Source organism: Bufo gargarizans, chromosome 10, assembly GCF_014858855.1.
Source record: "Bufo gargarizans isolate SCDJY-AF-19 chromosome 10, ASM1485885v1, whole genome shotgun sequence".
Taxonomy (NCBI): domain Eukaryota; kingdom Metazoa; phylum Chordata; class Amphibia; order Anura; family Bufonidae; genus Bufo; species Bufo gargarizans.
The window spans coordinates 121,533,513-121,605,601 of record NC_058089.1 but is presented as its reverse complement, the minus strand read 5'-3'; the positions used below and the strand labels follow the sequence as shown (position 1 = coordinate 121,605,601).

General features: G+C 45.6%; 1 protein-coding gene across 1 annotated transcript; it reads left to right on the top strand.

The window, feature by feature from the left end:
- Window positions 1-14,859: 14,859 nt before the first annotated feature.
- ZFHX3 (zinc finger homeobox 3) lies at window positions 14,860-70,347 on the top strand. The gene is given in 11 exon segments (XM_044269469.1): window positions 14,860-14,984; window positions 19,512-22,279; window positions 23,495-23,991; window positions 41,182-41,416; window positions 54,811-54,918; window positions 55,090-55,214; window positions 55,296-55,496; window positions 58,097-58,202; window positions 59,299-60,431; window positions 60,433-64,759; window positions 67,366-70,347. Coding segments are annotated over 10 exon segments (10,947 nt in total). The 5' UTR covers window positions 14,860-14,984; window positions 19,512-19,557; the 3' UTR covers window positions 68,859-70,347.
- Window positions 70,348-72,089: the final 1,742 nt, after the last annotated feature.

The window sequence follows — 72,089 nt, the reverse complement described above, 5'->3', positions numbered from 1 at the left end:
GGGGGCATGCATGCAGCTAGTTTAATAACTATCCCCTCTAGTGAGTGAGGAGATGCTTATGAGTTAATTCCAGGAGTGATCACAAGGCAGCTGAGTTTCTTCCCTATGTTCTATAATGATAGTCAGCCAAGAAAATGAAGATTAAGGCTAGGTCTACACTGACGACATGTGTCGCGCAACAGATGTGGTACAACTACACTGCAACATTTGTCGCACCAATGCCGCGCAACAATTTTCATAGTGCTAGTCTATGGTGTCGCAGTGCGACATACTGCGACAGTCGCAGAAAAATCCATCTCAAATGGGTTATTTGCGACTGTCGCGTCGCAGCGCAACACCGTAGACTATCATTATAAAAAATTTCGCGTGACATTGGGGCGACATATGTCGGCGTGTAGACCTAGCCTAAGGGGTGTAAATTCCTCATCACATGTGCAGTTAGTCGGCTTTGTCTGAATGCAGGTTGTATGTTCTTTAAATTTACTCCTTGAAAAAAAGTAATGCATGAAACCAGGACTTAAATGTAAAGGACCCCACGCTGTCGTTGGGGACCAGCCAACAATCTAATGTATATGGAGAGCTCCCGACTCAAGAATGTCCGATCCTTTTTGTTCTCCAGAGAGAATTTCCAGAGGTGTCTGCCAGTCTTTCTCCTCTTTCCATTGAAAACACCTACATGCTCGGCCAAAATGAACATGTATGGCTATGAGGGAGTCGGGCGAGAGACCTATCAGCACCAAGTCCTGTGGATACTGGTTCTCATTGAAGAGACTTATTTTAAGGCACATCTCCATGGGAAAAAAGTATGCAAAGTAGCTAAAGTTGGCCAATCTAGAGGATCGAAAACCCTGAAATGGCTGTCTATAGAGGGGTCGCCCATCCTTTTTGGAGTAGTTTCCTCTTTGGCTGACACAAGCTAATTTGCACACCCTTTTCCCATGTTGCATTGCCTCAGAGCAAGTCTTCATAAACTCACTGGACTGCATCTAAGGCTTCTCGTCCGGCCAAACAGTACCCCGCTCTGATAAGCTCCAAGAATCTCCAAGTCTACAGATGGGTTGCTCTTCCTTTTGAGGGGTTTCTGGTTTGGTTGACTATGGCCAACGTTGCGTATCGGAGAAGAGTATATCCAAATGCTGTCATTATGTGGTCTCAGGCCTAAGTACTGATCCCTTCTGACATGTTGATTCTTCAGGTTTTTGCAGCATGACCTCATGCGGATAGGATGACGGACAGCGGCGGAGAGTCGTCCCATCTCCATAGTGACAGAAAAGCATCCTCCAGAGGTGCACATGTTGTGTTTGCGAGGGGGGAACTTTGTTTGTCTTCTGGCTGCATCCCACCCCCAGGGTAAAGACTTGTCCTGAGCTTCTGGAAACTTTCCTTTCTCTCTATACATGCCAGGATCTTCTCTATTTTAAGATGTGCACAGACCATGAAATCCATCTGGCCTGGTATGGAAAACTTCATTATTATTTTTATATTTTTTTTTATGCAAAGTTTAAACTTAGAATCTTGCCACATTACCTGCACTTGGCTTATTCACCTCAAGGCGTATCAGTTTGCACCCTGGAGTTGTTGTTGGCCATAGGCTAACTATCTTCCTTCTGTGACGCCCCTCCCTGGGGCACTTGGTGCTAATCAGGGTATTTGCTTTGATTTGTTTACGAGAGTGTTAAATGGTTGTATACAGCCCCTGTTTCCCTCCCTGTGCCATCAAACTCCATCAATTAATCTGTTTGAATGTGAAAGGGGATTGCAGATTCCCTGTGGGGTTAATGTTTATCCACGCTTCCTCTACACAACATTAACAAGGAGGTCTCTAAGCTGCCAGGGGGAGGATTAGTGACCTCACACCGGTGGAATGGTGCTCCCCCAGAGAGTACCCTCTGGGTTTCAGGGGGATTTGCCTTTATCAGCTTCCAGGTAGAACACTGGATGTCACCTCTGGAGACTGAGCAGAAGTAATCTGTATGGCTCCTAGTGGAGGAATTCAATTTGGAAGAGGGGAGGGGATCAGAAGGGGAAGTGCACTGTACACACAGGAACGACCCGATGCGTACTGATATCTGAGCGTGCTACAGTCACATGACCCCGAGGACTCCTCTCCCACTCTGTATACAGTTCTGTGCGCAGGGTGTGGACAAAATGTAGGCACATGCATACTACAGACAGTACAGGGAGCACCGTATACAGGCCCTTTTGCCAAGAGAGCAGGAAAATGATCAAATCCAAAGGTTCCCCAATTATTGTCCCGATTCTCAGCCCATTTAAAAGGGGCTTCAGTCCTACAATGTCAAGCTGGCCATAGGAAAAAAAAGGGGCACTGCCACAGGCGGATGGGGTTTCTGATATAGGATTTTGTTTGTTTTTCTTGGTTTTTATTTATTTTTTAACCATATACGCACAAAGAATCATCATTCTTATCAAACATTAATCAAAAGTTTAAATTGCAGCAACCAGGTAAATTAAAGGGGGTCCTCTCACTTCAGCAAATGCCATTTATCATGTAGATGCAGGTAATACAAGGCACCTACTAATGTATTGTGATTGTCCATATTGCCTCCTTTGCTGGCTGGATTCACCTTTCCGTTGCATTATACACTGCTCGTTTCCATGGTTATGACCACTCGACACTCCAGCAACGGTGGTGATGCTTGCACACTATAAGTAAAAGCTCCGGCCTATTCACACTGCCTTTTTTTTTATTTATTTTTTTTATACTGTGCAAGCACTGCCACCGCCGTGCTTGCAGGGTGGTGGTAACCCCTGGATATAAGCCGTGTATAATGTGATGGAAAAATGAATCCAGCCAGCAAAGGAGGCAATATGGAGATTCACAATACATTAGTAAGTGCCTTGTAGTAACTTTGTCTACACAAGTGCCATTTGCTGAAACGAGACCCACAGGTGGGTGTCGGTATGAGAGAACTTTTTCTGTCTAAACACCCCACAGATGAGCAAGTGGATCTTTTATGCAGCTGCAAGATTATTGTTTGTCAACAGGAGATGTGCTTCCGACAATATGTAGACTGTACGGAGGAAGAACGATTGTACTAATGATTGTTCATTCGCCATGCAGTTTGTTTCAACCCATGTAAAGGCCCTTTAAACGATAAGCGATATACTTGTTATATCATTGATCGGCAGTCATTATAGCCCCACATTGTGCTACTAAAAGTATCCTTGGGATCTGCGTTGGAGGTCCCTTCGTGTTTAACTGGAAGAATAGCGCAGGATTCAGCGTTGTTATTCCAGTCGAATTGATGAACACCGGACGGAATTGAGTGCGGACGGAATCCATTATAAGTCAATGGAGTCCATTGGGAGATTTATCGACTGTAGCATGATGTAGATGTGAACATTGCCTAAGTCTCCGTGTAACTTCCTTTCCGTCAGGCAACAGTTACTTTTTGACAGAATGGTGTAGCATTGTATCCAGCATTAAAAAACTAAAACTTAACACAAAATGGTGCAATTCACCACAGAAGCTAATGGCATGTACTACTTTGTGTGTCCTTTAGTGCACTGTTCACAATTGTCTCCTGTGGTAGCCATATCCAAGTCCTACATGGTCATTTGCACCTCACCGCTTATAAAAATCATCTATGTGTTGTGTATTGTACATGAATGGGTTTTAATGTGGCCATCTGCAATGGGAACCTATTAGCGCCGTATCCCACTGTATACATTGTAGGAAGGCACAAGGGATCGTCGTGGATGGAAGGTATGTGTCACCGAGGTTCCTGGCCTCGGTGAAATAACAGCCGGTATTTTAGGTGTCAGCAGCAGCTATTGCTAATTGACACCTTGAGAGTTAGCATGACTGTCATAGGTGATCCAGGACAGCTCTTACTGGGAGTAGTCAAAGTGCTGGGTGGGTGACTACTCCCCATGTTCCAGGCCGGGTTTGCCAGGCATAAAAAAAAAACCAGCCAGCACTGCCAGGTGTGGTGGATTTACCCCCCTCTGACAGTGGAGCTCAGGAGTCTGTGTGCTGTGAACTGAGGGTTGTGCTGGGATTTGAGGTTTGAGCCGGGCTGGAGGACTCGGGCCCCTCTAAAGGCGAACAGGCCTCCTATGGACTTGATGAGGCTGAACTGCTAACAGGGTGTGAATTAACACCCAGGAGAAAAGGTGACTTTCTTGTTTATGGACTTTCCTTGTGTGTGAACAGACACCAAGCCACCTGCGTTTTGTGATACAGCTTATCTGCATTTTGTGATACATCCATGTGTGAATAAACACCGCTGTTTGATTCAAGAACTGTGTACTTTGCCTCTATACTGCATCCGCTAGTCCTAACTACCAGAGCGAATCCCCACAACATATACAGTGGTTTACGGCATAGCCTTCCATCAGAGGTTTACTTCAGGAGATCCTCCCAACATAAGTCCTGAACAGATCCTTAGATGGCCTATCACTGTGACCCATGTTATCTTGGGTAAACCACCATGTTTTAACATTAAAGGGGTTCTCCGCGGTTTTAATTCTAGTGACCTATCCTCAGGATAGGCGATCAGTATCTGATTGGTGAGGGTCAGACACCCGGGAGCCCCGCCGATCAGCTGTTTTGAGAAGGTGGCCTTCTCTCGGCTCACCAAGCACAGCTCCGTATATTGTATAGCGGCTGTGCTTAGTATCTCGCTCAGCCCCATTCACTTCAATAGGGCTGAGCAGTTCCTAGGCCATATGAGAGCACCGGTGACTTTTCAAACAACTGATCGGTGGGGGTCCACCACTGATCAGATACTGATGACCGATCCTCAGGATATGAACATCCTGGAAAACCCTTTTATTTATTTTATTGGCCCCGTACCAGCTTAATTGCACCTCTAGAGATCCCCCCCCCCCCAAACACAGCCTTTCTTATGTAGTCTCCAAATTAAAGCTGGTCCATGAGCTCCAATTGTGGCTTTCGTCAAGCTGTGTAAGTAGAGAGCCCACTAGCATGAAATAATGTGGTGAAAGAGATGTGGGGGCTAATTAGCACGCACCTCCTCATTAGAGCATTATTGTTTTTGTCTAGCAGTGTGTAAGGACTGGATACTTGTCTCAATGAAATGCAAAACAGCAATTAAGCCCAGACCTGTAGATATGATGTAGGGATTCAGATGCCAGGGTGGCAGAGAGAGCTGCTTGAGTGGGACATTGCTATTCCATGCCATGATGCCGCTCTTCTATATTCACTAGCCTGTCCTCGTATTTAGTTGTGAGTTTATTTTTTATTTTTCTGTGCTTCTTAATTTCCAGTTGCCATCAAACCTTCCTAATGCACCATATGGTCCCAAAAGCTTCATTTGGCGGCTCTTATTTTCGAGCCTAAAATGGAACTCGGTGCAAATGTGGAAAGTGTATCTCGTAATCCGCCTCTCTCCTTCCAAGTGGCCGTCTCCACGCTGCTCGTTCTCCAATTGTTTTATTAAATTGAAGCCATATCTGATGATTTCTGATAAATTGATAAGCGGAATTATGCGAGTCAATAGAGATGTAGACAGTTTGCCAATAGACCCCCTCGAGTTATTGATTGAGCAGTAAATTAAAGTCTTGCTTAGAAACTGCCGATATTTCTAATGTCTTCCCTCGCCGATTACAGGCTCGCGGCTACCTCTAGCCCGGGGCTACGGCAGGACTTGGATGAGCAACCAGGGATGCATTTTAGGCTTTTCCACACTTCAAGCCCCCATTTTTTGGGTGCGTCTGGAACGGTACGCTCCAAGTGGAACTATAGGATAATTTCTCTGACTTGGGATGAAGTGATGGGCTCTCAAGTGATCGCTCGGCTGATAAGCCTCTTTTAAGTCTCTCTTAGGATTGAAGTCAGGAGTCGGCTTTCAGGGGAGTAAAAAGAAAAAAATCTCTTGGTAAATGCTGTGTTCTTTCTAATACCCCAGAGCGAAAATCAATGGGAGGTATAATTCCTACACTTGTCCTGCAGCGTCTTTCATGTGTTCTGCCTGATCCCTCCCTGATTACCGGCTGCATCCTATGGGGGTCTTCACAAGGACAATTGGAATCCCCTATGGATACTTATTTTTATTAATTATGGACTTAAAATTTCAACTATAACATTGTGGAGGGGATATAGAACGGCCATTGCTGAAATACTTCCATGACCTGGCCACGCGGGCTGGAAAATACAGTGTCTTCGCCGGTAGGGTACAAGGATGGCTATCCGAGGAATGTGTGTGTGGCTGGGCAGTGTATTAAACAAGACTTGAGTGCAGGAGGCTAGTATATCAGAAGGAGAGATAAGCTGAGCTCCCTGATTGTGGATCAATAAAGGTTAGTGACATCATATCTCAAAGTGAGAGAGCCTTCTTAATGCAGCTCTATTTATCAGATGGGGCTAGAAGCCAGTAACCCTTTTCTCACCTGTCATGCCGCTGCATATATATATTTTTTCCTCCCCCTGATCTTCTAAAACACAGAGAGGGATGACACATACAAAAAAAGAGACTGCAGTACATTTCAGAGCAGTTAGCAAGCAACGCTGCAGAGTACAGTCATCCTGGCGGCTTCCTCTGGCTCGGGTGCAGTGTGTGTATGTATATTGTTGTGTGGGTTGGTGCAGAATGTTTGTTCATACAGGCTCGCTGAAGTATCTGTCTAGGAAATGACTTGGGAGCTCTCCAGAAAAGCCTCACTTCCTGACACAGTGATGACTCGACAGCCAAGTTCGTGTCCTTTAGGAGAGGGAGTGACTACAGGGGCAGATGTGAATCAGTAAGTGTAAAGCGTGGCTTATAGAACAGGTTTGGGCAGGTTGCAGAGGGGCGTGAGTGATGTGCACACTCTGAAACACAAAAAACCAACAGGGTCAGCCACAAACCGCTGTGTGCCCTTAGCCTTCCACTGCCCTACCGGCCTTAGGTCACCTTCCATGGCATTTACTAAAAAAAAAAACTATTGGGTGTCCGGCATCAATCTGGCTTGGTGCCCGCTATAGACGAAGCCCGGATACAGACTGTCTTGGCAAGCAGCAGAAAGCCTGGGGCTAGCACAAAGAAGGCACCATGCCATTAGTGTTCGGCGTTTTTTTTGGAAGCTTTCTGTTACCTGCAGCTGCTTTCTTCCGACATCCGTTACTTGTGCAAAAAGTAGCTTTACAAGGTGTACCTGTTTGATCAGTGTAAGAAGTTGTAATCGCCTCTGGTTCAAGGAAAAAAATTTCACATGAACGGGGGAATAGAACGCTTACGCGGTGAGCTTCTTTCCATCTTTTCAGTTACATTCACCGAATCCCAGACTCCTCTTTTGTCATCCAAGGTGGCTACACTGCTTCCCAGGCTAGCCAATGGCAGATTACCGAAAGGGCGTTTTGGGCGACTGCCCGAGGCCTCTGGTGAGCCCATGGCCACCCTTGGCTTCTTCAGGCCAAACTAACTGGGGCTTGGGCCCAGGATGTTTTGCTCAGTGCCCCACATTTGAATACTGCGGCAGCTGATGGCTCTAACGAGGGTACTATAAGTACTGGGGCACCAGAAGGGGTGAAGGGGGATACTATAGTACTGAGGGCACTACAGGCAGCGTAACTACTGGGGGCACTATAACTGGGGTTGCCATAGGTGGCATAAGTGCTGGGCGGCACTTTTGGGGCATTATAACTGTTCGGAGTAGTATAGTAATGACTCATAGAGGGGCTTTATTACTGTTTAGCTATAGCAGTATTCCAGAAGGAGGCTGTCATCGCAGCCGGAAACGTACGTTCACTTTTTAATAGGAATTAGAAATCTGCAGGTTGGGTGTTTGTGCAGGGCATCCTCCTTCTGCCCTTTTGTGAGATGCTCTTGGCCTCTGCGTGGTGACTGACCCGAGCCATGTGGATGAGGCAGACATTGGGGAGGGGGTGCTGTAACCTGATCTTGTTTATAAGGGACTGGTGGGGGGGAAGACTGAGACTTGGCAAGGCCCTATTGCTGGGTCAGGGGGAGGGTCTCCCAGCTGTGCGCTGGCCTGAGGTTTAGGGCATCTTACCTACGGATTATAATATTAATTACTGGCCAGACAAAGAAGGATTTAGTGAAACTGCTCTGGTCTTTTCCTAGGGAGAAGTGGCCTTCATGCATTTTTCAGCCTGAGTGCTGCAGATCCTGGGTTATTCCTCCTGGGAGATGAGAACAAAGAAATAGTACTTAATGTTAACCCTTTCGGCTACTGGCTGGTCTGCAGAGGATAAGCACCAATCAACCATAGCATTAAAACTACCTTCCTAATATGCTGTAGTTTCTCTATTGAGACATGGACTTCAGAAGACCTCTGAAGGTGTCCTGTGGTATCTGCAGCAGATCCTTTATATTGTAAGATGTGATCTCCATGATCTGGTTTGTTTTTTCACTGCATCCCATGTATTCTCGGTTTGATTGAAATCTGGAGAATTTGAAGGCCAAATGATCACATCACCTTGAACTCTCATTCTCATTTATTTTTTCTTATCGGGCAGAAAGAGGGCACTGCTATATGGGGAATACTGTTGAGGTGAAGGTTGGTAGTTGTCTGTGCAGTGGTTACGTAGATGGTGTGTGTCGTGTCGCATCCTCATAATGCCAGCACCTTCCTCAGCAGAACATCACACAAATAGCTTCCACCCTTGACATGGGCCATTATAAAGAGATACTATTATAGCGAGATCATGTTATTCAGTTCACTTGTCACTGGTTTGAGGCTGGGATTCCACGTAGGAGAGGCCAAGAATCTCCATGAAAATTTGGTTCTAGTTGGTCAGGTGGATATACCATGTTGCACCCTATTTTTTAGGCTGGAGCTACACAGAGACATGAAAATTGCAGAATATTGCATCTAGTGATTGTCAATGGTGTCGCAGTATGGCACACGACTTGTCATCATAGACCACAAAGGAAATTGCATGCAAAATGCAACTGGGACGCAACTTTTCCGCGATTTGGTTTCTGTGAAGCCATATCAGCAGCTATAAAGTAGTCACATAACAACAGCAAGTTGCAGGCAAGTGCAGCATCGCACTGGCCCACCAGAGTACCAGAGGATCCTCAGGTGGGCCTAGGCTCTGAAACTTTCGTGGGCCCCAAAAGTCAAGGAGAAAAGAAATACATTTGGAGCTGCATTTGGAGACAATAAAATGTCACTAGAGTCTATTTCTTTGAATCAAAATCTATTACACTTTATTGATGATATTAGAGCTGAAATGATTACTCGATGGAATCGAGTAATTCGACACAAAAAAAAAATCCTCGATTGCATCGAAGATTCGTTTGTGTCATGTGACCACGGAGCGGGAGTGAAGCGCTCGCTATTACTCCCGCTCCGTGGTCTCCAGCTGGCCCGCAATACTCCCCTTTCCAACTGCACTGACCTCCTGACGTACGCACACCGTGACCTGACGCACTGTGTGACGTCAGACGCAGAGCAGCGCGGAACGATGGAGTGTCGGCGGCGCCCCTGCTGGAAAGGTGAGTTGGTGCCCGGAGTGCACAGAGTCATAGCAACCAATGACGCTGTGCACTCCGGGTGTCAGGAGTAGCAGGGGGAGGAGATTATTTCACAGGGGTGGGGGAGAGCTGAAGGCTCTGGGGATAGTGGAGCCGATGGCACTGGGGGAACTGAAGCACTTGGGCTGATCACACAGGGGGAAACTAAGGGTGTTGGGGACTGATGGCAGCGGGTCAGAGTTTTTATAAAGGAAAACAGTCTATTAATATTTTTTTTCTTATTAGAATAGTCGATTAAGCGTAAAAATCTATCGATAGAATACTCTATTTCTAAAATAATCATTTACTGCAGCCCTAGATGATATGGGGGTTGGAATAGCTTCTGGTGGACCTAAGGAACTCCAGTCTGACCCTGGGCAAGTTGCACAAATATTTCTGGTCATGTGGCTTTTCTGAGACTTGCCGTCGGGTGACATATGTTGCCGTTTATCCTCAGCCAGTAGGAAGATGTTCACGGCCCATCTACAGTCATCCTCCAGCCTTCTTAGTTTGCATCATAGTTACATGGGCTTAAAAAAATAATAATAATTACCGCAGCACTTATTCACCAACCGTGCACCATATATGACTGAGGACAGAGCGTTGCAGTAATTATTTTCTTTTATGGATTACTGGGGGCTCGTCGGGCTTGGACCTAACGCCGCTGGCACCGCCACCATTGGGACAGAATGTTGAATACATCCAGTGAGTAGTGCTGTGTGTGTGTGTGTGTGTGTGTTTTTATTTTTTTTATTTTTTATTTTTCCCTCTCCAAACATAGGCTAAAATAAGACACAGGTCCATCAAGTTTGACCTTTCGTGGATTATAAAAATCTATTTTTCTTGTGTAAAATAATGTAAAAAATTGCACAGGGTAGTACTCTAATTCTGCCTCCGTGCTAGACCGATCAGTAGATGGACAGCCGGGCAGATGAGGACCAACCGTGCTGACCCTAGAGACGTAGCACGTGGCAGGAGATCCGTGTTTGCGGTTTTGCTGAATGCTGCATTCTTCTGTCGGCTATAATTTTCAGCAGAAATGAAGCTTAAGATAATTTCCTCCTAGCACATGACAGCTTAATAAACCAGATCTGTGTGTTATAAAGCAGGTGCAGGTTGTTTAGGTTTGGAAGCGTCTTTAAAAAGTCTTTTCTTTTTGCATTGTTTCTCCCTATGAGCAGTGAAACAGAACTGGCTGATTCTTAAAGTGTTGGCTTCTAACTTCAAAGGCCTTGGGTTTGACCACACTGCTCAGGGATTGTCTGCTCCCGAGGTGGAGCCTTTCCTGTTGGGGTAGCGTGAAGCAGCAATCCTGTAGCCGGGTGCTGGTTGTATTTTGCCTCGGGTGTCCTTCTCCCTCCCTCTCCTTTTTCTCTTTCTCAGGAATCCGCATTTAACTTGATGATTTACTTTGAAGTTGTCGAGAGCGAGCGGTAAGAGAGGTAGAGCCGAAGCCGCTGGCGTTTCCTTCATTGTGGGCAGGCGGTGATGTGCCCCAGCTGAGCGAGCAGAGCCCGCGCCAAGTCCTAATTAAACCTAATCACAGGGACAATGATACAAACAGGTGTTACCAGGGAAAATAAACCGTGTCAGAACGCCAGGGCCCCTCCCCTCGGACCGCAGGTGCCTTCCCGGCTTACAGTGCGGCCCCAGGCGGCATCACCCTGTGCCCATGGTACGTTCCTGCTGCCAGGCCAAGGGACTAATTTCTATTTTACTTATTTTTTAATTTTTTTTAAGGGTCTCAGCAATTATCCTAATAAACAGTTTTATCATCTTCCCAGCAATCAATATTGTGGCTAAGGCTGGAGTATTATCTCAGTGGTATTGATTACCTTTAACAGCTCCACTGTGGGCCATGTTTAGCTAACCCCTTCAGCACACATCTTCATGTCGCACCTTGCGAGCTCCTACAACCTGACAGTGAACCAGGACACACGGATGCCCATCGTGAGAAGCATTGCAGGCTTTGTATGTCTGCCAAAGCTAGGCTATGCTGTGCAAAAGCTGCATTTCAGTTGACCCAAGGATCATGATCTGCAGCAGAACTACAAATCCCTCGTTCACCAGTCTGATGAGAAGCTGCTTGCAGATGAGAATGCTCGTCCCCATGTCGGTTGCAATCTTAAGTGTGTGTGTATGTGTGTATATATATATATATATATATATATATATATATATATATATATATATATATAGTGTGTGTTTCTGCCCGGTGCAGTCTTAGACGGTCTTCTTGTCCTCCTCAGCACTGCCATCTACATCACCTCCAGGAACGTCAATGAGATCTAATGGACTTAAAAATACTGTGCAGAACTGCCAGCTTGCAGACCTCTCCGATAACTTAGGAGTACTTCTGGTAAAAGACTGGAGTGAGCACACAGGATCCACTCATACTCACCCGCATCTCCTCACCCTCCCTGTAGGAGCGAGAGGATGGGAAACCAGGTGCTTGAGTCTAATGGAATTTCCCATCACTTACTGCCCTGCTGATTTCTGATCAATGAAAATGAATTTGTTAGCTCATTGCAGCCTGGTCAGAATTCTGCTGCCTGCAAGCGTGTCAGTTCCGGTAAAACCTGCTTATCAGCAGCACGGGAGGATAAAATGAAATAAAGGAACAAGCTTGAAATTATCAGTGGCCGTCAATGCGGTTAACCCTTCCAACCCTGGTCGGAGGAGCTTCCTTATTGCAGACATTGAGCTTCATCCAGGTTGATATCCATTTTTGATCAGTTTTGCAGTAGACAAAACATTGCAGATCTTGTTTTTGGGAAGGGACGTGGATTAAATTCTCAAATCTTTATGAAATACAGATACTGTAGACAAAAGGAGCTGTATTGTTTTCTTGCTTCAGTGTGTGCACCTGCTCAAGGAGAGGTGGATTTGTGGCTCATCTATTAAAGCTATGTTCACAGTAGCGTTCTGAAATCCGGGCAGGAGGAAGCACCAGATCTGGCAAGGCTGGATAATGTCACGCACCACTGGATCCACATTGACTATTTGGGATCATTCCGGCGAAGTGCGTTATTTTTCGTCTGTCCGAAATCCGACATTTATGTCTGAAAAGTCGACCAATCCATTAGAGTCAAAGAGGTCCCATGGCGTGCAGCTTTATTGGGCATGACTTACCCGGTGGATGGGATTCAGAACGCTACTGAGAACATAGCCTACCAAGAAGCCTTTATTTTGCCTATTGATCACATGCAGCATAGCCCATAGTAACATAGTCTGTAAGGCTGAATAAAGTAATATGTTCAGCCTACTATACCGCATGTAGTAGAAGCTAATTTTTCCTTATTTTAGGGGGGAAAAATATTTCCCAACTTCCTGAATCAACAACCCTTCTCCAGAAATCTAGTAACTAATACTCTGTTTACTGCAAACTACAATTCCTTTTCTATGTCACCTCTTATAGTGGACTAATCCGTCAGTGTGTTTCACTTATTAGCTTTATTATTTCCTTTTTTTGGGGGGGGGGGGCAATTCAAGGCTCGGCACTAACTGGGTGTCTGATTCTAGAGCTGCACATTGTTCTGCGCAATTAAGAAGCTTTACATGTTCTTAAAGGAACACAAGGCCGGACTCTGGTGTTGAGTGGCATAACTAATCTGTCAAGTACATCGTCCTTTAAACATCCCTTATAAGAAAAACGATGTACGCTTCCATATATCCATGCACAAAAAAGGAAAAGTGGTTGGAAAAGAACAAGCTTGCCATGTGTTATCTCCCATATAGTACTTAGGCTCATGGGCCGAAGCAGGATGTGTCCTTGTCGTGTCCACAAATGATATTACATATTTTTTATATTTGCAGCATTATGTTTAGATTTATGACGGAATATGTCATACTCTTCAGACTTTGTAAGGTATTCTGTAGTTTGAGATAAATACACTTAAGTCTGATGTACATGGGAATCTGTACCCCTATCCCCCTTACCGATATCTTTAGGCCTCAGACGGCAGTAAAGTGGCCGAGATTTTAGTGTCTGTATAATCCTGTCCCAAGTGCGGTTCCCATAACCTGATCTAAAGCTGGCCGTAAACGCAAAAAGTTGTCAGTTTTGGCAGTAGCGGCCAGCCGTCTAATGTGTGTGGCAGCCTCCTAACTCTACCCCAACGTTAGACCTTGTGGGGAAAAAGGATTGTTCAGTTTGATTTCAGCATGTCCAATCCTTTTGTTCTTGGGGAAGATAAGCCATCGCCAGAGGATGACTGCTTTTTCCTCTCTTCCGATTCCAGGCACATGCATGCTTATCTGAGCCCTCCATACATGTCCATGCAGCGTTCGGAGAGTCAACTGATGATGATGATCTAAAGTGTATGGCCAGTTTCAAGGGTTGGCCCATCTAGGACATTGATTGTATATCGCTAGGATACAATCAGTGTTAGATCGTTGCAGGTCCTTTTCCGGGCCCACTCCTGTCTCCAGAATGGGACCACGTCCACCCTCCATTCACAGCTATGAGATTTCTGAAAATGGCGAGTGAGTGCACTTGACTATTTTCGGAAGTTTCATAGCCGGTGAATGGAGGGGTGGTCGCGCCTGCATGGTGCACACTCAATGCATTCTTATGGAAGTTCCAAAAGTAGCCAAGTGCACTTGCTCAGCTATTTTTCAGGACTCCCATAAGATAAATGGAGAGTGCACCCCGCATGCGTTGCGTGCTCTGCTTCACTTCAGGGGCCCCGTTCTCTAGATAGATGCAGGTCCCACCTCTAAGACCTGCTCCTATCCGACATTGATGGCATATCCTAGCAATATGCCGCCAAAGTCCCATATGGGCCAACCGCTTTACATTTCCAGGTATTATCTTCTAACTGGTGGTTTTCTTCCTCCTCCGTTCTTGGATGGTTCGCTTTCCTAAAATTCCAGGATTTTCCTGTGGTGTCTTTCAGAAGGTGTCCTTTCCCTTTTGCTTGTGCATGCACCAATAATAAATCTGTGTGTGCAAGGGACACCGCGCAGGCTTGTTGAGTTAGATGATGGAAACTTTTTTTTTTTTTTTCAGTTTATGGTCTTCATATTAATGGAATATTGTAATATTATTATATATTTTTTTTTTTAAATGTCCCAAGGGTTATCAGGTCTATCAGCTTCTCCATGCAAATCAATGACTAATAAGCTGAGGAGCTCTTTTCAAATCCTTTAGTGCAGGAAGGGTTGGAGGTCCATAAGGTTTGTCGTCTTGTATTTGCATGAGAGACCTCCTAGGTTCTAGATAAACTCTACAAATGAAGAATCAATAGGATTGTGAAAAGGCTGCGATCTGGCCAGGGACTAAATCAATAGCAGGATTTATCTGTCACATCAGAACGGCGGTGCACCTGGCAGAGAGGCTGCGCATGCACCTCCTGTGCCCCAGACTTTTTTCTCTCTCTAGTCTTGTGAAGCTTCCAGGGATAATGGTTGAGTAAAAGCAGCTTGCCAATGCAGACAGGGCTCTGCCCCATTCAGCTGCGTCTGTATGAAGAAGGCTGGCACGGGCTTCTGCTGGTGATCCCCAGGCTGTAACCGAGCCGCCAGCAGTCTTGTTTGGTATGGTAGTTCCTTTAGCTTCCTGCTGTTAGAAAAGCTGTTTATGCTAATGAGCCTATTAAGATTTGAAGGCCTTTGCCATTCTCGGTGTCTGTGTGTGTGTGTGTGTGCGCTGTGCCCCATTAATGAGCATGCACAGGGCAACTCTTGTTTGTATTGTCATGGTGCCAATTCCAGCACCCTTTGCCAGAGCAACAGGAAAAGAGACATCTGTTGATGGCAGCCTCTAACCTCGCGTCTTTTCCTGCTGGGAGAAAAACACACAGTGAAGAAACTGTATAGGAAGCACTTGTAACTTTTACCAAGATGCTGCCACTGTGTGCACTTGCTGGAAGAAGTCTGGAACTTTTACTGCGTCCAGGGAAAGGTGCTATGTATAATATAAATATATTATAGATCTCTGCCTCCCTCTTTTTGACCCAAGTCCCTTGTCCCTCCGTCCTCCTTTGCTCCTTTTAAAGGGAATGTGTCATCAGAAAATGACCTATTTGTTTAAACCACGTTTTTATGTTTAATATATTATTAAAGAATATTTTATTTTTGAAAATTTTTCATGTCAATATCTCTATATTTAAACAAAAAACATAAAATCCTGCAGCTTTTGCACTGGCTACTAGACACTTCTTGGTCTGCACAGATCACCTTACTGCAGTTACCTGCTTATCTGTCATTCTAATCCTGCTTGTAAAGAGATCACCTCTGTGTACAGATAAGACCTTATCCACCATTCACAATAGGTGATTGTCAGAGATTCTCTATTCTTTCCTTGAGCAATGACCTCTGCACAGGTCACAGAGCATGCCCAGACACTCTCCTGTAGAAGTCGATGAGATCCCCTCCTGCCCATTGTGTCTATGGACCACGGGGCTGCCATAAAGTTTATTTTTTTTTATTATATTTTTTTTTTTAATGCTTTGTAGAACAGCTGAGAGAAGATAGCTGCTCCCTTAATCATGTTAAAGGGCTTCTGTCACCCCACTAAAGTCATTTTGGGGCTAGTTGAATTCCTTATACTGCAATATATGAAAATATAATGGTATTACTTACTTTCCTTCAGCAGTTTCTTCTAAAAACAAACTTTTATAATATGTGAATTAGGTCTCTACCAGCAAGTAGGGCGTCTACTTGCTGGTAGCCGCCACAAAAAAACGCCCCCTCGTCGTGTTGATCGACAGGGCCAGCCACGATCTCCTCCGGCCGGCCCTGTCAGCATTTCAAAAATCGCGCGCCTGTGTTCATTCGGCGCAGGCGCTCTGAGATGAGGAGGCTCGCCTCCTCAGCACTCCCTCAGTGCGCCTGCGCCGATGACGTGTTCTCTTTCGGTGATGTCATCTCAGAGCGCCTGCGCCGAATGAACACAGGCGTGCGATTTTTGAAATGCCGACAGGGCCGGCCGGAGGAGGAGATCGTGGCTGGCCCTGTCAATCAACAGGACGAGGGGGCGTTTTTTTGCGGCGGCTACCGGCAAGTAGACGCCCTACTTGCTGGCAGAGACCTAATTTACATATTATAAAAGTTTTGTTTTTAGAAGAAACTGCTGAAGGAAAGTAAGTAAGGCAATTATATTTTAATATATCGCAGTATAAGGAATTTAACTAGCCCCCCCCAAAAAAAAATATGACTTTAGTGGGGTGACAGAGGCCCTTTAAGAAAATTAGAATAAATCTGTGATCAGATAATAAAAAATAAAAAAATCTGAGAAAAGGTCTTTCACTATCTGGCAGATAAACTTTCATTTAAATGTCCCTCTTTTTGACTTCTTTGTGCCTGAATAAATGTAGTAAATTGCTCCAGAACCTGTCTGGTCCCTACCTGACTTATATATTTTCCTATGCAAGAAAGAGCTGTCCCAGGGGCACCTTTCTGATTCCCCGCCACTTTACTTCTGATGCACTCCTCAGACTGGCTGCAGCCATGAGCCGCCTCACAACCCGCGATTGGATCTTACACACAAAGCTGTAAGTGTCCCTCGTTGTCCATCCAAAAAGTTGGGTGGTATGAGATTATACACCCACATACTGGCAGACCCACAATGGACATTAAAGTGCACCTATATTGCAGCCATCTGACACTAGGTTAGATTCAGACTCTGTTTGTCAGGAGCCTTTAATGCAGTTTTGTAAAAAAATAACGCTGTGTCGAGCAGTTTCATTTCTGGCAAATGGACCCACCGCGTTATAATGCACTGGGGATTCATTCGGTATCAGGTGTTGTCCATTGTGTGACTGATTTGGCTCCATGTCGTAGTTTCCACTATATAAAATCAATTAGACCTATATGAATAATGTCTTACGCAATATTTTTTAAAATATGGCACATTCCTTGTACAATTCCGTCACTTTTTATTATTAAATTTTTTTTTTTTTAAGGAATGCCATCTATATATCCAGCGGAAATATAAAATATGTAATGGGGGTTATTCAAGCCAATTAAAAAAAATTATTGAATACTAATAATAAAAAGTATACTCCCCACTGAAGCCCTTCTGTTCCAGTACCACCACTCCGTGCTTGCTGCTCCCGTTTTTGTGACCGCAGTGGCGGTGTGTCTGTATACTGCACATGACGGCTACAGCCAATCACTGGACTCGGTGCTCTGGAGTCATATACCATTGAGGCCAATAATTGGCTACAGTAGTCACTCGCGGTATATGGGTATATCATTGCGGCAGCCAGTTGTCATGGCTTTAATGATGGGAGGACAGGAGCAATGACGCTGGAACAGAGGGGGTTCTGGTATTTAAAAAAAAATTTTTTAGAACTGTGACAACCCCCTTAAGATTTATAGCAAAGTATAAAGCTGATTGTGACCTAAACATCATTCTTTCTACTCCAGTAATGTGCGTAGTAGCCCTGCAATAATGATATACATATTTTTTTATTTTTTTTCTACAAAAATCTTTTTTTTTCATTATCCTTATTGGCCTTTTATTCTTTATTTGGTGTGATGCCAACCTGCCTCTTGTGAGCAAACCGCCTAATTAACACTGTTCTAATTAACAATTTCAGATTACACAGTGCCGCTGTTCAGATTTAATCCTGACTATGTCAGGGTGGCACGTTCCCACCCCCTCCTTGTGCATTTGTTTAGTGCTATTGTTTTTTTTTTTTCCTTCAGTAAAATTGTTTCCTGCCCAGCATTGGCACGCTGCCATGAGTGGTACACATGTGTTCAGACGGGGATATTTATATAAATGAGGACGGATCAGAAGTCATCTCGTGCCTTTATTACCATGTAATGATCATTTGACTTTCGGCACTTTGATTACAGCACTGGTTTCCAACTTGTTGAGCGCACGGTTTTGGCTGTTGATTCGTGGTCAGGTCCGTGTAGAACGTTCACTTTTTTTGCAAATAAAGACAAGCTGTTTGTAGAATCACAATGTGGAACTACACGTCTATTAGCTTTTATTTGCTAGTTGTTCGGTTACTTAAGAAAGATGGGTAGTCTTTATCCACTGTCAGATTTGCAGCCTCTAGAAGAGGGCTATCTTGCTGGCTTTAAGCAGAACACACAGCGGAGGAACACGCTGCCTTCAGTGTCCGCACTCTGATTGGAGGTCATTGATTTTACGGGAAAACATGTTTTATAGACAGAGTGCTGATCGACCAGTGGAGTTTGACTTCTGCTTCCTTAAGTGAGAGCTGCCTTTCTCCTATTGACGGACAATCAGAGTAAGAGATGAAAGCTAAGAGAGGTGGAAAAGGGAGCTGTGAAAAGAACTGTCAGATGGCTCAACGGGCATTTCCACAGCATTGCTGGACGTGGATGATAAAGAACTGCAAGTCCTTACCATTAAGGAACACTCTTCCTGGACAGGAGATAATAATGTGTGTTCCGAGTTGCCCTTGCCCCCAGTCACCCAAATCTTTTCCTTCTCTCATTCTAAATAAGTAGAGTTGAAGTGGAACATCTAGTTCTAGAGAGCGATTGGTCTACTGTTGGGTTCACATATTGATGAGGCTGGACTTAATTTTAGACCTTCCTTCTCTCCTTGACCAAGGGAACACAACGGGTTTTGCATCGATAAACAAGTCCCTAGTGCCCAGTCAAAGTGTTTCTCTCCTCTCGCTGCCTCCCCTTCCCACAGTTTCCTGGAACTTACCAAGCTTTTATGGCATTGATTTTGCAATTAGCCTGTTAACCCTCTCGCCCTTCTAGCCTTGCCAGTGCTACTGGACTGGGCTGTCAATCACTCAAGACCCAATGGCTGACATTGCGGGGCAATGACGTATGAATTTGGCACTTGAGGCTATTTCAACCCATAGCCATGATTAAAGTATGAAACATTTTGTGCCAAACTTTGAGGGGTTTTAATTTTGCTTCCATTGGATAAGCAATGTCGGTGTTGTTTCTTACTCTCCCCCTGGGGTAATTTAGGAATGTATTCTGAGTCTTCCTATGCATTTTATATTACCAATACTTCTTGAGTTGGTTTTAGAATTAAAAAATAATAATAAATTAAATAAATCCATTCAAGTTGCCTCATCAAGTCTAATGTATATTTTTTTTCTTTCCTTCTTGCAGATCCGAGCCGTATTGGGTGCAATGAACTCTACGTGCAGAGCTCGCCATGGAAGGCTGTGACACGTCTGTCATTGCTGGGAAGGACAATGGATGCAGCGCTTCTCGAAACCAAAAATGGACTGAACTCAACCGCGCCCTCCACCTTGACCGATCTGGCAGCATGGAGCAGCCCAACATGGAAAGCCTTGGTTCTCTGGAAAGTCTGACTGGCTCATTCAATGAATGCGTCCCTGAAAGCGCTAACCCATCTGGTGCCATCTCGCAGTCTCCCAGCAGAGCAGTCTGTTGCAACGAATGTTTGTCCTCCTTTCCTAGTTTACAGGACTATATGGAGCACCGCTGCCCTGGTACTCGTCCATCTCTTGCGCTGAAGGATGAGAGTGAAAGCGATGTTAGCGAGGAAGGGGAGGAGGAAAGTGACGTTGAGAATTTAGCAGGTGAAATAGTGTATCAACCTGACGGTTCTGCTTATATAGTGGAAAGTGTCAGCCAGCTGATCCAAAGCGGTGAAGCCTGTGACAGTACCCCAAGCGAGGCTCTTCTTTCCCTTTACAAAAATTCCTTGCCTAATGCTACAGGGAAGTCTGAAGAGACATCCTCTGTGGGCCCTTCTTATCCCCAAATTATTAACACTTTCCACATAGCCTCGTCTTTCAGGAAGTGGTTTGAGAATTCTGACAAATCTTTCCTGGATACCTCAACCCTTGCGGGTGTAAGCCCTGTCCTGCACAGCTTCCGCGTTTTTGATGTGCGCCACAAAAGCAACAAGGATTACTTAAACAGTGATGGTTCTGCCAAAAGCTCATGTGTATCCAAAGATGTACCCAACAATGTAGATCTGTCCAAATATGATGGCTTTGTACTGTATGGTAAGAGGAAACCCATTTTAATGTGTTTTTTGTGCAAACTTTCCTTTGGCTATGTGCGGTCATTTGTGACCCATGCTGTGCATGACCATAGAATGACTCTAAGTGAGGATGAGCGTAAGATTCTTAGTAACAAGAACATTTCTGCCATCATTCAAGGGATTGGGAAAGATAAGGAACCTCTTATTAGTTTTCTGGAACCAAAAAACAAAAGTTTTCAGCATCCCTTAGTTTCTTCTGCCAACACTACTGGACCTGGTAATAGTTTTTATGGGAAATTTAGTGGCATTCGCGTGGAGGGCGATGAAGCCTTGCAAGCTAGCCTAGCACTTCTAAAAGACAGTGACACTACTTCCAGTGGGGCAGATCAGGCACAGGTCAATGTTGTGTCCCAAAATACCCTGCTTAATTTTGGAGGGTTGACAAACTCCTCTTTTAACACCACCATAAACTCTGTCTCTTTAAGCTCCTCAGGCTCTTGTGCTACCAAACCTTCCTCTAGCAAGGAACCTGAAATGACAGAGCTTGAGAAGCATCCGATGGTAGTACAAGAGGACATATCTGAAAGGATGGAGGCAGATGATGATGATGATGAGGATGAGGAGGAGGAGTTGGATGAAGAAGAGATGGAGGAAGAGGGTGATGAGGAGGGGGAGGATTGTAAAGCACTGTTTCCACGTGGGCTTGAGCATGACTTTGTGGACAGACCTCAGGATGAGTCTGGGGTGTTTGCCGAGAGCAGCGGCAAAAAGGACCTGGCTCTCACAAACCAAAGTATTTCTAACTCTAATTTAATGCCTAATGTGTCCCAGCCTATGGAAAGGGGCACACCTTCTACGTGTTCTTCTTCCTTCGTCGTCTTTGATGGTGCAAACAGGAGGAACCATTTAAGCTTTAACAGTGATGGCGTTGATGCCACTATGGCGGAGGGAGGGAGGAAATTGGACTTTGTTGATGAAAGTGCCAATAGGGACAATGCCACAGCACCTGAACCAAATGAAAGTGCAGAGGGAGAGGATGGAAACTTTGCCACCCACCACCAGCATGTCGATAACCCCTGCGAGCTTGGCATAGGGGAATGCCCTTCTGGGAGTGGGGTGGAGTGTCCAAAATGTGACACTGTTCTGGGCTCATCACGCTCACTTGGTGGACACATGACTATGATGCACTCTCGGAACTCGTGTAAGACTCTTAAGTGTCCAAAGTGTAACTGGCATTACAAATACCAGCAGACGCTGGAAGCACACATGAAAGAAAAGCATCCTGAGTCGGGTGGTTCTTGTGTCTACTGCAAATCTGGACAGCCTCATCCCCGCCTTGCCCGGGGAGAGAGCTATACCTGTGGTTACAAGCCGTTCCGTTGTGAGGTCTGTAACTACTCCACTACTACCAAAGGCAATCTCAGTATTCATATGCAGTCGGACAAGCATCTGAACAACATGCAGAATCTACAGAACGGAGGGAGTGACCAAGTTTTCAGCCACACTGCCGGGGTTGCGGTTGCCGCTGCCACTGCAGCTGCTGCTGCTGCTGCTGCTGCTTCCAACATCAGTAACTCTTGCGGGGCACCTTCACCTACTAAACCAAAAACCAAACCCACCTGGCGTTGTGAAGTGTGTGATTACGAAACCAATGTCGCTAGGAACCTACGCATTCATATGACCAGTGAGAAGCACATGCACAACATGATGCTGCTTCAGCAAAACATGACCCAAATTCAACATAGCAGGCACTTGGGCATCAGCAGCCTACCCTCTCCTGCCGAAGCGGACCTCTATCATTTCTATCTAGCACAAAACATGAATCTCAAGATGGAGAGCCCAGCTAATGAGTCGCAGTATATCATGGGAGGTTTCCAACTAGATCCTACCAGCCCTATGCCAGGGATGGCACCCTCAGTAGGTAAGAAGTGATATCCTGATCTTCACATATTTGCCATTAACTTGCATGCTTTATGTTTATCCAGTCATACAAAATTTGGTTCAATTTCTTTCCCTGTTTTTGTTTGTTTTGCCTTCATAATGTACTTGGCAGATTTCTTGACCACACACATTTTTCGTATGAAAGGGATTTAGTATAAGTTTCCTCAAGTGGCAAGTGTAGACCAAGCCTCAAAAAATTTGGAGAGTTAAGTAAACCAAGGGAGGAAACCAGAATGTGCCTGATATGGCCTTATAAACACAGGTCCAACCTAGATACGTATGTACATGGCCGGGAGAGTGGTCCTGAACTCCGTTTAACATGCTGCTCACTTTTATGATGAAAATCTGATTTTTATCTACAGCGCACTGTTTATTTTACACGTCAGACATATTTTTGAGATTCCATTGCGCTTTAACCAAGATTGCACATTAAAAGTCACTGAATAATAAAATAATAATGTACAGTAGTCACGGTGGAGAGTTCAGCCCTAGGGTTTGTATATACCATTGTCCCCTTGAGCCTGATGGTTATCAGCAGGAGATGGTGATATCCCTCTTATGATCTTCAGAAGACATCACTGTGGTTTCGTATCGATTGCCGCTATTAAAAACATTGGGGGCAGTGTTGGTGGCCCATTTAGGTGGAGATGACGAGCGTGGAAGTGCAAGATATTACAAATACATACTTGATTATATCATTAAAATGGCACCCGTCAGAGGGCGAGATATATTAGGCAGCAAAAATGGGCAAGCGTAAGGACCTTTAGACTACTGGATCAGGGCATCTCCAATATGGCAGGTGTTATGGGGGGCGTTCCTGATATGCAATGGTCAGTACCTACCAAAAATGGTCCAAAAGAGGACTACTGGTGAACCAGCAAAGGGTCTTGAGTGTCCAATATCTAATAGAGATTTGTAGGGGGGTGGGGTTCGCAGGATCCAATGTGCTCTTCTGTGCGTCTGTAGTATAACATTTTGAACACGTTAATGGTGGACACCTTCAGAAATCTTGTGGCGTTCATGACTTGATAGGTCTAAGGTATTATGGCTGCTCAAGGGGGACCTATACAATATTAGGCAGGTAGTATTAATGTCAGGACTGTTTGTATGCTAGAAGAGATACCAACATATAGAAACTTGAAATATTGCTGTAGAGTTTTTCAGCTATTAACTCTTTACTTTTGTTCACTTGAAGTAGGTGGTGAAATCCCACTTGACATGCGGCTGGGAGGAGGACAGCTGGTGTCGGAGGAACTCATGAACCTGGGTGAGAGTTTCACGCAAACCAACGACCCTTCCCTGAAACTTTTCCAGTGTGCAGTGTGTAACCGCTTCACCACGGATAACCTGGACATGCTCGGCCTCCATATGGGAGCGGAACGCAGTCTGCCTGAGGAAGAATGGAAGTCGGTGGTGGGAGATTGTTACCAGTGTAATTTATGTCGCTATAACACTCAGCTGAAGGCCAACTTCCAGCTGCATTGTAAAACTGACAAACATATTCAGAAGTACCAGCTTGTGGCTCATATCAAAGAAGGAGGCAAAGCCAACGAGTGGAGGTTGAAATGTGTTGCCATTGGGAACCCAGTGCATCTCAAGTGCAATGCCTGTGACTATTACACCAACAGCCTGGACAAGCTCCGTCTGCACACTGTGAACGCCAGACACGAGGCTAGCCTCAAGCTGTACAAGGTAAAATACCACACAATTGTTAGTCCTGTAGTAGCAATGACCTTTGTGAACATCAGTCAGTCTAGGGGGAGAGGTATAGTGACAATACACTGTAAAGGAATACTCCCAATGTTAGTGGGACTGTCTGACCATCAAATGTGTATGAGGGTGTCCCAAAAAAGCATTGGGCATGTTGGCTTTCAACATCCCTGACTTTTGTTCTCAATGGAGATATACCACCACCAGAGGTGTCTGATAGCAGCTTATTCCTCTCGCCCCACTGAGAACACACATACATTTGGCTGAGCCGAGCGTGTGTGTGTATTAGGGGGTCTGAAGTAATCGTTATTGGCTCAGTCTAAGGGATATTGCTTTTTAAAGGGGGTTTCCAAGATTTTTTTTTTTACCGATTTACCTATCTAGGATAGTTCATCGGTGGGGGTCCGACATGCGAGACCCCAGCCGATCAGTTGTTTGGGAAGGCATCAGCTAGGTTATGTAACATCACGGGGCCAAGCACGGACACTGTACGGTGTACGGCGCTGTGCTACTGCGAGTGACGGTGCCTTCTCAACCAGATGATCAGTGGGGGTCCCGGGTGTCATACCCCCACTGATCAGACTATCCAGTGGATAGGTCATCAGTATGGAAATTCTCAGAAACCCCTTTAAATTGTAATAAGTGTAAAGATCTTTTATGTGCTGTGTATTTTATGTTATAACAGTATTGAGGAGAATTCGGGTTGGTCACGGATTCCTTTGTGGAAGTAGCATCCAGCTAGACCCCGCACTATAAACCTAACCTAGCCGGTCTCAATTCATTGTGACGAGACCATGGGACACTAATTAGGTGTCCGTTTTTCCATTTTCTTCATTAGCATAATGCAATGTAGTCAGTGGTGCAGGGTAGTAGGGTAATGGATATACATTTCAACTTCTTTTTTTTCCATTGCATTTATCCCATTATATCCCAGTCCACGCCCCCACCCCTTTCCTGGCTATCCGATTCTCTAACAACTGTGTGCTGTAAAAATAGAGGCAGTGAAAATCCCGTAAATAGCCTTTTGCTCGCCCCATAGAATTCCTCCAGACATTTCTATTGATTTTCACTGGACTTAAAGCCTCGCCCTCCTCTCTAATCATTCCATAATGGCTTTAGTATGAACGGTCAGGTACAGTTCCCCATAAATCTCATCGGGCTTCTTCCACCTACCTTCCCATCCACGCTCATTGCATCCACTCCGCAGACTGAACCTATCCCACATTTCCCCTACCCTCTCTATTAATGGGAATGTCATAGTGCAGCATCTCCCCCGACTCTGACCACACTCCTGCGGGGTCGGAAAAGAGACCGTGGACGAGAGTGGTCCTCAGACCAAGAGTTCACATCTGAGGTGGATTGAGATTGATTGCATGTTTATGTTTCCTCTTGCAAATGTAATCCATTAGGCTGGCACATCCATAATCAGGTTAGAGCAGAGTTAACTGCATGTAATCAACTTCTACACTGTCAGATACAGAAAACCCTCCAGATGCCAGAACAGTGTGCAAAACTCTGTGCACCCAAGAGCACCAAGAAGCGGCCTTTCTCTTTGCGGGGGCACAAGTCCTAAGGGGCCGTGTCTAGAAAGACAGTTCAGAGGTAGAAAAGATGCAAAAATCTGGTTTTGGTTGAAGGTGAACATTGAACATTGAACTTTTTGGCTTTTTTTCCCAGCCTTTTAATGACTTAGACAATTTGCCTTTTTTGGAACTGACCAGGACAATACAATTCATTTTTGTGTTTCTCCGGGTTCAGATTAGTTGTCTTCCTTTTCGCCCTTTCGAACATTCAGATTCAGGTTAGTGCAGTTTTGGGAAGGATCCACGTTGACTTGCAAAAAAGAGGACCTATGTAGACCAAATGTGAGTGGTCTTTGGCCTTGGCCGGCTTTATTTCTGTAGAAACGGAGAAGATGTATTGTTAGGATTGTGCAACTCTGCAGATCACGTTGGCACTGAAAATGTTATGGAAATTGGATGGATGCCATATATATCTTTACTTAAAGGGGTCCTCTCACTTCAGTAAGTGGCATTTATCATGTAGAGAAAGGTAATACAAGGCACTTACTAATGTATTGTGATTCTCCATTTTGCCTCCTTTGCTGGCTGGATTCATTTTTCAATCACATGATACACTGCTTGTTACCATGGTTACAGACCATCCTGCAATCCATCAGTGGTGGTCGTGCTTGCACACTGTAGGAGAAAGAGTCAGCCTCTCTGGTGGCCGGGACCATGGGAGTGCACATAGGCTCGTGCTTTTTCCTATATTGTGCAAGCACGACCACCACTGATGGATTGCAGGGTGGTCTGTAACCATGGTAACTAGCAGTGTATAATGTGATGGAATCCAGCCAGCAAAGGAGGCAAAATGGACAATAACAATACGTTAGTAAGTGCCTTGTATTAACCTTCTTTACATGATAAATGCCACTTACTGAAGTGAGAGGGGTTGTCTCACCTGGAATATTGGTAATCTATTGCTAGGATATGCCATCAATGCCACCTTTGGGACCCGAACCTATGTCTAGAACAAAGCTTCCATAGAGCATGCACTGTGCATGGGCGACCGCACTCCATTCATTTTTATGGGAGCGCCAAAAATAGCCGAGTATTGAATGAAGTGTTGGTCGGGCTTGTGCGGCCCACTCTGCATTCATTTCAACGGGAAATAGTCGAGCGCATCGCTCCAGTTATTTTTGGAGTTTCCATAGAAATGAATGAAGGGTGGCTGCGCATGGGATGTGCGCTTTCCTGAACTTTGGGCACTCTGTTCTAGAGATGGGTGTCGGTCCCACCTTTTGGACCCTGCACCTATCTGACACTGGTGGCATATCCTAGCCATGTGCTACCAATGTTCCAGGTGAGACAACCCCTTTAATTTAAATAGACCTGGGTAGACCTTCTTGCATGAGTATATATCGCTATAGTACATCCAGTTTGCTTAGCGGTAGAGTTTTTTTGGGGGTTCTCCTTATATGTTAGAAGGGTCCCTAGGCAATAATCAATAACACTAATTGGCCTACTTATGTCGATCAGCTGTAATCTGCAAAGAAACCTGACAGTAAGGCCTCATGCACACGACCGTTGTCCCGTGTCCGTTGTTCCGTTTTCCGTGATTTTCTGCGGACCCACTGACTTCCAATGGGTCTGTGGAAAACTCTGCTAATGCACCGTTTGTCATCCGCGTCCGTGATCAGTGTTTCCAGTCCGTGAAAAAAATAGGACCTGTCCTATTTTTTTCACGGACAACGGTTTGCGGACCCATTCAAGTCAATGTGTCCGTGAAAAAACACGGAGGCACACAAGATTGTCATCCACGTCCCCGTATCCGTTTTTTTTCCTATCATTTGCATGGCAAACTTGACTTCGATTTTATTTATTTTTTTTTACTTTCCTTCATGTCTGGTGATCCTCCAAAAATCAAGGAAGACACACGGAAACAAAAACGGAACAACGGAACTCCGTTTTGCGGACCTGCAAAAAAATACTGTCGTGTGCATGAGGCCTAAGTGTCCAATTTCTCTGCAAGCGCCACCTACAGGAAAGATGAAGCATCACAGTGTCTGTTCACAGCATAGGTTGTCCTTGTAATGCAGAACAGGTCTGGTCCTCCAGACCAAAAGACACTCTTTGTGACACTCTCTCTCTACCCTGGCCACGAGATGAGGATCCTGAAGACCCCTAATATTAACTCAGAAGTTCCACAATAGGGTGTATGAAAATTCCTTTATAGAATTGCTTTAGTTCAGAGTATGTCACCAAGGTAAGCACGTGTTGGCACGCAGTCCATGTTCAGTGACTTAGGCCAATTGCACAATGTGTAGACCTGGAAATATAAGGTCTGGTGAGCTATTGTGGGCACATTTCTGTGCGCTGGAGACCCCCTAAGTGTCCTTGTGCTGTTCTGTATAAAGGACTCTAATTATTTGCCTTTGGATTTGCATTGTGCTTACCGCCTGTGCCAGTCTGCTTGTTTTCTGTATGAATGCCTGCCTCTTGTGTTTAGACGTTTTTACGTTGGTCTAGGAGATCTCACATGGCAGTCTATCACTGATTCTATGAGGTTCAGGTCGTATAGTCTGCCAATATTGACGCTATGGCCAATCTGCGGCTCTCCAGCTGTTGTAAAACTACAACTCCCATCATGCCCTGATGTAGGCTGATAGGCTGTAGACTGTCCGGGACATGATGGGAGTTGTAGTTTTGCAGCAGCTGGATAGCCTGAGGGTGGCCATCCCTGGTCTAGACAGTTGGATATATTTACTATAGGTAATTTCTTGCCATCGCAGACACTGAGTACTATATACTATAGAAAGAATTTGTTGTTCACCACCGGCTGACATATGTAGATTTGTGTGTATTATGGACGCGACCAACAGCTGAGTCTACAATAAACTGTAGACTGAATACCACACGGATGATTGCTGAGACACTGGCCTGCCTTTCGACACCCGGCAGTCGCACTTTTGCCTTATCTGTAATTTCCAAGTTTTCTCCCTACAATTAGCTACGTACGGTCGGGTTTGGGTGACTTATTGGCTAATAGTAGATGCATCTAAATATACTGATAATACATGCCAGGGATGCTCTGACCTAGGAGCTGACAACCTCAATGGTCCTGACCTGTGCCCCAATATAAAAAAAACTGACTGCCCGCAGTCCAATCCCTGCAGGACCAGGAAGGGCTTGCTCCCATGGCCAATAACAGACCTCGGTGGTCACATCTGCTTGAACGGCATGTCACTGTTATTGTGTTTTTATGGCACAGATTCGGCCTCGTTTGGTTGCTTGCGCATAGGCCGGACAACCCTTTGAATTTACCTCCTTTATGAGGGTTGCCCAGGCATACCCTCCTGCCCAGTATGAAGAGCGTGCATGTGCGGCACCCCAGTGTCAGATCCTTTTAAGTTGGGCAAACGCTAGAGACCTTGGATGGCTTCAGAAGGCCAATTTAGACCATTTGCTCTCTTCTTGGGACACAGAGGAGTGTGACAGAAGCCTTCTGAGGCGGATATGAAATGACCTATAGTGGATTCATTCATGTCAGACCATCAGTGGAAGCCCAGACCAGGCCGTGGATCCATTGTTTTGTTCAGGCTGTGGTTTTGATTATGGCCTAGTCACACCAAGCCATAACCAACAAGCCATTCCTAAAAACAGGCCGTCTGAAATCCCTTCCTTATGGCCAGCTTCAGAGCCGTGCTTCGGGATGGCAGGATTTTGGGGTTGAATCCAGAAAGCAATGAGGGACTCCCATCAGCCCGTTTCCCGTTGCGGAAGTGGTGGAGGAATAACTGTTGATATGTTGATTCAGCATAATTGATGCAGCCTCGTTTCCCACAGTTGATGAGGATTAGAGGAGCCTAGTTTAACAGTCTCATTTTCTGGTCCCAAAGCACACTTGTTTTAATGTGTTCCAGTTAATGAGGTAAAAGGGAGGGAGGAGGTGTCGCTGAACGTACCCAGACCTCGCGAGTCTCAACGTGCCACATTCCACAGATTGAAACGGCTACCACAACTACTGATTTCGGTGGTCCGAGTCTTTAAAAAGTTTAACCATTGTCTATCCTGTTTAGCTTAGGAACCTTAACCTGTTCAGAGCTGCGCCAGGGGGATGTTGCGTCTGCTCAGGATCTCCTCTCCTGGCGATGTTCCTCCGTGTTTGTCATATCCAGTAGGCTGGGGAATGACAAGGCTCAGGTCTTTGGGGACTGCTCTGACAGATAGGCCACATTAAAACTAACAAAATGCAGGCGCTCTGAACTGGCAGCTTGCAACCATATGGGGAGCTTCTGTTTGTCTAGTGGGGAAGGTGGAGTGTCGGCTCTCACCATATAATGGGTCCGGCTCAGCTACAAGTGAAAGCTGTTATCTCTGTACTGGCACAACTCCAGTCCCCCTGGCACATGCTGGCTGACAGCTCACAGCAGCACGTGACGCTTTTCCCCAAGGCGAAGCCACCGTTGGTTTAAGTAGGCATTAAACAATTACCCAGGCTTTACTGCTCCTCACCTTCCGCAGATTGGCTCTATAAATTGTCAGTCTGCTGACATTTTAATGTGAATTATGTCATGTGGTATCCCCTTTGATTTGAACATGCCTCAGTTTGTAAATACATGAGGCACTCAAAGGCTTGTGGTTAGTACACACACAAGAGGCCTCGGGGTTTTTGGTGGGGGAGAGCGCAGGCAATGGTTCTCTTATTCTTTCTTTTCTCTCTCTCTCCCCGTCTGTGTTTTTTTTTTTTTTTTTTTTTTTCCTGCACCGACTTCTCTCTTAAAGAGACAATGCAGATTTTTGGCCCCTGTGTAATCATCTTTCGGCAGCGCAGCAGAATGGAGCTTCTAATCCTGCACAAAGCTGCTTTGCTCGTGTCTGTTTATGATAAATTAGACGGGGAAACTTGGGTGTGATTTTATTAGTTCCCACTCGTACATGCCTCCTGCTCTCATTTGCAGGGAGAGAAAAAAAAAAAAAAGAGCAAGAGCAGATTTTTGCAGATTTGCAAGCCTTACGTGTCGAGCTGGATATTAACAACTGTGCTTTTTTTTTTTTTTTTTTTTTTTTTCCTTACATACCAAATGGCTAGAGTGCTCTGAGCCAGGAAAAAAAAAAAAATCTAGCCTTGGGGCGTGCAAATTTAATACTAGGGCCTACGGTTTTGGAGACTTCGTCTCAGTAATTTCATTACCATTGGTCTGATGATTTATTTTCTCCACGTTTACTGGGGTGTATTTTCCTTCCATAACCACAATACCATATACCCACCCCATAGGCCGCTTACAATGTCCGCTCTCTTTGCAGCTCCCCCCAATTCATCAGAAGCTATAACAGCCTATGATGTTCTAACTCTGGTTCTGATGAACCAAAGGAGGTCCAGCTGTTGTCTAAAATATGGGTGCAAAAAAAGAATGCATAGTGTGCATTTGTGTGCCAGGCCTATGCATGTAACTTTGTGAACACGCAGAGCGTTTTTTCTTGCAATCATGAATAAATATATAGGAATTATCTATGCCTTTTACATGGGCCTGCTAGTTGGCTTACTTCCTTTTGCTTTACTACACCATGAGCCCACAAATGACAAATTCCCCTCTGCTGTATCTGTACACTCCTGTGGTTTTTGTGTAGGTGGCGTCGCTTATGTATGGTTGAGATTCCGTACACGTGCGCCATTCACAAACAGATGCCTATGTACTAAGGGAAGCTGGGAGCCCGTAACCTGCAACACCCAAGCTCTGCCCACATCCCTACTGTTTAGAAGGGACCACATAGTGTCTTGCTGCTGTGAACCCCAGCGATCAGCGCCAATCTATGGCAGGAAGTGAGCAGTTTCCCTGCAGCGCCACCACAGGCCACATAGAACATTACACATTGAATTGAATGGACAATGGGCTGTCTGTATACTCCAGAACAGGACAGCTCCTGCAGATCGTGAGACTCTTTGCAGCCGCTCTCCACAAAAAAGTGAAGATTATAAACGGGGGAGACCCCTCTATTTGCTCTGGATTTCCTAACGAGTTTTCTATCCTAGGAACCCCCTGTAATGACGTATTATTTGCAAGGTAGACCGCGCCAGGGTAGAGTGTACGCAGTAATGGGTTAACGCTTGGTAGGTGAAGGGAGCCTCTCCCTATTTCTGATGTATTTGAGCCACTTCTGTAGTTACGGACCCGTTCGGGCTTGCACGCTGTCAGTCATGGGTGTAATCCAGGCAGCCCAACCAGCGCAGGGTCATTTTAGATGTGAGGATGGGACATACCGTATGGTGTATAGTCTTCTCCTGGGTGTGGAGGTCTGAAGCTTCCCTCCCTTTGTGCTTTTCCTCCAGTGACTCGCCCTCCTGTTTATTTATCTGTCCAGAAGCATCACCTATTTCTTAGTCGCCCCAGCTGGGATATTGCCAGCTGGCTGTCAGGAGGTTGCTAGGAAACATGCAGGCCTCTTTGCCGTTTCCTAAGGACAAGGCCCTGGCTCAGCATTATGAGGCCTGAAAACAGCATGCATCAAAGCTAACACAATAGAGACAAGGAGAAGGCTGTGACCCCAGCCTCATCCTCTCGTACCCTCCTCCCCTCACACTACAGGCTTTCTGTGCATCCAAGCTTCTTGGAAATTAATCTCCTAGAATCGGTGGCAGAGGTAGCAGATGTCTGTATAAGGTTGCACTTTCATTTCTCGCTTGCTCTCACTTAGGGGTTTCTTTTTTTTTTTTTTGTGTGTGTGTGCATCCTGATGATGTTTGGATTAAGGGCAGGGGGGGTCCGTTCACCTCTTGCTAAGACAACACAGGCCTATTGTTTTTGTTTTTCAAGGCCGCCCCTTTTTATCCCTGTTGCAATCTGTGCGAACTCCATCCCTACTCGAGGTCTCCAACTCCGACTAGGCCTTAGCCCTCACCACGGAAAAATTTGGCCTCTGCCCAGGAAAACGGTGGCGATTTCCCTGCTCCGTCTCATGACACAATAGTCGCTTTAGGCAACGTCTATTTTATCCGAGGCGATGAATCTCTCCAGGGCAGTGGTGTGCTTAATTTTCAAAGCGCTCAAGACCCACCAGTGAGAAAAAAGAGAGAGAGAGACACTTACTCCAGGGATGAAACCTGGCACGGCATTGATAAATGTTATCCTCACTTCCAAGCACAATTAACGCAAGAAGAAGGCAATCCAAGATGGAGCTAATTTGGGACCGTATTGTTTTGTGTTAATCTATTTTGTTTTCCCGTCCCGGGAGGGGAGCGGCTTAATGCTTAGTGAAGCATGCATAAACTGCAAGCTCATTAAGAGATGGTCTGTTTATCAGCCTGTACGAAGAGTCCAAAGACATGCTCAGGCAGCTACTGGCGCAAGTTCCCTGTGGGTTTCGGCCCCTCCTCATTAAGCCCGTTTGGGCTATTGATTGGGAAGCTGTGTTTGAAGGAGTCTTACTTAATCCATGCATTATCTTGACAGATTGATCAGACCTGATTGAGAACCTCTTAAAGGAACGAGCAGCCGTAATGGGAAAGTTGGACTCCGTCATCCGTTAGGGTGATTCTGGGAGCGCGAAGAACAAGCTGACATCTTGGAGCAATTGTATTTACAATTAACATGGCTGAAAACGATTGGCCGTATTGATTCCCCTTCCTGCAATTACATATCCATTGTTTACATTCCAGCACTCCGGTTATAATAAAAATAAAAAAAAAGGAAATCCAATAATTATTGCATTATTTAAAGTTAAAGTGCCACAGACTTTGCTGCCTCTGATTTACCGCGCGGCAAGCTTGGAAGCTCTTAATCTGAAAGTCAAAATATATTGGCTTTTAATGAGGCTAAAAAAATTAAGACTCCGATGCGTCTGATTGACCATTTGTCCTTTTGGTTTAAATTTGAATAATTATCTAATTGACCATTGTCACCGCAGGTTCTCGGGGCTGTGACTGGGCGACCTGGTTCTGATATATGTGCTAAGTGCTCATCTCAATGAAGAATAAATGTCCCAAGCATAGAGACAGAGAGGCATGAAGAGTGTCTTAGGTTATTGCTTGGCTTCTTAGCGACACAGGGCTTGAATATTGAGTTCAGAGTTACCCACGTTTCTGCTTTTCAGGACATGGCTTGGTTCTCCGGTTTTGCAGAACCCTACATCCGTAATGTAAGGGGAACCTTATCAGCGTTGAGGTTTCAAAAACGTTGCAAGGTCTATTGTGGAAGCAAATCTATACTTCAACAGTGGCAATTCTGTGCTTACTGATCAATGGGTTCCAGGGGTGTATGGCCCTCTTTGCCTAGACAGTGTTGGAATCCAAATCGCGGATACCCCGGGAAAGATGTATGATGCTGGTCCAGAAAATTTTATCCTTGCACTAATTGGCGACCACAACATGATCTAGCAGTTTAAGGTGAAACCAGATATTTTTCACAAGCCAGGACAATCGGAAGGTTTGAGGTAGCATCGTAGTGGTCACAAGCCAGGACAATCGGAAGGTTTGAGGTAGCATCGTAGTGGTCACAAGCCAGGACAATCGGAAGGTTTGAGGTAGCATCGTAGTGGTCACAAGCCAGGACAATCGGAAGGTTTGAGGTAGCATCGTAGTGGTCACAAGCCAGGACAATCGGAAGGTTTGAGGTAGCATCGTAGTGGTCACAAGCCAGGACAATCGGAAGGTTTGAGGTAGCATCGTAGTGGTCACAAGCCAGGACAATCGGAAGGTTTGAGGTAGCATCGTAGTGGTCACAAGCCAGGACAATCGGAAGGTTTGAGGTAGCATCGTAGTGGTCACAAGCCAGGACAATCGGAAGGTTTGAGGTTTGATGGTTTGCCCCCCCCCCCCCAACATTCCTCTGTGTATCATAGTTTTAAGAACTGCTTTGGGCCAGAAATACCCAGTGAAACTTTTTGCATTCTGAATACTCCTAATGCCTTTATTACAGCCCACATTATGCTCCTTCCAAGTGCTGTAGTAACGACGGATAATTTATTACGTCCTATGCATAACTACTGATAAATTCCACAAAAATAAGGGCAAGATCTGGTGGGTGGGTTGTTCTGTGTACCTCATTGGGCCCAGAGGAATAGAACGTTCCTAGACATTGTCTTTATTACACGGCGGTGGCCTGGCTGACCTGTGGTTACTTGTTAGAGATCCTCCGCTGTGGGATTACAGCAGAAACCTTCTTAATCTCCTAGAAGCCCTTCTTCTCAATAATGACTGCTTGGCTCGCTCTGTTTCGGCGGAGGGGTTACTTTTTTGGCTGTATTTTGAAGTCCCTTTTGGCTTTTGCTCAGTTTTAAAGCTTGAGGGACCCGTTGGATGTTTTAGATGTCATGGACCTTTTCAAGTAAGTCATCCTAAAAACAAGTTATCTTTGAGTCCTCTTTGAAATCAAGGGGCAAAAAATTTTTTTTCATAGTGTTTTGTTTTGTTGCATTTTATACTTTTGTAACTATGGGGTAAAAGGCTATCTACTGAGCATGCTTTATTTTAGGGGGAAAAATTGCCAAAAACCTGTGTGTGTGTGTGTGTGTGTGTAAACTTTTTAGTATTGTTCTATGGGCTTTAAGGTAACATCTAACTCAGCATTTTTGGAAGAAAAAAAAAAAAAAACTTGCAGAACACTGCCAAATGCTCTCTGTAAATTCAGCCTTAAAGATATTCTCACATAAAATACATCCAGCTGCCATATAATGGAAGTGACCAATTACATGATGTTTCATTGTCAAGTGCCTTCATCTATACAGAACATGGCTGCCCAAATCTGTCCATGCAGCTCAGTACAAGGTATCAGCCTGGCGTCTGGATGACTGCCAAGCCTGCATACATTGTAGCAAACTCTCAGCTGTGAGAAGTTTAAGGTCAGAACTTCTTGATGTATACAAAAATTATTTCAGCCAGTGACAGCATGCATACATCTTATAATAATGAGGAAGTGAAACAAAGTGTATTAGATAGTTGCAGAACTTTTTATTATGATGCAATTCAAGGGGTTGTCTGGGAGTTTATTAGCAGGAAATGGTATAAAATTATAAAAAATAAATAAAAGACCATTACTCGCCCGTGAATCTACACCATGTCGGCGCCACTGCTCCAATGGTGTCTGGCAACTATGACATCACGTACATGATTCATGTGACCACCTGCAGCCTATCCCTGACCTCGGCGATTATGTGCCATGTATGGCACAAGCGTCACTATTAAAAGGAATGATTGGCTGCAGCTTTCACGTGAATGATGTACATGGTGTCGGGCAGGGACTACTGGAGTGGCATCCCTTGATTAGGTGGAGTACTTTACAGGTGAGTAATGGATAGGGGTTTCTTTTTATTTTATTTCATAACATTTCATAATATCCGGGAGCTTTATTAAGTTGAAAAGGATTAAGATTTACTGGCAGAAAACTAGAAAAACCCTTTAAATCTGATTCATTGACTCTTAGGCCATGCCACCGTAAACCACACTGAAGTGCGGACCTCAAGTCCAAGGCCCTGAGTAATTCCTGCACCCTGCTATTTCACCGCTAGTAATCCAGCAGAGTCCTAGTACTTACATGTGCAGGATGCCTTTGTGCCCCGCTGTTATAAAGACCTCCTGGTGATGCCCAGGCCTGTGCCCCACTGTGAATATTAGCTGCCTCGTTGCTTTTGTTTCTAACATGGCACTAATCAACAACTGCACGTAATGCCAGCGCCTTCACAGATGCCACCAATGGGGGGCTCTGGGGACGTAGCTGTGGCTAGCATTGAGTGGAGTAGTTTAGGCATGCCACCTTCATTCGCGAGCCTAGCCTACTTGGGGGGGGGGGGGGGAATGATGCCTGTGAGCACGGGGGAAGCCCGTGTAATCTTCTCCTCTTGTTTTCCTAATCCTGTCCCGAGGTTTTGTCACCTTGGCACTCGTCTATGTGCCGCTCTTTTTGTGTGCCACATGATGCAAATAATTTTTGTGCATCTTCGTTTCCTCCAGCGTTCATGCCACTTCTCTTAACCCCTGTTATACAGTCACAGCCGCTGTGTGGGAAACGTTACAGTAAAAGCCAAGAGATCAGAATAAAAGCACAAATAATGGTAAACAACCGCATCTCGCTGCATCGCAGACCTTGGCACGGACTTAAAACACTAAATGCGCAATAAGAGGCTAATAATTCAGCGTCTGAATACCTAGACATCTGGCCGGCTTATGTGACTTGGGTTAAAGATTATTTATATTTTTTTAGATAATGTAAACCGTATTTTTCCGGTGGTTCTTGCCTTACCGGCAGCCATATATTGTTTTAATTTAAACTACCTGTAAACTATAATGCCTTTATCTATGACCGCTCTCGCGCTGTGCTTGCAGGGCGTGTTTGGCGCAAGTACTGGGAAAGCTTCCAGCGCTTACATCATATCTATAGGCCCTCATTAACCCGACAGAGGCCAGGCGAGTGTCCTTTGGGCCATGGTCTGCCTGGTATACGTTGGCGTAGCTGTTTTTAGCTAACATTGTGGACTACGCTACAAAACGTCCAAAACACTGTATACTTTTTTACCTATGGGAGCCCGTGGGCATATGTCGGAGGCAATGTATACACAGTGTGGATGCACCCTAAGGGTAGGGCGACACAGGGTGCAGGCAGGATGGCAGTGTAATGGTGATCCAACAGAAATGAATGGGGTTGCAACATGAGTCACCAACAATCCAGCAGTGTTGGATTTTTTGGTGACTGACTCAGCAATCCCATTCATTTCTATGGAATCGCCGCTATTCTGCTATTCTTGGACCTAGCTGCTGCCCTGCCTTGCTGGCAAAAAATATATGTTCCTTCAGATTCTAGTGGACATCCATATAATAAATGAAAGGAGAAGGTCCGCCTTAGTGAGAGCCACCCAGTGTGACTATACCCTTTGGATTACCATAGCCGCAGAATATCCATAGCGTTTTCCCCGCCATGCTGTAAAGCCAATATAGGTGTAGCCACCAGGGCGGCGCTCCTTACATCACAGGCTGTAATATAATTTTCCTTCCACATTGATAAAGTTCTGCTAATTCTTACTTTTCTTTTTCCTTCTTCCCACCGGATTGTCATGAGTCATGTCCGCATATTGTTGCAGAATATTAATAGAGCAGATAAAGAAAAGTAACTTTTGCATCTTGTTATACTGCGATTGTGCAATATCAACCTAGTATATATTACATTTCTCTGCTGGACGGCTCGTCTACATCTGCTGCATGGGTAAAGACGTCAAGAGCCGAGCCGCAAGTTATGGCTGGGATTCAGCTGCTGCCAGGCCATAAATTAGCTTTGTCTGTTCTGCTTGATCACCCCCGACTGCCACGCTGGGGGTTGTAGTTTCACAGGTCGGAGACTATAATAGTATATGGCACTGACCTAAAGGATCAAAATGAAATACGAAAGATTATTTACAGACTATGCACATTGCTTGCGCACAAAGCTCACAATCTAAAGATGTTTGTTTTGTAAGCCAACCCAGACGGCCATTTTACTGTGTGCTGTTTGTATGGACAGGGGGGATGTCACGTGGAAATATGAGCTCTTGCTTGAGAGGAAAATGAATGATGTGCAGGGCCGTAGCCCTCCCCGATTCGCCAGGAAATTCCAGGCCTGTCTGCAGGTGGTGGACAGTGAGGATGTAACCAGCCATAGACTTTTATGGACTATTTGGAACAGGACTGGGAGAACAGCTGCTTTCACATAACTTTTTCATTAAAGAGATGGATTTTCCAGCTGAAGACAATATGATTTATGACCTGAGCTTGTGAAGATCTGAAAGAAACTGAGAAAGAGGCCTCTGCGCCTTTGGGAGGGGATAGGGGGTAGTGATGGTGGTGTGTGTGTGTATTCACGTGTCTGTGTATAGAATGTGTAAAGCTGGCCATACACCTTCTGGAGCTGCCGTCCGAACATTCGTGTGGCCGGAGCTGCTCGTCTCGGTGGAACGAAGAAGAGTGGATGAGTATAAGTTCTTTATTGCCAGGACGTTTCTGGTTTGGAACTGAAGAAGGGGCCATTTTGGCCCAGAAACATGTTATTCCTGGCAATAAAGAATTTATACGCGTCCACTCTTCTTCGTTTCTCCGATCTACCAAGACGAGCAGCTCCACTTCTTTCACGGTGTTCCTGGATTCTGTGTCTGGTCCGATCTCCGCTCTGAGTGAGCGGCCGCCGGTGGCCTAAACTTAGAGGCGCAGCAGAGTGTTGTGCCTCCGAGCATCCTACCTGCTTGCACTAATTCTTTCTACTGGAGGTCCTCCCGATGTGCATTAAAAAAAAAAAAAAAAAAAGTTGAGGTCTAATATAGAGTAAGTAGACAGACAACAATATAGTAAATTTTTTAATACACCTCTGTCTCCCAGGTCAAAAACGGAGACCTTTCAGGTTATGTTCACACAAGGCGGATCCGTTGCAGGTTTGCCATGGCGTATTACTATGCCAACAAAGTGGGTGAGATTCTCGCAAATCTCATCCGCATGCTGCAGAAAAGAATCTGCATTGTACACTGACCTGCTGTGTCGTCAGAATCTGTAGTATTCGCGCCGCGGATTATCTCTGCAGGTTTTACCCTTTGCAATGCATTTCGGAAAATTCTGTGGCAGCTCTGCGTGTAACACATGCGGATTTTGCTATGGATTTATTTTTTATTTTTTTTTTGGCAGATTTTGCCGAACTGCGGCAAAATCTTTGGTGGAAATTCTACCTCGTATAGCAGTAGAAAGTAAGGACTGTCCTTCCAGTAGAGGGACCTTTGGGGAGGTATGCTTGTGATACCAGTACTGGTCGTTCTTTGGCATGACTATGCTGCTCGCTGTTTTTGGTAGTGACAGCATACACAAAGCCGTGCAAGCTTCCGTCCCTCATCCCCTGGGTATTCGCCGCCTTCCATCAGAATGTACTTCTGTCTGTTCTGGTTTAAAGTGGTGCTTCAGCTAAACCTGATCAATATTTCGCTTTCCATGCGTGAAGAACCAGATGTTAGAAGTTTCCTATTGTTGGGAGAGAGAAAAAGCCCCACAAGCTTTCTAGCAATCGATGCGCTGACACATGCGCTGATAGCCGCACGTAAATCTGGCAGGGACAGCTTCTCCTCCTTTCAGGGTTCATATATTTCTGGTTTAACAACGGCCTTTCGAGTGATGAGCCTTTAAGAGACCGTGTCGGAGCAGCTTCTTTCATCTTGTGGCCTATCTGGGTTGATCCACTTGTAGATCCGGAGTCCTTAAAGGAACACTCCAGACTTTTATACACTGAAGGGGACGGAGGATGACACAGCGGTTTTATCTTTATTTTAAAACTGTGTACCATGCACCGCCCCTTAGCACATGATGCCTTGTATCTGGGTTTTTATTTTCGGTATTTTCCTTCATAGCCGTTTCTTTTGAGATATATATTGATTTCAGAGCGGCAACCAATATGGCTGCTTTTACAGCTCACGATGGCTTTGCCACTTAGGTTTCCTAGATGACTGAATAGGAAAGTTGCCGAGTTATAGTGATGTCATCCGCCCCTATATTACCGCATAGTTAGTCAAAAGTGCCGTCTAGGACTGTCTAGGAATTGGGTGACACTTCCCTGGGGACTTGTGGCCATATTTGATTTTGCCTAGCTTTCTCAGAAACTATGAAAAAGGGCTGGGAATATTCTGCCATTCACTTTTAGCTAGGGCTAAAGCATGGGTGTACCTATCGTTCATAGGGCCCCATTGCAAAATAAGATTGAGCCCCCACCATCAAGTGTTAGAAAATGAATACAGCAGCATAAGTAGCAATAACTAAAGGGCAGTTTTCCCCCTATGACTCTGGCTGACCTGTTACGTGTGCGCCCGGCAGCTGAAGGCATCTGTGTTTGTGCCATGTTCATATGTGCCCGCATTGCTGAGAAAAACGAAGAGCCTCTAGGAGCAACGGGGGCGTTGCCGTTACTCCTAGACGCTCTGCTCTCTCTGCAAATGCCACACCCTCTGTGCATTATGGGAAGTCAGCGCCAGGTGTGATCATAAGGGCCCTATTTGTGTCCCACCAACCTCTGGGCCCGATAGCAAGTGCTATGGCAGCCTGGACTACACAATGCTGTGCTGTTGCATTGAAGTTGCACGGCTATTTTAAGGTGTGATTCTGCAACACCCATTTTAAAAAAAAATGCTGACATGTCACAAGTGAGTCGGGGTCATCTGCGGCTTACATTGAACTCCATGGTATAAAGTCTCTATTGCAATTTGCGACACAAAATTCAGAAGATTTGGATTTTTTGACTGCTGCGGTTGCATCATGTCAGGTGTCATGACGCAACCAGATGAATAATCTTCACTTGCCTTGCCACAGTGCACCGCTCCAATCTTGGTGTCGCACGACCAACCTTGCTGTGTAGTCCTTGCACAGTGGCATTACTACCACGGATTTTGTTTTCGTTTCCATTGCAAAATCTGAGTTGCTGTGGATTTGCCTCGGATGTCACTTTATGCGTTGCAAAGGGAGATCTCCGAAGCATAAATTCACACGCCTCAAACTGAAAATCTGCACTGCAGGTCGGTTTCCGCTGCTGCATTTTTGGGAAAGTGTCGTCCGCTTTGCTGGTACTGTGATGTGCTGCACATTTTCTCTCTGCAGTTCTGCAATAGAAAATCTGCAGCATATCAGTCGTGTGTGAACGGCTAGCCCTTCAGACCCGCATTACCTTTCGCTTCTCTATTTCTGCAGCACTTACAACAGCACGAGAGCGGGGTCGAGGGAGAGTCGTCCTACTACCACTGCGTGCTATGCTCTTACTCCACCAAGGCCAAACTGAACTTAATTCAACATGTCCGTTCTATGAAACACCAACGCAGTGAAAGTCTGCGCAAACTGCAGAGGCTCCAGAAAGGACTTCCAGAAGAGGACGAAGACCTCAGCCAGATCTTTACCATCAGGACGTCTTCACCTCCTACAGAACCCGGTTAGTGATTTCTCTTTTTTTTTTTTCTCTCATGTCCTTCATTGGTGGGTCGTGAGCACCCCATCGCACATGTGACACTCACCGGAACGTACGTGCACACCTGTGTTTATGTAGACACATCTGCTTTTTATGTAGCTGCAGATTTTCCAACCACACTAACCTTTTCCTCCATCTTCCCCTTGGGGCACTTTCTGCTAATTGCTGCAATAATGAGACTATACAAGTATCTGGAGAGACAGACGATCCTACCCATACTGCTCCTGGGATGCCACATGGAGTGTAGTCTTCTCACTTGTGCCTGCTGTGCAGCTTCAACTTTTGTCCAGTTTCAGACACACAAAAGCAAAGCATTTTTCGCCAGTATCGTAAATTTTTAAAAAAATGTTTTACTATATAGGAAAGCACAACAGACAGCACCTTTTGTCGCAGCAGGTTGTGTTTTGCCACCGTAAAAGCTCTGGATGCGTATGTCAAATGTGTCCATAGGCTCCAGTTCACCTTTTTGGAGGTGTGTGTTTGGCCTCCTTTGAGCTGGTATATGTTGGTATGTGTTTTTCCATTGTATGGAAGATTGCAGTCTGCAATACAGGGGGTTCCAGCATGGGTAGCCTGGAGGTCATCCGTGTGGCTATACGGTGATATGCACCAGGGGTATACATTCCCCTGATGGACACGGCAAAATGCAATATGTATAACATTATAGCCAGGGACATATGTTGGAGGTTTTCTTCACGGAGTACTCCCAACATATACCTTCGATATATTCTAATATCTTGATATGACCAGAGCCTTATAAATATTCCTCGCGCACACCATTAGCTCTTAGGATTTGTTATACGGTAGCACTGAGGAACATGGGGGCAGGGATTTCTCTGGACTTTAGGTCTGTCGTCCCATTGAGGAGCACCGCAGTCCACCTGAAATAGCTGCTAACATTGAAATGTGCAAATGCACCTCAATAGGGAACATCACACACTTCAGTATTGCATCGTTTCCCTCGTTCTCAGAGGCTGCCGTTTGCATACACGGCCAAATAAAGATGGCGGGCCGGCCTCCTGCATTCCTCCAGTGAGACCGAATCTTCTTAGTGGACGTATTGTTTCAGCAGATTGTGTTAATCTCTGCCGAGTCCTTGGCATCTCTCCTCTTGCACATTGCCCTCATTGTTGCAGGTCTCTGTAGAGAGTGTGTGGGGCTGGAGAGGGTGGGGGTCTATAAGGGATCCTGAGCACAAAGCCCGCTCCTTGAAGGGAGCTTTTGTTTGGACAGGAAGAGGTTGAGTGTTACTGTCAGACTCTGATTCCACCAGTTGTCTCCCGGTGCCCGGGCTCCTCCCCGCTCTCCTGTTCGGACTCCATGGCCCTGATGCTTTGTGTCTGTGCGCACGAGGAGAGTCTGTATCTCATTAACCCCATCATTTGGGCCTTTACCCCTCTCTTTCTCTGGCCCCCTCTGTGAAGCATCTCATGTCAGTCATGTGTGCATACAGCTCCTTCACACTCAATATGTTCCTATTGTCTGACTAAGCTGTAACACAAGAATACGGATACATGGCTTTTCAATGCAGGACGCTGCCTGCAGCAAACACCCGGGTACAAGGCTCGCCCTATGGTGCTTGGTTTCCACGAGGCGGATAAGTGCCACAGTAACGCCGGTTTTAGGTGATGCGAGTGCAGTTTTTGTATGGACTTCAGATGCACACCACAATCTCTTTATCATAGCACCAACATATTCCGCAGCAATGTACACTGTTTACCGTCACTCGCTGTCCCGAGGCTAAGGACAGACTTGTACGGTCACTGATTATTTTTATGAACATGCCCTTATACTTTTTATTAATTCCTGTATTATCTAATAAAAAGGTTTGAAGACAGAAAGCCTTGCATGCAAATTACTAGGAAGGAGTCCGGGAGGCGGGGCTGCTGCCTGAAGAGTCACTCAGCAGGATCCCTCCGAGCTTGATTAAAGTCCCGTAAGTGGGAATCCGTCATTGCAATCCAGCTCAGGAGGCATCCAGCGCATTTGCAAATGCAGCCCAAGCCAGCACACTTCACTGCGCAAAAAATAAAGAGCCAGCGATGTGGGTATCTGGCACATGCGCAGTGAAGCAAGGTGTACTGGCCTTGGCCTCATCTTGCGCTGGATGCCGCTGAAGCTTGCTTGATACATCCCAGCCTGTGGGAGTTTACTGAAGCCAGGAGGAGCAGGCTTAAGGACCTGGCCAGAGTGATTCTTCAGACAGCAGCACCACCTCAGTGACTTCTCCTTCAAACGTGCCCCTAGTCGGCGTCAATCCAGAAACCAATATTGTAGCCTGCAGGTACAGAGCATGCTGGGATATTACACAAGTCTAGTGGGGGCGCTGTGCCTCCTTGTAAAGGCCTCTGGTTGGCTTATAGGTTAGACTGGGAAACGTGTATGCAAATGAGCTCTCATCCAGGAGGAAGAAAGCTGCCCCTTTAGTGCCACCTATTAGGGGCCGTTCACACTGCAGCCTTTGCAGTCAGAATTTGGCACTGACTCTGTGCCAAAAAGCCGCCAGGCAGCTACACCGCTACACGGAATAGTCTCCGAGCGAGAGGCTGCGCTGCCACTTATGTGGCCATGCTTTATAGCGGTGTCCATGCCATGGCATGTTCTTTCTTGGTGTGGTTGCTCCCATAAACAATTACCCCCCCCATTTTTCTAATTCCATGTTGGGTTTTTGGCACAGAATCCACACCAAGTTAGCCGCTACATAAGTCGATGCTTGACCCGTCACATGACTTGGGATATAAGCAAAATCGGAATGTCTGACACACAGCACGCCCTAAAAATCGCACTGTGCGCCATATGGCAGTTAAATAGTTGCCCGTGTAACATGTGGCAACATTTTTATTTAATGATAATTTTTTTTTCTTTACAAGAAAACGCAGTAGCAAAATGCATTTTTAGCGGTGGGGGAACTTGTGGCTTCCCCTTTGTCTCCTCGGGCTGGCACCCTATGAATCTGCTGCTACCAGGAGGCTTCAGGAGACAGGAGGAGAGCCGGCTCAGGAATGTCAGCAATGCCATGCAGCCTGTTTCTTGTTTGCTCTCCCCTGCTCTGAGCACAGCGACTTGGAAGAGGATATGAAACTCTTCATCCTCCTCAATTTTATTTGCATTAAAGTGTTTGCTGGGTAATTCCAGCTTCTTTGTAATCTGCCCCTGGCTGTGCGAGCGAGGTAACAGGGCAAGGCTGGGGCGAGACGCGAATATCCCAAAAAACAAAAAGTTCATCTCACTGCTTACAGTTTAATATGTCTATGAATCTCTATCAGACGCCCTTCACTCTGCCATCAAGTTTTCCGCTGCATCATAAGAGCAGAAAAATGTATGAAAATGAACCAAATCCAACACATGACGGACGCCAGCAGTGCCCAACAAACCCCGTGGATGGGTCCGTTTGGTTCCGCCGCAGTGTCGTTTTCACGGGGAGGTGTGATCAGAGTATTTATTTTTTTATTTAATTTTTCTCTTCTTTTTTTTTTTCCGCTCTCATTCCAGATCCCCTTTTACCTTGCGTTTTAGCAGTTTTTGTAATTCGGAGATGCCCAAAACATGATTTATACCTTACAAACAGGATTGATAATTATCTCCTTTTGTTGATCACATTCTTGTACCAGTCGGCGAGGTGGTACCGAGGGAGGGGGTGTGGAGCGTTTCACCACCCCCGCTTTATCTCGCATATCTGCAGTCCTCGGCAGCACCTCCACAAACAATTATACAGCATGTGCAAAAAAACAAGAGTATCTTAAAGGCAACTTCCTGGCCGTGTATATTGCTGCCCTGTGTGGCCCTGCCTGGTTACTGCAGAAGTGAATGGTGAGAGCTGCAGTAAGCGGGCACGGCCACTGCGCACCGAGCTCTGCAGTCATCTGATCGGCGGTATTTTCGGTGCCGCTCCCATGAATGCGTTGATAACTGGTGGTTACCACGTAGGAGATGTTTCCCTGCATGCTGTGAGAGCGTCCAGGCTGCGTAGAGACACTCCAAAAGGACTAGGAGAATGGTAACACCCAGTTGACAATTTGTTTATGAATTTCTAGGAGGAATAACAGAGGAAGGGCACAATGCAAAGCTCCAAGGAAAATGGTCCAGAATTGGTATTACGTAGGTAGTGTGGGAGAGCCGACAGATCCTCTCTAAAGTAGCACTGCAGGATTGGACCAAACCCACGTGTGTTATTTACGGATTTGATGCGGTTTTCGCTGCGGATATTACCCTTTCATTGGAAAGGGTTGAAATTTGCACACAAAAAAAATGGCTTCAGATTTCAAAATCCACCTGGCGGTCTGATCTTTGATGGTACTGTTTAACGCAGTTTAGGAAGCCTAAACCATTCTAAAAGCAACATAATCCTAATGAGATGGCAAATATCGGGGGTATCCATTTTTGGTAGTTTTGGACGCCCCTCCTCAGTTTCCACGTCGTCTGGGATTGGTTGTGATCTACTGGATTTGGCTGCAGCCAATAAAAAAGGGGGGTCCCGAACTGGGGCTCCCCTTCTATACGCTTCATATACCCCACCGCAGGGATCGGCGACCTCCAGCTCTTCTGATACTACAACTCCTCCTTTCACTTCTATGGGATTTACAAGAACCACCGAGTAAGTGTGCTTGCTGAGAGTTGTAGTTTCACAGCAGCTGGAGTGCCCTAGTAAGAAAGCTAGGCCGGATGCATAGGACGGGTCGAGCAGCCAATCCCATCCGGGTGAGGCCTCCTGCATAGTGAGCCGACGACGGGCTGAATATTGCATCAGACAACAAGATGGCCGCCTCGTCTGTGTCTCTTTTGAAGACTACTTTTTAATTATAGTCTCAGTGCCTTGCAAGCTCCTGAAGACTGGAAGAATGCAGACTCTCCTCATGTACAAGTGGGACAGTTCGCTCACCCGCCTCCATCCCCTCACATGTAACCCCCCCCCCCCCCCCAGTCACTCATTTCGTCTCCCTGCGCAAATTGAAAACGACTAACCTTGTCATATTTAGTGCACTGCTCACAGCCGCTGCCTTCCAGGGCTAATCAGGCACAAACATATTCGCAAAGTTGCTAAGCTCTGAGCTGTCTTCCAAGCATTAGTGTCCTGTCTGCCTGGGAGGTCACTCCTATCTTGGCTGTGCCGCTCGTGGACGGCCAGTAATATTGATTGATTAATGTATAAAAAGCACCAAATCCATTTGCTTCTATGAAACGGAGCAAAGTGCATTCTCTCGCTTGGAATTTTCACCTCATCCTTTTGTTTGAAGGACGTGTGGATCCCTATGTTAATACGCCAACGGGATTTATTTTTTTCCGTTTTTAGGTTTCCTTTCCATCTTGCAGTTTTTTTATATATTTTTTTTTTTATTCATTTGTGCTCCGAGGGCTCAGCTCGTGTCAGATTTTTATCTGCATGGATGGCTACCTGCGAGCAGGGGCGGATTGGGAGCTTAAAGCGGCCCTGGGGAAAAAAAAACTAAGTGGCCCCATGTTGTAGGTGGGTTCAAACTGACAGAAGACGGGCCAAACAAGTCGGCGGGGCTTGCAATACTGTAGTGCAGCGCAGAATACCGCCCCAGCAGAACCATATTCCTTAGTGCAGCACAAAATGATGCCGCCCTCTCCACAGCGTTCAACTGTTTCACCATCTTGAGCCAAAGTTGAATGGCTGGATACATCTCTGGTCAGTGTCTGCGGGTTTACAGTGAGAGACGGTGATGACCTCGACGTAGCGCCAGAGCCCCATTTATTGGTATTCTCATCTTAAAGTGCGGCATAGCGCCAGGATGTGCCATCACCGTTATTGCGGGGGTCCCCTGCTGAGTTTTCCCCAGCACTGCGGTGCATCTGGACACCAAGCGCTGTAGGGACCTGCTGCGGGCCCCCATTCACTCACAGCAGGTTTTCCTGATGCAGATTTCGGTGCGTTTTCCACACCCAAAACTTCTTAAAAGCACTTACGATACTCTTTCCATTGCTTTTAGTGGGGATATGCTCTAAAGGCGTTGTCGAAAGAAAAATTAACATGTTGCGTTTTACCATGCGGAACCCTCAGCAGGTGCCTCGCATGGATTTGCCCCAAAATACACCTGATTTTTTGCAACTTGTTTTTCTGCCTTTTTAAAGGGGGTGTCCCACAAATAATATTCTACATTTTACTAACCAGCATCTAGATCTGAACACTAACGAGTTATTCAATTAAATCCAGTGGTAGAGCGGCACCTGCTGCGGTTTTTCAAATTTCTTTGTCCTGCTCACCGAGGTGGAAGCACGTGCTCAGTGCCACCAGCTGCAGCAGAAAGGACACAGCCCCTGAGCTGTGATGAAGAGAGAACTGCAGCAGAAGGGACACAACCCCCTGAGCTGTGATGAGGAGAAAACTGCAGCAGAAGGGACACAACCCCCTGAGCTGTGATGAGGAGAGAACTGCAGCAGAAGGGACACAACCCCCTGAGCTGTGATGAGGAGAGAACTGCAGCAGAAGGGACACAACCCCTGAGCTGTGATGAGGAGAGAACTGCAGCAGAAAGCACACGCTTATAAAATAAATCTAGAGGAATAATTGGAGCCATGAATGGGGAGATCTCTGGATCCACGTGAGGTACAGGGCTGGTTCTAGCTTTCTTAGAAAGAGGTTGCCATGTACTATATGGCGTCTGATTTTCATTTTGTACATTAATCATGGGATCACCCCTTTTAAGGGTGTCATTCTGCACGGCCAAGAGCGCTGCTGGGGAGGGAAAAACGGTGAAGGGGCCACACACTGAATCTCAAAATCAGTGGGGTCCCAGTAAGACCCACTGATCATAAAGTAATGACATATGAAAACCCCTTTAATCGGGTATTCTGGTATCCCCATTTTCTTGCACCCCCATTCTTGTATGCTCTATAGGGAATCTTGATGGTTCCACCTTGATTATCTAGATGAAGGAGGTGTAATCCACAATGCCTACGTTTCCGTCCTTCAGTGACGCCCCTCCACCCTGAAAGGCCAGGAGAGGGCATCCACGGGCGTCACCCTTGAGATCTTTTGCCACGTTTACCGGAGCACACTGTACGGAGCAGAAAAGTGAATTTTCTCCTAAAGCCTTAAGTGGGGAAGCCATGCTAATTGTAAATCAATGCATCTTAAAATGTACCATTGATCTGCAGTTAGGACTTAGGAGAGAAGCTGTAATTACCGCCTGATTCAAGGGCTTTTTATTCTTGGGTACCAAGCGAAATGGAGATGGCTGAAGGAGCGGCTGACTTCTTCATTAGAGTGGCGCTCTTTGATTTCGGATTGTTTGTTCTCATATCTATTTCTAAATTTATTATTAATTTTTGTACTTTTTATTTTTTGGGAAATCTTAACATAACGGCCCAACCAAACCACTGAAGGAGAACACCCCTTCTTCGCCTGCAGTGCTCAGATCTTGGTAACGCCTATGTGCTGGCACCACCTGCGTGGACCAAGGCTGGCATCCTTGGCACAGGGCGTCTTTGGGCACACAGTCCTATTGTCCCACCAGGGAAGATGCTGGGAGTCGTGCTTGTCCCTCACTTATTTGACGTTTGCCCGGTCACAGTCTCCTAACAAGCTTGGAACAAGTGGCAGCTGCCGGCTAGAAATTGATTTAATTAATTGCTATGCCAATAAACCAGCTCGTTACGCCTGCCATTGGTTAGGCGGATGGCTAACAAGTCCACTGATCAATGGAGCCAATAAAGATTTAGCTCATTAACGAGCCGAGCACTAATTACTGCTATGCGGTGACCAATTAGGCTTAGTGGCTTACATTGCTGGTGTGCGCACTTACCGTTTAGCGTACAGTCGAGAAACGGCGGCGCGCAGTGGATTGGAAAGAAGGGCGCTGTGTCCTTCAAAGGGTCGTCTGTCGGAGTGCGGCCAGCCACCGGGATGCGACGGGGATGCTGTGGTCCGTTCACCGTGAAACGTGTATCCTGTGGTGCATTGCTTGACGGCTTCCTGCATTTTTAGTGAATAATATCCGTTATTTACATTAACCCCCATTCCCATCTTTAAAAATAAATAAATTACCAATTGGCCTACTTTTACGCTACATTTTGCAGGGTCAATTAGGATGTCCGAACCTATACCTCCATTGTATGCGCAGAAAGTGGACTCAATCGCCTGTAGGCTGCCATGTTAAAGGGGCGGTCCAGACCAGAGATATTGATGACCCATCCTCAGGGTAGGCCCTCAGTATCCACCTTTCATTTTCCAAAGGACCTCTGAAAAGTGAAAGGAGGAATCGGATTGGTTGCTATGGACAATAAAGCTAGTTTTCATTTGCACCCTTTTTGATGCAGCGGTGCGATCGCGGTAATTACGTTTTTGCTGGTTTCTTAAAGGGGTTGTGTCACTTCAGCAAATTACATTTTATTACCGGTATGTAGAGGAAGTTAATACAAGCCACTTACTTATGTATTGTGATTCTCCATATTGCTTCCTTTGCTGGCTGAATTAATTTTTTCCATCACATTATACACGGCTTGTATTATCCATGGTTATGACAACCCTGCAATCCAGCAGCGGTGGTCGTGCTTGCACAATATAGGAAAAAGCATCAGCCTCTCTGGTGGCCGTCACCGCAGGAGTGCGCATAGTCTCGCACTTTTTTTTTAATATAGCGTGCAAGCACGACCACCACTGATGGGATTACAGGGTGGTTGTAACCGTGGAAACAAGCCATGTATAATGTGATGGAAAAATGAATCAAGGCAGCAATATGGAGAATCACAATGTATTAGTAAGTGCCTTGTATTCACTTTGTCTACATAATAAATGTCATCATTTGTTGAAGTGAGAGGACCCCTTTAAGGCCTCTTTCACATGGCAGTTGCGGAAACATGTGCGGGTGCGTTGCGGGAACACCCGCGATTTTTCAGCGCGAGTGCAAAACATTGTAATGCGTTTTGCACTCACGTGAGAAAAATCGCGCATGTTTGGTACCCAAAACCGTACTTCTTCACAGAAGTTCAGGCTTGGGATCGGTGTTCTGTAGATTGTATTTTCCCTTATAACATGGTTATAAGGGAAAATAATAGCGTTCTGAATACAGAATGCATAGTAAAATAGCGCTGGAGGGGTTAAAAAAAATAAAAAATAATTTAACTCACCTTGATCGCGCAGCCCGGCATCTCTTCTGTCTCCTTTGCTGAACAGGACCTGTGGTGGCGTCACTCCCGGTCATCACATGATCCATCACCATGGTAAAAGATCATGTGATGGAACATGTGATGACTGGAGTGACGTCACCACAGGTCCTGTTTAGCAAAGGAGACAGACGAGATGCCGGGCAGCGCGATCAAGTGGACTAAGGTGACTTAAATTTATTTATTTTTTTAACCCCTCCAGCGCTATTGTACTATGCATTCTATATTCAGAATGCTATTATTTTACCTTATAACCATGTTATAAGGGAAAATAATAATGATCGGGTCTCCATCCCGATCGTCTCCTAGCAACCGTGCGTGAAAATCGCACCGCATCCGCACTTGCTTGCAGATGCTTGCGATTTTCACGCAACCCCATTCATTTCTATGGGGCCTGCGTTACGTGAAAAACACACAAAATAGAGCATGCTGCGATTTTCACGCAACGCACAAGTGATGGGTGAAAATCACCGCTCATGTGAACAGCCCCATAGACGTGAATGGGTCGGTATTCAGTGCGGGTGCAATGCGTTCAACTCTCGCATCGCATCCGCTCGGAATACTCGTCTGTATGAAAGGGGCCTAAGTATTGCGTTTTGGGGACTGACTTGTAGTGAAATTTATTTGGTCTGACAAAGGTGCCGGTTTGGCCCTGAAACGCATTACTTTTGGATCTTGAAAATCATTTTATATTGAAACCAGTGGCGACTGACTTACCTTGGCCGTGCCGCTGCTGCATCCCGTTGTCTTCCACTCAAAATATAGGACAATAGAAATATAGGATTTTGTCTGTAAATTAGAAATTTTTAAGACCAGTTTCTGCAAAAGCTGGATGACAACAAAAAAATAAGTTGCGTTCGCTTGGGTTGTCAGCTTTTTAAGACTCCTTCAATATATTGAGTAGGAAAAGGATGACCCTGTAAATGATGAGCCGCCAGCCCCACGTATGGTGGGCAGACCAGTTATCTCGTTGTGTGGCGGTCTACATGTGCTCTCGTGTCTGTCAGACGGAGGGCTGCGGGTGGCGGATGGCCGGAGATGATGGAGTTGGCGTGCATGGAGGCTCAGGGCTGGGGTTTGTGGCGAGGCGAATGCTCTTCAGTGAGGTCTCAGCCGAGCCCCCTGGAATCTGCTACTTCTCAACTTGTCTGCTGCTTCCCGTATTGACCTGGACAGACCTCTTGTGAGCTCCCTAATTGAAAATTAATACTGGATCAATGCAGAAGACGATTTGCATATTGATTACACGCAGCACTGAATGCACCATATGTGTGGCAGATTGATCGAGAGTCTGAGACCTCTCGCCGTCAGGGCTGTGTGGGTATGAGAGGTGCAGAGGATTCTCTCACCTGTGTCGATACAAGGCCGATTACCATCTCTACATTCCTGCACTGGGCAGATTTTTTTTATATTTTTTTTACATTTATATTTCTTCATAATTGAGATTCAGCAGTCACAGTATTTCTGAGGAGCGGTACACGGAGGGGGGTTTTACAGGATTACAAAAACATCCCTTCCAAAGACATTTCTTCCACAAACTGCGCCACACATGTTCACAGGTGGTTTGTGGTATTCACGTCAGTTGAGCTGATCTGCAATACCAGATACAACCTGTGGACAGATGTGGCGCTGTTTCCAGAAGAAAGTAACCATTTTTCCACCCCCTTAAGTGAGCGGATACTATCCACCTCCAAACTGCGTTTTACAACCCTTACTTCTTATAAATGCTGCGACCTTCTCCTTGAGATGATGTAGGTTCACACTTCACTAGCTGTTAAGGTTCCACTTGGGTTGGCGTTACATTGTAGGAGGTCCCCTATAAATTCATGACATCATGTGCTTTAAAGGGGTTCTCCGCTTTGGACAGTCACTGCTTGTTACAAGGGTCCATTGACAATGAGACGAATGACAGTGTCCCTCACCTGGGATCTGCAGTAATCTGGGAGGTAACTTGGCAGTAAATTTTCCTGCAGCGCCACCACAGGGGAAATGAAGTATTACACAGTGCCCATTCATATGAATGAGATGTCTGTGTAATGCAGGGACAGGACTGGTCCTCCAGACCCGGGGAGACCCTCTTAGTAACTGGACTCCCCTATGGCCAGCCTGAAAAGAATTGCCTGATGGGATATATCAAAACTCTAAACTGGATAATCCCTTTAAAAAGGTTGCGCAATATTGAAGACCTGTCCTCAGGGTGGGTCCCCAATATCAGATTGGCCGGGTTCGAGCAGTTGTAATGGCACTGGGCTGCCTCTAGTAGGAGACGACACACAGGTAAGGGAAGCAGTGCCGCTACCTCTTCAAAAAGCTGATTGGCGGGGGGCCGAGAGGATCGGTCATCAGTATTAACCCATTGCACAACCCCTTTAAGTTGATCCCAGCTTCCCCTATAGACCAGAACCGTTGGGGGCTTATGGCTTATTTAAAAGAGGATACATATTTTTTTTTTTTTTTAATCTTTTATTACCCAACCACGTTGAAACTTTCCAGCCCGATGTCGTCGTCCGCCCATGATCCGATGACTTTGGTGCCGCGTGCATTTCTGCCCGGATTCTGGACACCTGACGTGCCGTGGTTTTTACATTGGCGTGGCAGCCGCTCTTGTGAGATCTATTTTTAACTGCGTTATTGACGGGCGCTGGCGTACACGTATTGATTCTGTACATGTGTTATTATGTGGATGGGTTTTGTGCGGACGTCGGGTTGTTTCTCTCTGCCCCCTCCCCCGCAGGAGGGGCCTCTCCAGTGCATGTCTGCCATTGTCCCACTGACATTGAAATTACATTTCTCATGGTGATTTGAACACGGGTACGTTTTGAGGGAGTGAGAGATTCATTCTCGCCATGACAGGACATAATAGCTTCACGCTCCGCTAGGAGCTGCCATACAGAATTTGCCTCTGCTTACGACGAGAGCCATTCTCTGCAGAAGGTCTACGGGCAGATAGAGCCACGCACCGTGAAAGGGAGAGCAAAAAAAATAAAAAATCTTAAATATGCAACATTAGTTATGGATATCTAAGAAGCGCACGTGCCTGTTATGTAAACGTACAGCTCATTCGGCGGGCACGGTTGTTTCACGTCGCATTACCCTTATGTACATAGTGACGTGTGGAAAACGTGGACTTGTGGAATGCCGCTCCGACATTATGAGCGCAGTATTGTCTGCGCATCGCCCCTATAATAGTGAATGTATCACATGAATATTTTTTGTGCATGGATGCTGTAAAAATAAAAAATAAATGCTGCATGCATCATCGGAGGGTAGAAAATTCCCCATAGAACACAATGGAAGTGCAAAATAGTTGCACCATATTAGATACGTATTCAGTGGATTGGGGCAATAGGATTGTATTTTCGATCCTATTTATTATTTGTAAACGGATGCAGTACTGCTGACGATATTCCTGTTGTGAATTAGACCTTACACACACGCTAGGTGCTCGCCATATACTGTAGCCGTGAGCCTTTTTGCATTAAGGTCATTTTATAATTTTTCCTCGGTTTCTTCCTATGTCTCTCTTAAGCTGGATGCTCTGGGAACCCTCTCTATCCAGAGCCAGGTTTTTTTTTTTTTTTTTTTTTTTACAGCTTCTTGTTTAGGCTGTGCAGAAATTCATTTTGCAGCAGGGATGACGACTGTGTTTCTTCTACATCAGACATTATGACCTAGGAAGTCATTTAGTCTCTCCCAAGCCTCGCGTTCCTCTGGCACGTTGTCTCCTCCGCTCTCGTTCTCTGCCTCGCTATGCTAAGGGTGACACCTGTAGGCCGCACGAGGAGCTGCACTGTGGCAGCCAGGCCGAGTGGCCGAGCAATCACAGGAACACCACAATAAAGAAGGCCCTTGTCTGGTAATTTGCAGCTCTCCTCTGAAAAGAAACCTCGCCATCCATCGTGCTGTTCTACTTCACAAATGAATCCCTATTTTTTTTTTTTTTTTCGGGCTTGACAGCGCTTGTTAAGAACAATGTGTGCTCCAAATTTGTTTTTTGTTCCTGGCTGAGCCTTGGAATAAAGCATCCTGCATTTTGGGACTGCAACATCTCATCAGATCATGCCATATATTAAATACCGTCGGTGTAGTTTATAGCGAGAGCCCAGGGAGTCGCGTTCGAAGGTTTTCTTTGCGGTACATGGATGAACTGAATATATGACTGTATATGTGTGAGCGTGTGTGCGCATATCCACAACCTCCGTCTTCATTCTCCAATGCCTTTTTCTTTGCAGACGATCCTACTGAAGATGCCGATGGCTCTTGTGAAGCTGCTGCTGACCCAGATGAAGCCCCGAAAGACCAGGAGCCTGAAGGATCCACGGAGAGCAGCAGAGGTGCAGGTAAAGAGCCGTCCTCCACACCTCCAGTGGATGCAGACGTACACACAGGTCTATGAATTTAGTATGACTGTTGCTTCTTTCGACCACACACCAGGCGTTTTACCCAAGAAGAAAAACTAGCTGGTCAAAGAATATTGGCTTCATTTCATTTTTTTTTTTTTTTCATTCCAGCATCTTCTGTCCTTGCTGAGAAGGATCATCCAGACTCCATACCTGCCAAGCTATCGTCGGTCTCAAACACTGAACCTCCTTTGGCCAAGCGACAGAAGTGTGCCGACGAGAAGAAAAACGAGCAGGTAGCGTCCGCCGTTATGGCTTCTGTTTGTCCACGTGCTCGTCTCTTTTGCAATCCAGTACTAACCGTCGGCCCCTCTCAGCTCTACCAGTGTCCATACTGCAAGTACAGCAACTCGGATGTGAACCGTCTGAGAGTCCACGCCATGACCCAACACTCTGTCCAGCCCATGCTGAGGTGCCCGCTCTGCCAGGACATGCTAAACAACAAGATCCACCTGCAGCTGCACCTCACCCATTTGCACAGCGTGGCGCCTGACTGCGTGGACAAGCTCATCGTCACGGTGAGTGGGCCAGGCACAGTTCTTGTCGTATGGAGTACGTTCTAGTATCTTAAAGGGCTATTCTTTCAGTGAATGAATAAGCTGCTCGACATGTGCAGGAGAGGACGTCCAAGTCATTGATGATGGTCTCGGCACCGCTGTGCGCATGTTCTTCTCGTCTTCACGTAATGTCCCTAATAATAACTCAGACAGCTCGTTGCAACCTGCCCGGTGTCAAGTCTGTTACCACGGCAACCATGGCTTTGATTCTGCTCCGTATCCTGCATTACCGTGGTCGTGCACTCGGCCTGCCCCGAGCATAGCAAATGGTCACCTCACTTCCCTGACCGTATGCATGTGCTGCCCTCACTCCTGTACGCTGCTGTGCATGGTCCTGGCTTTGATGGCCGCAGCATCCAGCCATTTCCTTGCCCTCTTATTTAACCACTCTGTCTCTTGCTTGCCTTTCGGCCCCTCGCCACCTTCGTTTTGTCTCCGCTGTCGTTTGCACACAATTGCCGGGACCTTAAGTGGAAGCTGCTTGGCTCATGTTTGCCAATTAGACGGTGTAAATGCAAAGTGACCTTAATATCCTCCCCGTGCTAACGAGTTTTTCTCTCCAACCTTTGCGCTCTTTGTAATGGAAATACGCAGTCTGTCTGCAAGTGGGATTTGCATGTTGGACCTCGCTGACAGTCGGAGGTTTTTTTTTTCTCTTTCTTTCCTGACCTCTTTCCTCTTTTCTTTGTCTGTGTCCTTAGCTCTCCCTTTACTGTCAGGCGATTTTCTCAATCTATCCGCCGCATGCTGCCCCCCCCCCCCCCCCCCCCAACCCCCTCTTGCAATATGCAAAGAAAAATAGCTGGGTTACAGGGCAGGCCTAAGAGTCCAGCTTACACCTCTTAGACCCCAGCATGGTGTAAACAGCCTCCGAAAATGTGGCTATGTTCTATCAGCTGGGCCTCCTCACACAATTAGCATGTAATTATCCTGCGTGATGGGCAGCCAGTGGAGAGCCAGCTGACACGTTGCATCGCTGACCCGCAAGTCAGAGATCAGTGGGCACACAGAGCGGTGCAGTGTGCTCCTTAATGATGCAATTTACATATCTGGCCAAGCAGCTGTGTATTGCAGAAGCCGTGCTGTGTGCTAGGCAGGACATTATTTACGCTGGCCACTGTGTGCTTTCAGCTCTGAGGAACGGCGATGGAGCTCGGATACAGGTGCAGTGCCGGCACTTTTCCGGGCGCGCCGTCTTTAAGTTCTGATTCATGCTTCAGTTGCCTGTGGGTTGTTAGATGCTTTGTTTGCCGGGTTGGGTACGATCAGCTGATATGTGATGCTGGAGGCAGGAGGCACAGAAAAGGTAGCAGGCCCATTAGACCTCTCAAAACCTGCCAGAATTCCAATCAGGAAAGATGATTAAAGTAGAGAGCAGACAACGTCTCCCGCTCACCTCCTCGTCTGCCGTCATTCACACTTGATTGACTTCAACCTTTCAAGTACAGAAGTCTTTCTCTTATTATTCAAGGCCAGGCAAGGTTTTCTAATTAAAGTGTATGAAAACAATTATAGAGCTGTCTTGTGGAGCTGGAATTCTCCGAGACTCTGCATACAGCTTTGCTCTCGCCGGGTGTGGGGATTTAGCGGACACTTATTCCTCCCCTTGCCTTTAAATGAGAATGTGTCCGTGCCTGTGATCCCGCATGCCTCTTCCTGTAATGTCCTCGCAGTGGAGAAGATCAGACAAGAAGCCTTTGTTTCCCCCCTTGTTTGATTATGTCATTGCGCAAAACATAGGTTACGCTGTATGCCGGATTAATTGGGAACAGTACTGGACGCGTTTCGAGACAGATACTAGCGCCCAGATGACGCGAGGCGGAATCTTTTGTGCACATAATGCCACATGTAAATAATAATGGATAGCAAATAAATCGCCATAAAATCAGATTAATTAAAAACGTGCACTCTTTAATTTCCTCCGCTGCCGAGACTGGAAAATCTCACTTGTTCAACCGAACGCTGACATGTGACATGTTTTCCTGTTTGCTTGCCATCTCTTCTGTCACCACATTTGAAGAGGTTTCTGACGAGTTTTGTCCATGCGGTTTTTGGAGCCTGTTTTATTATTAACCCCATTGTGTCGAGGCTTTTTTTTTTTTCCCCTAATAATAACCGATCTTTCAAAAATCTCTTGTGTCTTCACAATGCACATGGGGGGGGGGGGGGGGGGGCGACTATGTATCTCTCAGTTTAAGGAAACAGGCTGCTCCTTTCACTCAGGAACACGACACACTCGTTTATCTTTAGCAGTCTGAATTAATTAGGGGTGTTAATATGTGCTTGGTAGATTGAGGAGGGAGGAGGGGGGCACCCGTGCATCTCTGTAATTGGCCGCCTGTGACAAAACACCCTTTGTGATCAAAGTCAGGATTCAGTGGAAAGGGGAAAAAATATTAATTAGAAGATTATTCTTTTAGTGTGTACTGATAATTAGAGCAGGCCACCTCCTGAGTGACGAGGGCTTGTTGAGCAGCTGGGGACACTCTCAGACATTCTTTGGGGTGAGGCATGATGGTTGCTTGGACTCTTGTACTTAAGATCCTGTTTCTTGTCTGTAGGTAACTTCTCCAGAGATGCTCATGCCGAGCAGTATGTTCTTACCAGTCAGTTCACCGGAGAGGGAGAAAACTGCATCCATCTCTGAAAATACAGAGAAGGTTTCAGGTAAGGGCGAGTCCACTTCCTCTAGGCTCTGCGTACACTGCGTTGGAGCCTTTTGTCGGTGGTATACACCAGGGAGATTTCCCAGTGTATACCTTCGAGGTACGGCAACGTATAGGCATCCCAGAGACTACCCAGTGGAGGCTAAAAGGACACTCCTTTGGCCTCGCAGGTGAATGAAACTTTAGGTTTAGGGTGCTGCCACACGTTCACACGTATCGATGCTGTTTTTGAAGCCAAAATCAGGTGTGGATCATAACAGGTGACAAAGTATTAAAGGCCGATACAGCTTCTCCACTTGTTTTCAACCCACTCCTGTTTTTAGCCTCAAAAACGACATCCTTAGTGATGAGCGTTTTATTTTTTTGATTTTAACAAATTGATTTGTCCCATCAGCAAAGAGTGTGAGGGGCGATACCTGCAGGTGGCGAAACACCCACCTGCCTCTTGATTGACAGGTCTAGACATCTCACCTGGCCCTGACAATCTTGCGCCTGGAGCAGCGTCGGTGCATGTGCCGCTATACTTCGGGGTAACTGGGCGTGAACAGTCGCTGCTTTGGAAGCGGAAGCCAAGCCTCTGCGCTACTTGGGGCAGTGGCTGAGGCAGCGAGATTGTCGGGGCCAGGTGAGGTGTCCGTACCTGTCATTCAAGAGACGGGTAGACACTACTTCACCTGCAGGGACAGCCCTTCACAGGTGAAGAACTGTTGCTGACGAAACAAATCAGTTTGCTCATCCCTATCTAGGATACATTTAACGTGTTAGCTTTTTCCACAATATATGCTAAACATAGACCCGCAAACGCAGTCTGCTTAGAGCAGGCATGTCCAAACTGTGGCCCTCCAGCTGTTGCAAAACTACAACTCCCAGCATGCCTGGATAGCTTACAGCTATTAGGGCATGCTGGGAGTTGTAGTTTTGCAACAGCTGGAGGGCCGCAGTTTGGACATGCCTTGGGAAAAAAATAGTCAAAAAAGCAAGACTGTCATCTAAATGGGATGCTGAGGAGTGTGGTTAGGAGTCAGGCCTTTACTCGTATAGTTACAGTCTCGTTTTTTTCTTCCCTCTTTTAATTTTTATTTTATTTTATTTTTTAGAACCGGCTGAAGCGGTGTCTAGGAGTGCAGCTGTTCCTGAAGGGACTGAGCTGAGTACAGAACAGAAAGCACCTGCAGGTGACAGCAATTCTGCGAGAGAAGATTCGGGATTCTTATGTTGGAAGAAAGGATGTAACCAAGTGTTTAAAACCTCTGCTGCTCTCCAGACGCATTTCAACGAAGTTCACAACAAGCGCCCTCAATTGCCAGTCTCTGATCGCCACGTTTACAAGTATCGCTGCAACCAGTGCAGCTTAGCTTTCAAGACCATTGAAAAGCTTCAGTTGCATTCACAGTATCACGTGATCCGTGCTGCCACCATGTGCTGTCTTTGCCAGAGAAGCTTCCGCACATTCCAAGCTCTTAAGAAGCATCTGGAAACCAGCCATCTGGAGCTGAGCGAGTCTGACATTCAGCAGCTGTACAGTGGGCTTTTAGTAAATGGAGACATTACAAATGTGGGAGATGCTTCAATGGCAGATGATCAGAGCATGCTGGTAGATGATGAAAAGGAGGATGAGAGTGATCTAGAAGATAAGCAGAGTCCCACAGGGAGTGATTCAGGGTCTTTGCAAGAGGACTCCGGTTCTGAACCGAAGCGAGCGCTTCCTTTCCGTAAGGGCCCAAATTTTACAATGGAGAAGTTTTTGGATCCATCCCGACCCTATAAGTGTACAGTATGCAAAGAGTCTTTCACCCAGAAGAACATTCTGTTGGTCCATTACAATTCTGTCTCTCATCTGCACAAACTTAAGAGAGCCTTGCAAGAGTCAACAACTGGGCAGCCCGAGCCCACCAGTAGCCCAGATAACAAACCGTTCAAGTGCAACACCTGTAATGTTGCATACAGCCAGAGCTCCACTCTTGAAATCCATATGAGGTCCGTTTTACACCAAACAAAGGCCCGTGCAGCAAAACTAGAAGCAGCAAGTGGTAGCAGCAGTGGAGTTAGCGCCAGCAGTACTTGTACGTCTGCGACCTCCACAACAACCTCAAATCCTGTCAGTAGCAGTGTCGCCACCATTTCAACCTGTACAACAACAGTTACACCTGCAGTGAGCTCCAGTTCCATTAGTCAAGCGCCTACTGAACCAGTGGTCAACCCTTGCACAACCAGCCTAATTGCAGCTGGCAGTTTCTTGCCCTCCTGAACACAAAGATGTTAACCGTAAAAAATTAGCAGACATGATAGCTTCCCGACAGCATCATCAACAACAGCAGCAGCAGCAGCAACAACAGCAACAACAAGCCCAGACATTGGCACAAGCCCAGGCACAGGTGCAAGCCCATTTTCAGCAGGAGCTGCAACAGCAAGCTGCCATCTTGCAATCTCAACTGTTGAACCCAACTCTTCTCCCTCATTTTCCCATGACCACTGAGACATTGCTTCAACTCCAGCAGCAGCAACACTTATTGTTTCCTTTCTACATCCCCAGTACGGATTTCCAGTTCAACCCAGAAGTCAGTTTGCCCCTGACCAGTGGCACGTTAACTTTGACAGGAAGTAGCGCAGGTTTGCTTGAAGACATTAAGACTCCACTACAACTTGCACAACAAGCTCATCCTCACCATTCGCATCTCCTCCAACAGCAGCAAATTCAGGCGTGCATGTCCGAGACTCACTCCACACTTCTGCAGCCATCAGAACAAAAGAACAAATCTGGGAAAGAAAATCTAAAGGAGCTAAAGAAAGAAAAAGAGTTGTCCGAGAGAGCGGATGAAATGACAGCAGTTAGTGAGTCTGTATCCGATTCTTTGAAGTGTAAAGAAAAGAAAGACTTTGCGACTAGTTCCTCCTCTTCAGAGACTCTATTGCTTCCACCTCGTATTGCTTCAGATGCTCGAGGGAATGCCACCAAAGCCTTGCTCGAAAATTTTGGTTTTGAACTTGTAATTCAATACAATGAAAACAAACAGAGAGCACAGAAAAAGAATGGGAAGAGTGAACAAACCGACTGTTTAGAGAAATTAGAATGCAGCTCATGTGGAAAGCTTTTCTCCAATATACTTATACTCAAAAGCCACCAGGAGCATGTTCACCAACGCTATTTGCCCTTTAAGCGGCTAGAACAATTTGCCAACCAATACAGAGACCACTATGATAAGTTATATCCATTGAGGCCTCAGACGCCAGAGGCTGCCCCACCACCCCCACCACCTCCTCCTCCACCACCACCACCACCGCCACCTCCTCCAGCAACTCCACAACCTGCTGTCACACCAACCCTGCCGGTCTCTGCTCCTTCTCTCACTCCGCCTAGCATTTCACCAGCACAGTCATCTGTGTCATTAGCTCAACTTTCAATGCCAATGGAACTGCCAATTTTTTCACCCCTCATGATGCAAACAATGCCCATGCAGTCAATGCCACCACAGTTGGGGTCAGTAGACACCCTTTCTGCCGACTTGGCCCAGTTATATCAACATCAATTAAATCCCAATCTCCTGCAGCAGCAAAACAAGAGGCCAAGGACCAGGATCACTGATGACCAACTAAGAGTACTAAGGCAATATTTCGATATCAATAATTCCCCAAGTGAGGAACAGATTAAAGAAATGGCTGATAAATCTGGATTGCCACAAAAAGTCATTAAGCACTGGTTTAGAAACACTCTTTTTAAGGAGCGTCAACGCAACAAAGATTCCCCTTATAATTTTAATAATCCTCCCATTACTAGCTTGGAAGAACTGAAGATAGATTCTAGGCCTCCATCTCCAGAGCCTCAAAGACATGAATACTGGGGAAATAAGAGGTCTTCCAGAACGCGCTTTACAGACTACCAGCTTCGGGTTCTCCAAGACTTTTTTGATGCCAATGCCTATCCAAAAGATGATGAATTCGAGCAGCTTTCAAATCTACTCAACCTTCCTACACGCGTTATTGTGGTCTGGTTCCAGAATGCTCGTCAAAAAGCACGAAAGAACTACGAAAACCAAGCTGATGGCAAGGAAGGAGAGAGACGAGAGCTAACAAATGACAGGTATATCCGTACGAGCAACTTAAACTACCAATGTAAAAAGTGCAGTTTGGTGTTTCAGAGGATTTTTGACCTTATTAAACATCAGAAAAAGTTGTGCTATAAAGATGAAGATGAAGATCTGCATTATGACAGCCAAAATGAGGATTCGATGGATGCTACTGACTTGCTGACTCCATCAAGCTCATCATGTAGTACTCCTATGCCCTTTCAATCTTTTAGCAATGCAGCTTCGACGTCTACAAACACAGCCTGCACATCTTTCTCTCAACATTTGATGGACATGGATGAGCCTTCTGTGTATAGTACTAAATCGGACACTACCCAAGATGAAAAACCAAAGCCTTTTGAATTTCCAAGGACGCAGCAAAACCAAACTCAAGAACAGCCACAGCAACCAAAGCAAGAGCTGCAGCAGCCTCAGAGCGCACAGTCTCAACCTCCACAGCAGGATCAATCTGAACAAAAATCTAGTGCAACGCCACAAAAACTTCCACCAATCTCCTCTCCATCCATGCAAACACAAGCCTCGCACTGTTCTATGACTCAGTCAAGTCCAAACACGGTGCAGATCTCTCACCATCCTATGAAGTCCCTTCATTCGACAACTTCACAGTTGCCCAATTTGTCACATCAGTTAATTCCATATCAATGTGATCAGTGCAAGCTGGCGTTCCCTTCCTTTGAGCATTGGCAAGAGCATCAGCAGCTCCATTTTCTTAGTGCTCAGAATCAGTTTATTCATCCTCAGTTTTTGGATCGACCAATAGATATGTCCTTTATGCTTTTCGACCCTAGTAATCCACTTCTAGCTGGACAGCTGCTTTCTGGGGGACTTTCTCAAATGCCAACTGGTTCGGCTACGTCTCCTTCAACACCATCCTCCACAATGAACTCTCTTAAGAGAAAACTGGAAGAAAAAGCTAGTGCAAGTCCAGGGGAGAACGATAGTGGAACAGGTGGCGATGAACCACATAGGGACAAGCGATTAAGAACCACAATTACACCGGAACAACTAGAGATCTTGTACCAGAAATACTTGCTAGATTCTAACCCAACACGTAAAATGCTGGATCATATTGCCCATGAAGTCGGACTGAAGAAGAGAGTGGTTCAGGTGTGGTTTCAGAACACTCGTGCAAGGGAAAGAAAAGGTCAGTTTAGAGCGGTTGGCCCAGCACAGGCTCACAGACGTTGCCCTTTTTGCAGAGCTTTATTTAAGGCAAAAACTGCCCTGGAAGCTCACATACGGTCCCGACATTGGCATGAAGCAAAACGAGCTGGGTATAATATGAATTTATCAGCAATGCTAGTTGATTGTGATGGAGGAATCCACATGAAAGATCTTTTTGACAGTAATGCATTTCATAACTTGCCACAGAACAGCAATGATGGACAGTGTATTTCCCTTTCCCCAGCGAGTAAATCTATAGATCTTTCTCCTCGGACTTTGCTTAGCCCATCGTCCATTAAAGTAGAAGGCATGGAAGATTTTGAGAGCCCTTCCATCTCGTCTGTCAATTTAAGCTTTGATCAGACTAAATTAGATAACGATGATTGCTCCTCAGTGAATACTGCTATAACTGACACCACAACAGGGGATGAAGGAAATGCCGACAACGACAGCACAACGGGCATGTTGGCCGACCACAAATCTACATCTGCAACTAGTGACTGCTTGCAGAAATCTGCCATGTTGGCCATGTCGGAGTATGAGGACCAAATGTCTTCTGGATTGGTCAGCCCTGCTCCAAGCTATTACAGCAAAGAGTATGAGAATGAAGGTATAATAGATTATAGTGAAACTTCCAGTCTGGCAGATCCTTGTTCTCCTAGCCCAGGTGCAAGCGGCTCCGCTGGCAAATCTGGGGACAGTGGGGATCGACCTGGTCAAAAAAGATTTCGAACACAAATGACAAATCTTCAGCTGAAAGTACTCAAATCCTGTTTTAATGATTATAGAACACCAACCATGTTGGAGTGTGAAGTCCTGGGCAATGATATTGGACTGCCAAAGAGAGTTGTCCAAGTGTGGTTTCAAAATGCCCGGGCAAAAGACAAGAAGTCCAAACTTAGTATGGCCAAGCACTTCGGTATAAACCAAACTAACTATGAGGGACCCAAAACAGAGTGCACTTTGTGTGGTATTAAATATAGCGCACGTCTGTCCGTGCGAGATCATATCTTCTCCTTGCAGCATATCTCCAAAGTTAAGGAAGCTATTGGAAGCCAGTTAGACAAGGAGAAAGAGTACTTTGATCCGGCCACTGTTAGACAACTAATGGCTCAGCAAGAGTTGGATAGAATTAAAAAAGCCAATGAGGTTCTGGGTTTGACTCCACAACAACAGGGTGTGTTTGAAAACCCCTCCCTACAAGCACTCAATCTTCCAACACCATACTCATCCCTACAAGGTATCCCTCCAGTACTGTTACCCGGTATCAACAGCCCATCTTTGCCAGGATTTACTCCTGCTAATACAGGTGCGCACCAGATGAGTGAGAGTAGTCGTGAAAGTGTTCTGATATCAGGTTAAGGCTACATGCACACGAGCGTATGTGTTTTGCCATCCGTTTTTTTTTTTTTTGTGGATCCATTGTAACAATGCCTAAAACTGACAAGAATAGGACATGTTCTATTTTTTTTTTGTGGGGCTATGGAACGGACATACTGATGCGGACAGCACACGGTGTGCTGTCAGCATTTATTGCTGACCCATTGGAATGAATGGGTCTGCATCCTATCTGCAAAAAAAACAAAACGGACACGGAAACAAAATACGTTTGTGTGCATGTAGCCTAATAATGACATGTGAACTATCAAGTCTTTTATTTATTTTTATATATATATATTAAAGGTGTTGTCTGGTGGAATATTTTTTTATTTTATTTTTTTAAACCCAGGATGGGTTAAAATTAAAAAATAACGAGCATTACTCACAAATCCCACCGCCACCATCAATCCGACACTGCTCCGATCCCCACTGCTCTCCACTTTCTTGTCTTGGCTCAACCCACAGGAAATAGCGGGAGCTGCCCGCACAGCCGATCACTGGCTGCAGCAGTGACCCACCTCAGCCAGTGATTGGCTGAGCAGATATTTCCAGCCCCTTCCTGCTTGTTGCGCCAACACCAGAAATTGGAGCGAGGTAATTGGTGAGGTTGGTAATGCTTCATTTTTTATTTTAACACATTCTGGCTTTTTAATGTTCCCCCAGACAATCCTATTAAAGGGAAGTATCACAGAAAATGTTTTCTTCCAGTAAGAACCAGATGGTGACACATTTTATTTTTTTCTAATGTTATTTTCTCACTGTAGATTTTTTTATTTTTATTCTATTTAACATGGTTATGGGCGCTGCCATTTTGCCTGAGCTGATTCTAACAGCTTTTAGAGAGATGCTTTACAGCAGCGACCATGGGCCATACACACAATAGCCAAGAGGGGACCTCACTGACTGCAATGGGACAGTTTTCTAGGCATGACCTATGGGTCAAGGGGGAGCAGATTAACGTGATCTGTACATACCAAGAAGTGGCGCCTATTAGTAGTCATAGTGGAGAAGTACCAAAACTGCTGAATTTCAGGTTTAGTGTTTTTTTTATTTTGTTTTAGTACAGCTATTGACATATAAAATAAAAATTACCACCAAAAAATCTTAAAAAATGTTTAACACTAAAACTTGATTTAAACAATAGGTCATTTTCTGATGACGCATTGACGCATTCCCTTTATTTTAAGATGTTCCATCTTCCACCATTCAGGTCATAGTTTTGGATAATTTTAGAACATGTATTTTTGGGGAAAAGCACTAATAAATTTAAATACACACTATATGTGGCAGATTTAGCCAAGTGCAGCTGATTTAAGCGTTCTAGAAGTCTGTGCTTTGTGTTTGTTCCTTGAGGCATGCTTGATAATATAGACCAGTGATAACCAGGCTAACCTCCGGCACTCCAGCTGAGGTGAAACTACCACTCCCAGCATGCTCCATTCATTTCTGTGGAGTTCTGAGAACAGCCAAGCAAGTGTGCATGTTTCACCACAGCTGGAGCGCCGGAGGTTAGCCATCACAGATATAGATTATTAGGTTCCTGGTTGGACCAGGCTGAGGCCTTTGTACTCGTATTCTCATTACTGATTGCATTGTCAGACATTACAATGTATCATTTTAACTGGAAGGCATATGTCAATCTTTACTCCAGCCCCTTAAAGGAGTTGTCCACAAACGATATTTATCTCCAATTGTCTAATCGCTGGGGTTGGAGCGCTGGGACCTCTGCCAGTCACGAGAAACGGGTGTTCCTCCGTTTGAGTGGAGTGGCGCTCACGCATGTCCACTGCTGTTCTGTAGACTGCCGATGCTAGCCTATTATTGGCAGTGTCATAGCGTTGAATGGAGCAGCAGTGGACATGCACAAGCAGGGCAAGATGGGACTCCCATTCTCGTGTTCAGCGGGGATGTTGGCAGTTGACCTCACCAGTAGTTATGCCTTCTCCTGTGGACCGGGGGTGAATGTTGTTTGTGGGATAACTCATTTGATGCTTTTAGTATTGCTCATTCGTGGCTCTGCAGTAATGTTATTTTAATAGGAGATCAGAACACGTTGGAACTCTCCAAGTTCCCGCCTATGGAGTGAGATTTATTGCCATTGTTTTGTGGTGACTGGACTTGCCACATAGCATCCGGTATATAGAGACCACACATTCTGAATCCATCCAAATGGTGCATAATGAATCACACCTGCAGCACACATCAAGTCCACTCACTTTAGACATTGTCTTATATTACTAGCATCTTTCCATATGTCCTCCATATGCGACTACATCTCCTACTATTAGGTGTCCTTGGGGTATGTCTAATGCAAGCCAATTCGTGCCATTGTTAGAAGAAATGTCCATTTTATTTTTCTTAAGAGGAATAGTTATGTTAATATTACTGCATGTGGTTATCCGCCATATGCTGTTAATGAAGAAAGCAGATTAGGAGTGCAGAGCCTAGATTGTTAGTCTACATACGTAATAGTCATTTTCTTTTTCGAAACCATTCAGTTGACTCATATATTTTTTCTTCTTTTATTGATTTCAGCTTTAAGTTCTCCCAAATCCAATGTGATGGGCATGTCCAACACCACAGTTCCTTCACCTGGGCTCCCTACTTCTGGGCAACCAAACAAACAGCCTTCCAAGTCGTTAAGCCCCAGCATCCCTTCACAGACGCTCCCTGTACCTGCTCCCCAACCTCAAGAGTTGCAGAAAGAAAAAGACGGTGAGAAGTTGAAAGAGAAGGAAAGGGTGAAAGTACTAAAGAAAGAGAAGGGGGAAGCTCCAGCATCCACTTCCAGCTCGATGCCTGGCATGGAGTATGTGGTAGATCCATCCCAGCTGCAGGCTTTGCAAGCAGCCTTGACATCGGATCCATCTGCCTTGCTCACGAGCCAGTTTCTTCCTTACTTTGTTCCTGGCTTTTCTCCTTACTACAGTGCTCAGATTCCAGGAGCCTTGCCGGGTGGTTACCTGCAGCCAATGTATGGAATGGAAAGTCTGTTCCCTTACAACCCAGCAATCTCCCAAGCTCTGATGGGGCTTTCACCAAGTTCGTTGCTACAACAATATCAACAGTATCAGCAAAGCTTACAAGAAGCCCTACAGCAGCAGCAGCGCCAGCTCCAAATGCAGCAGCAAAAACAGCAGCAGCAACAACATCACCACCATCAAAGACTGCAGCAGCAACAGCCCAAAGCAAGCCAAACCCCAACACCTTCTATTGTTTCTCCCTCTAACAAAGACCCTGCCAAAGACTCCCCAAAGATGGAAGAACGTAACCCTGCAGCCCTTGAGGTATTGCACTCCAAAAAGCACCCAGAAGAAGTGGAAAACCAAGGTGCAGACTGTCTCTTGGACCCACTTATAGTCCCAAAGGTGCAGTACAAGTTGGTCTGCCGGAAGTGTGAGCTGAGCTTCAGCAGTGAGGAGGCGGCTATTAGCCATGTGAAGTCCCTCTGCTACTTTGGCCAATCTGTGGTGAACCTGCAAGAGTTTGTGACCTGCGTCCCCACTGGTGACAGTAGCGGCTCCTACCGCTGCTTAGGCTGTGAGGCCACTATGTGTGGGGGCGATGCTCTGCGTCAACATCTGGAGTCACCCTTGCACAAACACAGAACAATCAAAAGAACAGCAAGAAATGCCAAAGAGCACCCTAGTTTATTACCTCACTCTGCCTGCTTCCCCAATCCTGACACCGCATCTACCTCTCAGTCCGCTGCTGACTCCAAAGCCAGCCGCTCACCCCCTTCCCCTTCTGCTTCTCCCCACGCCTCCACAAAGACTTGGTCTCACAGTACTCCCAGAAAACCACCTCCTCTCCCCACATTCTCCTCATCCTCAACAGTTACCTCAAGCCCGTGCAGCACCTCAGGGGTTGCGACCTCCTTTCCAACAGACGGTTTCTCTGAGGAATCTGATTCGGACCTCAGCCAAAAGTCTGACAGGGTGGGAAGTCCTGTAAGCGCTCCTGAGAACCCAAGCTGTCACGAGGACGGCTCTCGAACTGCTGTGGGAGTGGGTTCTTTACGACTGTAGACTTCGGAGTTGGACGATGATATAATAATAATAAATATGAATTTTAAATAATAAAAGATAAATAACAAAACCAGTTTCACAAACAAAATACTGCAAATTCCAAAGCTTTTAACCAAAAAAAAAAAGAGGAACCCCTCCCTCCCCCCCAGTGTGGATTTTTCATTCCTGCACCTAACCCACTGCCCTGTTTTCTTCCCCTTTAACCTAGTGTCACATCCGGCTGTAACACGGGGAACTGGGCCCAACCTTTTCTTGTCCCTTTTTGTGGAGATCGGCAGCCCTTTTGCTCATCTAGAATGGCTTTGTTAAGAAGAAACCAATGGAATTGTGTTATTCTCAGGTCAAATGTTCACACCGTGTTCTGACTCTGGTCTTGGAATTTTATATATACATATATATGGATAGGGATATATATGTGTGTATATATGTATGTATTTATTTAATTTTTTTATGATTTTATTTTATTTTTTTCTTTTGGTTCAGTAACTTTTTTTTTTTTTTAAGTAATTGCTAACTTAACCGGGCAGAAAAAATAAAATATTCAGGACTGTGTTTAAAAAAAAAAAAAAATTATGCCTCCCATGGGACAAAAATTGTTGGGTGGCATTCATGCTTTATAATTTCCACATCCAGGAACCACAGCTCAAAAAAAAAAATATATATATATACTTTAAAGAGTAATGAACAGACTTTCTGTATTTCTTGTAGATGAGGCCATTAATTCAAGACAGTTTTCAGACATGGATATGATCCTTTGTGTATTTTTATTATTATTTTTTTGTGTCCACAGGCGTTTCTCATTTTGACATATGTCGTGGGTCATGAGTGCCCCACGTGCCACATTGTAAACCAACCTGTTAGCTCTTTAACCAAAAGACAGCTTTCCCTCTACCCCGTTCCCTTTTATTGTTACTGAGATAGATATATATATATATATCTATATATATCATTTTTATTTTATTTATTTTTTTAAGATTACTCGGCTCTTACCAGCAGGGATCGTTCACTGCTAAAAATAAATTTATTAGAATTTTATTTTATTTTTTTCCCTCCCAGTGGGAGACATAGCTCTTCATAGCCTGCATTAGCAGTGCTGTACATAGCGTGTTACAGGCGCTGCCCTCGCCCCAGATGAGCTTTACTTGCAACACAGCCTGACGTCGGGATTTGGGGGGAGAGGGTTTGCCGGTAAAGGTTGTAAAATTCCCTGTTGTTTGGTGTTTGTAATCCGCACACTTTTCCCATCCCCAGTGTTACCTGTTTACTCTGTTTCATGTCAGTAGGCAGAGGTCTGTTTTGTTTTAAAGAAAAAACAAAAAAAAAGTGAAACAAAAAAAGATAACCATTTGTATGTGTATGTATACATGCGTGTGTGTATATGTATGCATAGATACATTGTCACACACAGACGTGTGCGCACACATTTTCTTTCTTTTTTTTTTTTTTGAATGAAAACTGATGCTTTAAATAAAATCCAAAGAGAAGCCTCCCTTGTGTGTTGGCCCGGAAGGCTTTGTTTGACTTATACGCACACATACGCATACGAGCTACCACCATGTTACGGATCCAAAGAACTAATCTGTGTCCAGTATATTACAGAGGATGTAAGGGCACACAAGATGGAAAACTATGTCTGTTATATGGAATTGGTTTGTGGTTATATAACTTATCAACTGGTCTACAGCAATGCTCTTTTTTTTGCTCAGGTTGGTTCAAGGAAGAGAATAGTCAAAGTTTAAATACGAAATAACTCTGTTATTGACTCGAATAGTATGGATTTTATCATGCAGTAACAGTTCTAGAAAGGTAAGAGAATACAGGTCATTATTGAGCGTTTGTTTCATCGGGCTGTTCTCGGAACTGCCTGCTCCCGCTGTACTGCATTTGATTTCAGACCGGCTCCCGGCACAGGTAAGGGCTTACCTGTGCATCGCCGGACGGGGGAGTCTACCTTACGGAAGATGGCAGCCAGCATGTGTTCGCTGGCAAACACTGCAAACTGACCATCACTGTTTACTACTACCATCATGAGCCATTGCATTGCATTTGCTGCCATATGGTGCTCCACATGTATTACTGCTTTATGCCTATCTGCATAATCGTAAACCTATGGAGCTTCACAGAAGTGTGCGGTTGCTGAATTATGGCCCTGTATATCAGATTGTACAACTGCATGAAAAAAGGGGTCAGTTAGCACATCCCAATGCGCAGGTGAACGTCGCCATGGCTAGAAACACAAGGGAAAAAAACCAATGCAACAGCACTTTGCAAACACAAAAAATGTACAATAATGCCATAGTTATAGATAACATTCTGGTGCTAATGCTACACTTATTTAGTGAATTTGATATTCTTGGCAAATACATTTTGTACAAAATAATTTGGGCCTGTCTGCCAGCGTCAAGGCGATCTCTATAAGACGGGAACTTAACACTAAATACTACCAGTTATGTGCCATACTGGCCACCATACAATACAGGGAATGCAGGGTCCACTCTGCCTTTTTACCGTTATCAGGTTGTACAGTCGTCATATTAATAGAATAATCATCTTTCAAAGCGCTGTCTTCCTCAGCACTTTACAGTCACAGGGCCTGAGGGCCCTGCTCACAGGAGCTTACAATCTATAGGGATGACAAAAAAGGTGAAAGGACTTGTGTTGTAGAATCGTCCACAGCACGTACCTTTTATACTAAATAGGATCGTACACACATGGCTGCAGGAGTCATTCCATAGGCTGTATCTGTGTATGTACAGATACCAAGTGCATCAGGGTGCAAGGAAGAAATAAAAAGTCAGAAATTTAGAGCTGAGAATAGCTAAAAAAAATGTATTCTATACAGTGAGGGCCGCCAGTGTAGTGACGAGCACAGGATGGAGGCATATACGCAGGCGGCCTTACAATATAGGAAGAAATCTTCATGATTATAAAGACCATATGAGCGATTATAAGCAGATGGCAACGGTAAGCTAAACCTACTATACATAAAGTATGTAGTAATGTAAGGTTCTATGAAGGATGCCTTGGTTCCAGAATTAGAGGGACATGTAGGAAGTCAGACTGCTATCTTTTTAAAGTGTAGCTCAATATGTTTCCTGATACTGGAGAGCCGAGCAATGTGGGAGATCAGCTGACCGTTACCCAGAACGAAGTTGTCAAAAAGGGGTGTTCTGCCAATGGACTTTGATGGGTCGGTGGAACTACTGAATGGGAGAGCAGGGGGCTAATGTT